This window comes from Triturus cristatus, chromosome 10 (assembly GCF_964204655.1).
Source record: "Triturus cristatus chromosome 10, aTriCri1.1, whole genome shotgun sequence".
Lineage (NCBI taxonomy): Eukaryota > Metazoa > Chordata > Amphibia > Caudata > Salamandridae > Triturus > Triturus cristatus.
Genome location: NC_140593.1, coordinates 825,861,529 through 825,933,617, shown reverse-complemented (window position 1 = coordinate 825,933,617; position 72,089 = coordinate 825,861,529).

Below are 72,089 nucleotides of genomic sequence, written 5' to 3'. Positions count from 1 at the left end.
ATTTGCAGTCAAAAAATTAAACTTTAAAAAATTTCCATTTCTGACCATCTGGAGAAATTTCGACAGGTCACGGGTCATCGTTTTTCATCAGAAAATTGATTTTTTGGACTGTAGAAAAATTGATTCAAAATGTCATTTGGAATGTGCCTCATGTTGAAGAACTATTTTTTAAAGCCTCATTATGACCAAAATTGCCATTATTACAGACTTTTTCTCCTATTCAGAAGCTTCTATTTCGACCAATTTAAGGCATTACAGTGACTCTAAACACACTTGTTTTTGTTCCAAAAGTGATAATTTACATGGAATAGTCATTTGCAGTCAAAAAATTAAACATAAAAAAATTTCCATTTCTGACCATCTGGAGAAATTTCGACAGGTCCCGGGTCATCGTTTTTCATCAGAAAATTGATTTTTTGTACTGTAGAAAAATTGATTCAAAATGTCATTCGGATTGTGCCTCATGTTGAATAACTACTTTTTAAAGCCTCAATGTGACCAAAATTGCCTTATTACAGACATTTTCTCCTATTCAGAAGCTTCTATTTCGACCAATTTCAGGCATTAAAGTGACTCTAAACACACGTGTTTTTGTTCCAAATGTGATAATTTACATTGAATAGTCATTTGCAGTCGAAAAATTAAACTTTAAAAAATTTCCATTTCTGACCATCTGGAGAAATTTCGACAGGTCCCGGGTCATCGTTTTTCATCAGAAAATTGATTTTTTGGACTGTAGAAAAATTGATTCAAAATGTCATTTGGAATGTGCCTCACGTTGAATAACTACTTTTTAAAGCCTCAATGTGACCAAAATTACCATTATTACAGACTTTTTCTCCTATTCAGAAGCTTCTATTTCGACCAATTTCAGGCATTAAAGTGACTCTAAACACACTTGTTTTTGTTCCAAAAGTGATAATTTACATGGAATAGTCATTTGCAGTCAAAAAATTAAACTTTAAAACATTTCCATTTCTGACCATCTGGAGAAATTTCGACAGGTCACGGGTCATCGTTTTTCGTCAGAAAATTTATTTTTTGGACTGTAGAAAAATTGATTCAAAATGTCATTTGGAATGTGCCTCATGTTGAAGAACTATTTTTTAAAGCCTCAATGTGACCAAAATTGCCATTATTACAGACTTTTTCTCCTATTCAGAAGCTTCTATTTCGACGAATTTAAGGCATTACAGTGACTCTAAACACACTTGTTTTGTTGCAAAAGTGATAATTTACATGGAATAGTCATTTGCAGTCAAAAAATTAAACATAAAAAAATTTCCATTTCTGACCATCTGGAGAAATTTCGACAGGTCCCGGGTCATCGTTTTTCATCAGAAAATTGATTTTTTGGACTGTAGAAAAATTGATTCAAAATGTCATTTGGATTGTGCCTCATGTTGAATAACTACTTTTTAAAGCCTCAATGTGACCAAAATTGCCTTATTACAGACATTTTCTCCTATTCAGAAGCTTCTATTTCGACCAATTTCAGGCATTAAAGTGACTCTAAACACACTTGTTTTTGTTCCAAAAGTGATAATTTACATTGAATAGTCATTTGCAGTCGAAAAATTAAACTTTAAAAAATTTCCATTTCTGACCATCTGGAGAAATTTCGACAGGTCACGGGTCATCGTTTTTCATCAGAAAATTGATTTTTTGGACTGTAGAAAAATTGATTCAAAATGTCCTTTGGATTGTGCCTCACGTTGAATAACTACTTTTTAAAGCCTCAATGTGACCAAAATTACCATTATTACAGACTTTTTCTCCTATTCAGAAGCTTCTATTTCGACCAATTTCAGGCAATAAAGTGACTCTAAACACACTTGTTTTTGTTCCAAAAGTGATAATTTACATTGAATAGTCATTTGCAGTCGAAAAATTAAACTTTAAAAAATTTCCATTTCTGACCATCTGGAGAAATTTCGACAGGTCACGGGTCATCGTTTTTCATCAGAAAATTGATTTTTTGGACTGTAGAAAAATTGACTCCAAATGTCATTTGGAATGTGCCTCATGTTGAAGAACTACTTTTTAAAGCCTCAATGTGACCAAAATTGCCTTATTACAGACATTTTCTCCTATTCAGAAGCTTCTATTTCGACCAATTTCAGGCATTAAAGTGACTCTAAACACACTTGTTTTTGTTCCAAAAGTGATAATTTACATTGAATAGTCATTTGCAGTCGAAAAATTAAACTTTAAAAAATTTCCATTTCTGACCATCTGGAGAAATTTCAACAGGTCACGGGTCATCGTTTTTCATCAGAAAATTGATTTTTTGGACTGTAGAAAAATTGACTCCAAATGTCATTTGGAATGTGCCTCACGTTGAATAACTACTTTTTAAAGCCTCAATGTGACCAAAATTACCATTATTACAGACTTTTTCTCCTATTCAGAAGCTTCTATTTCGACCAATTTTAGGCAATAAAGTGACTCTAAACACACTTGTTTTTGTTCCAAAAGTGATAATTTACATGGAATAGTCATTTGCAGTCAAAAAATTCAACTTTAAAAAATTTCCATTTCTGACCATCTGGAGAAATTTCGACAGGTCCCGGGTCATCGTTTTTCATCAGAAAATTGATTTTTTGGACTGTAGAAAAATTGACTCCAAATGTCATTTGGAATGTGCCTCACGTTGAATAACTACTTTTTAAAGCCTCAATGTGACCAAAATTACCATTATTACAGACTTTTTCTCCTATTCAGAAGCTTCTATTTCGACCAATTTTAGGCATTACAGTGACTCTAAACACACGTGTTTTGTTCCAAAAGTGATAATTTACATGGAATAGTCATTTGCAGTCAAAAAACTTAAACATAAAAAAATTTCCATTTCTGACCATCTTGAGGATTTTCGACAGGTCCCGGGTCATCGTTTTTCATCAGAAAATTGATTTTTTGGACTGTAGAAAAATTAATTCAAAATGTCATTTGGATTGTGCCTCATGTTGAATAACTACTTTTTAAAGCCTCAATGTGACCAAAATTGCCTTATTACAGACTTTTTCTCCTATTCAGAAGCTTCTATTTCGACCAATTTAAGGCATTACAGTGACTCTAAACACACTTGTTTTTGTTCTAAAAGTGATAAATTACATGGAACAGTCATTTGCAGTCAAAAAATTAAACATAAAAAAAATTCCATTTCTGACCATCTGGAGAAATTTCGACAGGTTACGGGTCATCGTTTTTCATCAGAAAATTGATTTTTTGGACTGTAGAAAAATTGATTCAAAATGTCATTTGGAATGTGCCTCATGTTGAAGAACTACTTTTTAAAGCCCCAATGTGACCAAAATTGCCATTATTACAGACTTTTTCTCCTATTCAGAAGCTTCTATTTCGACCAATTTCAGGCAATAAAGTGACTCTAAACACACTTGTTTTTGTTCCAAAAGTGATAATTTACATTGAATAGTCATTTGCAGTCGAAAAATTAAACTTTAAAAAATTTCCATTTCTGACCATCTGGAGAAATTTCGACAGGTCACGGGTCATCGTTTTTCATCAGAAAATTGATTTTTTGGACTGTAGAAAAATTGATTCAAAATGTCATTTGGAATGTGCCTCATGTTGAAGAACTATTTTTTAAAGCCTCATTATGACCAAAATTGCCATTATTACAGACTTTTTCTCCTATTCAGAAGCTTCTATTTCGACCAATTTAAGGCATTACAGTGACTCTAAACACACTTGTTTTTGTTCCAAAAGTGATAATTTACATGGAATAGTCATTTGCAGTCAAAAAATTAAACATAAAAAAATTTCCATTTCTGACCATCTGGAGAAATTTCGACAGGTCCCGGGTCATCGTTTTTCATCAGAAAATTGATTTTTTGTACTGTAGAAAAATTGATTCAAAATGTCATTCGGATTGTGCCTCATGTTGAATAACTACTTTTTAAAGCCTCAATGTGACCAAAATTGCCTTATTACAGACATTTTCTCCTATTCAGAAGCTTCTATTTCGACCAATTTCAGGCATTAAAGTGACTCTAAACACACTTGTTTTTGTTCCAAATGTGATAATTTACATTGAATAGTCATTTGCAGTCGAAAAATTAAACTTTAAAAAATTTCCATTTCTGACCATCTGGAGAAATTTCGACAGGTCACGGGTCATCGTTTTTCATCAGAAAATTGATTTTTTGGACTGTAGAAAAATTGATTCAAAATGTCATTTGGAATGTGCCTCACGTTGAATAACTACTTTTTAAAGCCTCAATGTGACCAAAATTACCATTATTACAGACTTTTTCTCCTATTCAGAAGCTTCTATTTCGACCAATTTCAGGCATTAAAGTGACTCTAAACACACTTGTTTTTGTTCCAAAAGTGATAATTTACATGGAATAGTCATTTGCAGTCAAAAAATTAAACTTTAAAACATTTCCATTTCTGACCATCTGGAGAAATTTCGACAGGTCACGGGTCATCGTTTTTCGTCAGAAAATTTATTTTTTGGACTGTAGAAAAATTGATTCAAAATGTCATTTGGAATGTGCCTCATGTTGAAGAACTATTTTTTAAAGCCTCAATGTGACCAAAATTGCCATTATTACAGACTTTTTCTCCTATTCAGAAGCTTCTATTTCGACGAATTTAAGGCATTACAGTGACTCTAAACACACTTGTTTTGTTGCAAAAGTGATAATTTACATGGAATAGTCATTTGCAGTCAAAAAATTAAACATAAAAAAATTTCCATTTCTGACCATCTGGAGAAATTTCGACAGGTCCCGGGTCATCGTTTTTCATCAGAAAATTGATTTTTTGGACTGTAGAAAAATTGATTCAAAATGTCATTTGGATTGTGCCTCATGTTGAATAACTACTTTTTAAAGCCTCAATGTGACCAAAATTGCCTTATTACAGACATTTTCTCCTATTCAGAAGCTTCTATTTCGACCAATTTCAGGCATTAAAGGGACTCTAAACACACTTGTTTTTGTTCCAAAAGTGATAATTTACATTGAATAGTCATTTGCAGTCGAAAAATTAAACTTTAAAAAATTTCCATTTCTGACCATCTGGAGAAATTTCGACAGGTCACGGGTCATCGTTTTTCATCAGAAAATTGATTTTTTGGACTGTAGAAAAATTGATTCAAAATGTCCTTTGGATTGTGCCTCACGTTGAATAACTACTTTTTAAAGCCTCAATGTGACCAAAATTACCATTATTACAGACTTTTTCTCCTATTCAGAAGCTTCTATTTCGACCAATTTCAGGCAATAAAGTGACTCTAAACACACTTGTTTTTGTTCCAAAAGTGATAATTTACATTGAATAGTCATTTGCAGTCGAAAAATTAAACTTTAAAAAATTTCCATTTCTGACCATCTGGAGAAATTTCGACAGGTCACGGGTCATCGTTTTTCATCAGAAAATTGATTTTTTGGACTGTAGAAAAATTGACTCCAAATGTCATTTGGAATGTGCCTCATGTTGAAGAACTACTTTTTAAAGCCTCAATGTGACCAAAATTGCCTTATTACAGACATTTTCTCCTATTCAGAAACTTCTATTTCGGCCTATTTCAGGCATTAAAGTGACTCTAAACACACTTGTTTTTGTTCCAAAAGTGATAATTTACATGGAATAGTCATTTGCAGTCAAAAAATTAAACATAAAAAAATTCCCATTTCTGACCATCTTGAGGATTTTCGACAGGTCCCGGGTCATCGTTTTTCATCAGAAAATTGATTTTTTGGACTGTAGAAAAATTAATTCAAAATGTCATTTGGATTGTGCCTCATGTTGAATAACTACTTTTTAAAGCCTCAATGTGACCAAAATTGCCTTATTACAGACATTTTCTCCTATTCAGAAGCTTCTATTTCGACCAATTTCAGGCATTAAAGTGACTCTAAACACACTTGTTTTTGTTCCAAAAGTGATAATTTACATTGAATAGTCATTTGCAGTCGAAAAATTAAACTTTAAAAAATTTCCATTTCTGACCATCTGGAGAAATTTCAACAGGTCACGGGTCATCGTTTTTCATCAGAAAATTGATTTTTTGGACTGTAGAAAAATTGACTCCAAATGTCATTTGGAATGTGCCTCACGTTGAATAACTACTTTTTAAAGCCTCAATGTGACCAAAATTACCATTATTACAGACTTTTTCTCCTATTCAGAAGCTTCTATTTCGACCAATTTTAGGCAATAAAGTGACTCTAAACACACCTGTTTTTGTTCCAAAAGTGATAATTTACATGGAATAGTCATTTGCAGTCAAAAAATTCAACTTTAAAAAATTTCCATTTCTGACCATCTGGAGAAATTTCGACAGGTCCCGGGTCATCGTTTTTCATCAGAAAATTGAGTTTTTGGACTGTAGAAAAATTGATTCAAAATGTCATTTGGAATGTGCCTCATGTTGAAGAACTACTTTTTAAAGCCTCAATGTGACCAAAATTGCCATTATTACAGACTTTTTCTCCTATTCAGAAGCTTCTATTTCGACCAATTTAAGGCATTACAGTGACTCTAAACACACGTGTTTTGTTCCAAAAGTGATAATTTACATGGAATAGTCATTTGCAGTCAAAAAACTTAAACATAAAAAAATTTCCATTTCTGACCATCTTGAGGATTTTCGACAGGTCCCGGGTCATCGTTTTTCATCAGAAAATTGATTTTTTGGACTGAAGAAAAATTAATTCAAAATGTCATTTGGATTGTGCCTCATGTTGAATAACTACTTTTTAAAGCCTCAATGTGACCAAAATTGCCTTATTACAGACTTTTTTTCCTATTCAGAAGCTTCTATTTCGACCAATTTAAGGCATTACAGTGACTCTAAACACACTTGTTTTTGTTCCAAAAGTGATACTTTACATGGAATAGTCATTTGCAGTCAAAAAATTAAACATTAAAAAATTTCCATTTCTGACCATCTGGAGAAATTTCGACAGGTCACGGGTCATCGTTTTTCATCAGAAAATTGATTTTTGGGACTGTAGAAAAATTGATTCAAAATGTCATTTGGAATGTGCCTTATGTTGTAGCACTACTTTTTAAAGCCCCAACGTGACCAAAATTGCCATTATTACAGACTTTTTCTCCTATTCAGAAGCTTCTATTTCGACCAATTTAAGGCATTAAAGTGACTCTAAACACACTTGTTTTTGTTCCAAAAGTGATAATTTACATGGAATAGTCATTTGCAGTCAAAAAATTAAACATAAAATTTTTTCCATTTCTGACCATCTGGAGGATTTTCGACAGGTCCCGGGTCATCGTTTTTCATCAGAAAATTGATTTTTTGGACTGTAGAAAAATTGATTCAAAATGTCATTTGGATTGTGCCTCATGTTGAATAACTAATTTTTAAAGCCTCAATGTGACCAAAATTGCCTTATTACAGACTTTTTCTCCTATTCAGAAGCTTCTATTTCGACCAATTTAAGGCATTACAGTGACTCTAAACACACTTGTTTTTGTTCCAAAAGTGATAATTTACATGGAACAGTCATTTGCAGTGAAAAAATTAAACATAAAAAAATTTCCATTTCTGACCATCTGGAGAAATTTCGACATCGTTTTTCATCAGAAAATTAATTTTTTGGACTGTAGAAAAATTGATTCAAAATGTCATTTGGAATGTGCCTCATGTTGAAGAACTACTTTTTAAAGCCCCAATGTGACCAAAATTGCCATTATTACAGACTTTTTCTCCTATTCAGAAGCTTCTATTTCGACCAATTTCAGGCATTAAAGTGACTCTAAACACACTTGTTTTTGTTCCAAAAGTGATACTTTACATGGAATAGTCATTTGCAGTCAAAAAATTAAACATAAAAAAAATTCCATTTCTGACCATCTGGAGAAATTTCGACAGGTCACAGGTCATCGTTTTTCGTCAGAAAATTGATTTTTTGGACTGTAGAAAAATTGATTCAAAATGTCATTTGGAATGTGCCTCATGTTGAAGAACTATTTTTTAAAGCCTCAATGTGACCAAAATTGCCATTATTACAGACTTTTTCTCCTATTCAGAAGCTTCTATTTCGACCAATTTCAGGCATTATAGTGACTCTAAACACACTTGTTTTTGTTCCAAAAGTGATAATTTACATGGAATAGTCATTTGCAGTCAAAAAATTAAACTTTAAAAAATTTCCATTTCTGACCATCTGGAGAAATTTCGACAGGTCACTCACGGGTCATCGTTTTTCATCAGAAAATTGATTTTTTGGACTGTAGAAAAATTGATTCAAAATGTCATTTGGAATGTGCCTCATGTTGAAGAACTATTTTTTAAAGCCTCAATGTGACCAAAATTGCCATTATTACAGACTTTTTCTCCTATTCAGAAGCTTCTATTTCGACCAATTTAAGGCATTACAGTGACTCTAAACACACTTGTTTTTGTTGCAAAAGTGATAATTTACATGGAATAGTCATTTGCAGTCAAAAAATTAAACATAAAAACATTTCCATTTCTGACCATCTGGAGAAATTTCGACAGGTCACTCACGGGTCATCGTTTTTCATCAGAAAATTGATTTTTTGTACTGTAGATAAATTGATTCACAATGTCATTTGGATTGTGCCTCATGTTGAATAACTACTTTTTAAAGCCTCAATGTGACCAAAATTGCCTTATTACAGACATTTTCTCCTATTCAGAAGCTTCTATTTCGACCAATTTAAAGCATTAAAGTGACTCTAAACACACTTGTTTTTGTTCCAAAAGTGATAATTTACATGGAATAGTCATTTGCAGTCAAAAAATTAAACTTTAAAAAATTTCCATTTCTGACCATCTGGAGAAATTTCGACAGGTCACAGGTCATCGTTTTTCATCAGAAAATTGATTTTTTGGACTGTAGAAAAATTGATTCAAAATGTCAAATGGAATGTGCCTCATGTTGAAGAACTATTTTTTAAAGCCTCAATGTGACCAAAATTGCCATTATTACAGACATTTTCTCCTATTCAGAAGCTTCTATTTCGACCAATTTCAGGCATTAAAGTGACTCTAAACACACTTGTTTTTGTTCCAAAAGTGATAATTTACATTGAATAGTCATTTGCAGTTGAAAAATTAAACTTTAAAAAATTTCCATTTCTGACCATCTGGAGAAATTTCGACAGGTCACGGGTCATCGTTTTTCATCAGAAAATGGATTTTTTGGACTGTAGAAAAATTGACTCCAAATGTCATTTGGAATGTGCCTCACGTTGAATAACTACTTTTTAAAGCCTCAATGTGACCAAAATTACCATTATTACAGACTTTTTCTCCTATTCAGAAGCTTCTATTTCGACCAATTTCAGGCATTAAAGTGACTCTAAACACACTTGTTTTTGTTCCAAAAGTGATAATTTACATGGAATAGTCATTTGCAATCAAAAAATTAAACTTTAAAAAATTTCCATTTCTGACCATCTGGAGAAATTTCGACAGGTCACGGGTCATCGTTTTTCGTCAGAAAATTTATTTTTTGGACTGTAGAAAAATTGATTCAAAATGTCATTTGGAATGTGCCTCATGTTGAAGAACTATTTTTTAAAGCCTCAATGTGACCAAAATTGCCATTATTACAGACTTTTTCTCCTATTCAGAAGCTTCTATTTCGACGAATTTAAGGCATTACAGTGACTCTAAACACACTTGTTTTGTTGCAAAAGTGATAATTTACATGGAATAGTCATTTGCAGTCAAAAAATTAAATATAAAAAAATTTCCATTTCTGACCATCTGGAGAAATTTCGACAGGTCCCGGGTCATCGTTTTTCATCAGAAAATTGATTTTTTGGACTGTAGAAAAATTGATTCAAAATGTCATTTGGATTGTGCCTCATGTTGAATAACTACTTTTTAAAGCCTCAATGTGACCAAAATTGCCTTATTACAGACATTTTCTCCTATTCAGAAGCTTCTATTTCGACCAATTTCAGGCATTAAAGTGACTCTAAACACACTTGTTTTTGTTCCAAAAGTGATAATTTACATGGAATAGTCATTTGCAGTCAAAAAATTAAACTTTAAAAAATTTCCATTTCTGACCATCTGGAGAAATTTCGACAGGTCACGGGTCATCGTTTTTCATCAGAAAATTGATTTTTTGGACTGTAGAAAAATTGATTCAAAATGTCATTTGGAATGTGCCTCATGTTGAAGAACTATTTTTTAAAGCCTCATTATGACCAAAATTGCCATTATTACAGACTTTTTCTCCTATTCAGAAGCTTCTATTTCGACCAATTTAAGGCATTACAGTGACTCTAAACACACTTGTTTTTTTTCCAAAAGTGATAATTTACATGGAATAGTCATTTGCAGTCAAAAAATTAAACATAAAAAAATTTCCATTTCTGACCATCTGGAGAAATTTCGACAGGTCCCGGGTCATCGTTTTTCATCAGAAAATTGATTTTTTGTACTGTAGAAAAATTGATTCAAAATGTCATTTGGATTGTGCCTCATGTTGAATAACTACTTTTTAAAGCCTCAATGTGACCAAAATTGCCTTATTACAGACATTTTCTCCTATTCAGAAGCTTCTATTTCGACCAATTTCAGGCATTAAAGTGACTCTACACACACTTGTTTTTGTTCCAAAAGTGATAATTTACATTGAATAGTCATTTGCAGTCGAAAAATTAAACTTTAAAAAATTTCCATTTCTGACCATCTGGAGAAATTTCGACAGGTCACGGGTCATCGTTTTTCATCAGAAAATTGATTTTTTGGACTGTAGAAAAATTGATTCAAAATGTCATTTGGAATGTGCCTCATGTTGAAGAACTACTTTTTAAAGCCCCAATGTGACCAAAATTGCCATTATTACAGACTTTTTCTCCTATTCAGAAGCTTCTATTTCGACCAATTTAAGGCATTAAAGTGACTCTAAACACACTTGTTTTTGTTCCAAAAGTGATAATTTACATGGAATAGTTATTTGCAGTCAAAAAATTAAACTTAAAAAAAATTCCATTTCTGACCATCTGGAGGAATTTCCACAGGTCACGGGTCATCATTTTTCAACAGAAAATTGATTTTTTTGGACTGTAGAAAAACTTATTCAAAATGTCTTTTGGAATGTGCCTCATGTTGAATAACTACTTTTTAAAGCCTCAATGTGACCAAAATTGCCATTATTACAGACTTTTTCTCCTATTCATAAGCTTCTATTTCGACCAATTTAAGGCATTACAGTGACTCTAAACACACTTGTTTTTGTTGCAAAAGTGATAATTTACATGGAATAGTCATTTGCAGTCAAAAAATTAAACATAAAAAAATTTCCATTTCTGACCATCTGGAGAAATTTCGACAGGTCCCGGGTCATCGTTTTTCATCAGAAAATTGATTTTTTGTACTGTAGAAAAATGTATTCAAAATGTCATTTGGATTCTGCCTCATGTTGAATAACTACTTTTTAAAGCCTCAATGTGACCAAAATTGCCTTATTACAGACATTTTCTCCTATTCAGAAGCTTCTATTTCGACCAATTTCAGGCATTAAAGTGACTCTAAACACACTTGTTTTTGTTCCAAAAGTGATAATTTACATTGAATAGTCATTTGCAGTCGAAAAATTAAACTTTAAAAAATTTCCATTTCTGACCATCTGGGGAAATTTCGACAGGTCACGGGTCATCGTTTTTCATCAGAAAATTGATTTTTTGGACTGTAGAAAAATTGACTCCAAATGTCATTTGGAATGTGCCTCACGTTGAATAACTACTTTTTAAAGCCTCAATGTGACCAAAATTACCATTATTACAGACTTTTTCTCCTATTCAGAAGCTTCTTTTTCGACCAATTTCAGGCATTAAAGTGACTCTAAACACACTTGTTTTTGTTCCACAAGTGATAATTTACATGGAATAGTCATTTGCAGTCAAAAAATTAAACTTTAAAAAATGTCCATTTCTGACCATCTGGAGAAATTTCGACAGGTCACGGGTCATCGTTTTTCGTCAGAAAATTTATTTTTTGGACTGTAGAAAAATTGATTCAAAATGTCATTTGGATTGTGCCTCATGTTGAAGAACTATTTTTTAAAGCCTCAATGTGACCAAAATTGCCATTATTACAGACTTTTTCTCCTATTCAGAAGCTTCTATTTCGACCAATTTAAGGCATTACAGTGACTCTAAACACACTTGTTTTTGTTGCAAAAGTGATAATTTACATGGAATAGTCATTTGCAGTCAAAAAATTAAACATAAAAAAATTTCCATTTCTGACCATCTGGAGAAATTTCGACAGATCCCGGGTCATCGTTTTTCATCAGAAAATTGATTTTTTGGACTGTAGAAAAATTGATTCAAAATGTCATTTGGATTGTGCCTCATGTTGAATAACTACTTTTTAAAGCCTCAATGTGACCAAAATTGCCTTATTACAGACATTTTCTCCTATTCAGAAGCTTCTATTTCGACCAATTTCAGGCATTAAAGTGACTCTAAACACACTTGTTTTTGTTCCAAAAGTGATAATTTACATTGAATAGTCATTTGCAGTCGAAAAATTAAACTTTAAAAAATTTCCATTTCTGACCATCTGGAGAAATTTTGACAGGTCACGGGTCATCGTTTTTCATCAGAAAATTGATTTTTTGGACTGTAGGAAAATTGACTCCAAATGTCATTTGGAATGTGCCTCACGTTGAATAACTACTTTTTAAAGCCTCAATGTGACCAAAATTACCATTATTACAGACTTTTTCTCCTATTCAGAAGCTTCTATTTTGACCAATTTCAGGCAATAAAGTGACTCTAAACACACTTGTTTTTGTTCCAAAAGTGATAATTTACATGGAATAGTCATTTGCAGTCAAAAAATTCAACTTAAAATTTTTTCCATTTCTGACCATCTGGAGAAATTTCGACAGGTCACGGGTCATCGTTTTTCATCAAAAAATTGATTTTTTGGACTGTTGAAAAATTGATTCAAAATGTCTTTTGGAATGTGCCTCATGTTGAATAACTACTTTTTAAAGCCTCAATGTGACCAAAATTGCCATTATTACAGACTTTTTCTCCTATTCAGAAGCTTCTATTTCGACCAATTTAAGGCATTACAGTGACTCTAAACACACGTGTTTTGTTCCAAAAGTGATAATTTACATGGAATAGTCATTTGCAGTCAAAAAATTAAACATAAAAAAATTTCCATTTCTGACCATCTGGAGAAATTTCGACAGGTCCCGGGTCATCGTTTTTCATCAGAAAATTGATTTTTTGTACTGTAGAAAAATTGATTCAAAATGTCATTTGGATTGTGCCTCATGTTGAATAACTACTTTTTAAAGCCTCAATGTGACCAAAATTGCCTTATTACAGACATTTTCTCCTATTCAGAAGCTTCTATTTCGACCAATTTCAGGCATTAAAGTGACTCTACACACACTTGTTTTTGTTCCAAAAGTGATAATTTACATTGAATAGTCATTTGCAGTCGAAAAATTAAACTTTAAAAAATTTCCATTTCTGACCATCTGGAGAAATTTCGACAGGTCACGGGTCATCGTTTTTCATCAGAAAATTGATTTTTTGGACTGTAGAAAAATTGATTCAAAATGTCATTTGGAATGTGCCTCATGTTGAAGAACTACTTTTTAAAGCCCCAATGTGACCAAAATTGCCATTATTACAGACTTTTTCTCCTATTCAGAAGCTTCTATTTCGACCAATTTAAGGCATTAAAGTGACTCTAAACACACTTGTTTTTGTTCCAAAAGTGATAATTTACATGGAATAGTTATTTGCAGTCAAAAAATTAAACTTAAAAAAAATTCCATTTCTGACCATCTGGAGGAATTTCCACAGGTCACGGGTCATCATTTTTCAACAGAAAATTGATTTTTTTGGACTGTAGAAAAACTTATTCAAAATGTCTTTTGGAATGTGCCTCATGTTGAATAACTACTTTTTAAAGCCTCAATGTGACCAAAATTGCCATTATTACAGACTTTTTCTCCTATTCATAAGCTTCTATTTCGACCAATTTAAGGCATTACAGTGACTCTAAACACACTTGTTTTTGTTGCAAAAGTGATAATTTACATGGAATAGTCATTTGCAGTCAAAAAATTAAACATAAAAAAATTTCCATTTCTGACCATCTGGAGAAATTTCGACAGGTCCGGGGTCATCGTTTTTCATCAGAAAATTGATTTTTTGTACTGTAGAAAAATGTATTCAAAATGTCATTTGGATTCTGCCTCATGTTGAATAACTACTTTTTAAAGCCTCAATGTGACCAAAATTGCCTTATTACAGACATTTTCTCCTATTCAGAAGCTTCTATTTCGACCAATTTCAGGCATTAAAGTGACTCTAAACACACTTGTTTTTGTTCCAAAAGTGATAATTTACATTGAATAGTCATTTGCAGTCGAAAAATTAAACTTTAAAAAATTTCCATTTCTGACCATCTGGGGAAATTTCGACAGGTCACGGGTCATCGTTTTTCATCAGAAAATTGATTTTTTGGACTGTAGAAAAATTGACTCCAAATGTCATTTGGAATGTGCCTCACGTTGAATAACTACTTTTTAAAGCCTCAATGTGACCAAAATTACCATTATTACAGACTTTTTCTCCTATTCAGAAGCTTCTTTTTCGACCAATTTCAGGCATTAAAGTGACTCTAAACACACTTGTTTTTGTTCCAAAAGTGATAATTTACATGGAATAGTCATTTGCAGTCAAAAAATTAAACTTTAAAAAATTTCCATTTCTGACCATCTGGAGAAATTTCGACAGGTCACTCACGGGTCATCGTTTTTCATCAGAAAATTGATTTTTTGTACTGTAGATAAATTGATTCACAATGTCATTTGGATTGTGCCTCATGTTGAATAACTACTTTTTAAAGCCTCAATGTGACCAAAATTGCCTTATTACAGACATTTTCTCCTATTCAGAAGCTTCTATTTCGACCAATTTAAAGCATTAAAGTGACTCTAAACACACTTGTTTTTGTTCCAAAAGTGATAATTTACATGGAATAGTCATTTGCAGTCAAAAAATTAAACTTTAAAAAATTTCCATTTCTGACCATCTGGAGAAATTTCGACAGGTCACAGGTCATCGTTTTTCATCAGAAAATTGATTTTTTGGACTGTAGAAAAATTGATTCAAAATGTCAAATGGAATGTGCCTCATGTTGAAGAACTATTTTTTAAAGCCTCAATGTGACCAAAATTGCCATTATTACAGACATTTTCTCCTATTCAGAAGCTTCTATTTCGACCAATTTCAGGCATTAAAGTGACTCTAAACACACTTGTTTTTGTTCCAAAAGTGATAATTTACATTGAATAGTCATTTGCAGTTGAAAAATTAAACTTTAAAAAATTTCCATTTCTGACCATCTGGAGAAATTTCGACAGGTCACGGGTCATCGTTTTTCATCAGAAAATGGATTTTTTGGACTGTAGAAAAATTGACTCCAAATGTCATTTGGAATGTGCCTCACGTTGAATAACTACTTTTTAAAGCCTCAATGTGACCAAAATTACCATTATTACAGACTTTTTCTCCTATTCAGAAGCTTCTATTTCGACCAATTTCAGGCATTAAAGTGACTCTAAACACACTTGTTTTTGTTCCAAAAGTGATAATTTACATGGAATAGTCATTTGCAATCAAAAAATTAAACTTTAAAAAATTTCCATTTCTGACCATCTGGAGAAATTTCGACAGGTCACGGGTCATCGTTTTTCGTCAGAAAATTTATTTTTTGGACTGTAGAAAAATTGATTCAAAATGTCATTTGGAATGTGCCTCATGTTGAAGAACTATTTTTTAAAGCCTCAATGTGACCAAAATTGCCATTATTACAGACTTTTTCTCCTATTCAGAAGCTTCTATTTCGACGAATTTAAGGCATTACAGTGACTCTAAACACACTTGTTTTGTTGCAAAAGTGATAATTTACATGGAATAGTCATTTGCAGTCAAAAAATTAAATATAAAAAAATTTCCATTTCTGACCATCTGGAGAAATTTCGACAGGTCCCGGGTCATCGTTTTTCATCAGAAAATTGATTTTTTGGACTGTAGAAAAATTGATTCAAAATGTCATTTGGATTGTGCCTCATGTTGAATAACTACTTTTTAAAGCCTCAATGTGACCAAAATTGCCTTATTACAGACATTTTCTCCTATTCAGAAGCTTCTATTTCGACCAATTTCAGGCATTAAAGTGACTCTAAACACACTTGTTTTTGTTCCAAAAGTGATAATTTACATGGAATAGTCATTTGCAGTCAAAAAATTAAACTTTAAAAAATTTCCATTTCTGACCATCTGGAGAAATTTCGACAGGTCACGGGTCATCGTTTTTCATCAGAAAATTGATTTTTTGGACTGTAGAAAAATTGATTCAAAATGTCATTTGGAATGTGCCTCATGTTGAAGAACTATTTTTTAAAGCCTCATTATGACCAAAATTGCCATTATTACAGACTTTTTCTCCTATTCAGAAGCTTCTATTTCGACCAATTTAAGGCATTACAGTGACTCTAAACACACTTGTTTTTTTTCCAAAAGTGATAATTTACATGGAATAGTCATTTGCAGTCAAAAAATTAAACATAAAAAAATTTCCATTTCTGACCATCTGGAGAAATTTCGACAGGTCCCGGGTCATCGTTTTTCATCAGAAAATTGATTTTTTGTACTGTAGAAAAATTGATTCAAAATGTCATTTGGATTGTGCCTCATGTTGAATAACTACTTTTTAAAGCCTCAATGTGACCAAAATTGCCTTATTACAGACATTTTCTCCTATTCAGAAGCTTCTATTTCGACCAATTTCAGGCATTAAAGTGACTCTACACACACTTGTTTTTGTTCCAAAAGTGATAATTTACATTGAATAGTCATTTGCAGTCGAAAAATTAAACTTTAAAAAATTTCCATTTCTGACCATCTGGAGAAATTTCGACAGGTCACGGGTCATCGTTTTTCATCAGAAAATTGATTTTTTGGACTGTAGAAAAATTGATTCAAAATGTCATTTGGAATGTGCCTCATGTTGAAGAACTACTTTTTAAAGCCCCAATGTGACCAAAATTGCCATTATTACAGACTTTTTCTCCTATTCAGAAGCTTCTATTTCGACCAATTTAAGGCATTAAAGTGACTCTAAACACACTTGTTTTTGTTCCAAAAGTGATAATTTACATGGAATAGTTATTTGCAGTCAAAAAATTAAACTTAAAAAAAATTCCATTTCTGACCATCTGGAGGAATTTCCACAGGTCACGGGTCATCATTTTTCAACAGAAAATTGATTTTTTTGGACTGTAGAAAAACTTATTCAAAATGTCTTTTGGAATGTGCCTCATGTTGAATAACTACTTTTTAAAGCCTCAATGTGACCAAAATTGCCATTATTACAGACTTTTTCTCCTATTCATAAGCTTCTATTTCGACCAATTTAAGGCATTACAGTGACTCTAAACACACTTGTTTTTGTTGCAAAAGTGATAATTTACATGGAATAGTCATTTGCAGTCAAAAAATTAAACATAAAAAAATTTCCATTTCTGACCATCTGGAGAAATTTCGACAGGTCCCGGGTCATCGTTTTTCATCAGAAAATTGATTTTTTGTACTGTAGAAAAATGTATTCAAAATGTCATTTGGATTCTGCCTCATGTTGAATAACTACTTTTTAAAGCCTCAATGTGACCAAAATTGCCTTATTACAGACATTTTCTCCTATTCAGAAGCTTCTATTTCGACCAATTTCAGGCATTAAAGTGACTCTAAACACACTTGTTTTTGTTCCAAAAGTGATAATTTACATTGAATAGTCATTTGCAGTCGAAAAATTAAACTTTAAAAAATTTCCATTTCTGACCATCTGGGGAAATTTCGACAGGTCACGGGTCATCGTTTTTCATCAGAAAATTGATTTTTTGGACTGTAGAAAAATTGACTCCAAATGTCATTTGGAATGTGCCTCACGTTGAATAACTACTTTTTAAAGCCTCAATGTGACCAAAATTACCATTATTACAGACTTTTTCTCCTATTCAGAAGCTTCTTTTTCGACCAATTTCAGGCATTAAAGTGACTCTAAACACACTTGTTTTTGTTCCACAAGTGATAATTTACATGGAATAGTCATTTGCAGTCAAAAAATTAAACTTTAAAAAATGTCCATTTCTGACCATCTGGAGAAATTTCGACAGGTCACGGGTCATCGTTTTTCGTCAGAAAATTTATTTTTTGGACTGTAGAAAAATTGATTCAAAATGTCATTTGGATTGTGCCTCATGTTGAAGAACTATTTTTTAAAGCCTCAATGTGACCAAAATTGCCATTATTACAGACTTTTTCTCCTATTCAGAAGCTTCTATTTCGACCAATTTAAGGCATTACAGTGACTCTAAACACACTTGTTTTTGTTGCAAAAGTGATAATTTACATGGAATAGTCATTTGCAGTCAAAAAATTAAACATAAAAAAATTTCCATTTCTGACCATCTGGAGAAATTTCGACAGATCCCGGGTCATCGTTTTTCATCAGAAAATTGATTTTTTGGACTGTAGAAAAATTGATTCAAAATGTCATTTGGATTGTGCCTCATGTTGAATAACTACTTTTTAAAGCCTCAATGTGACCAAAATTGCCTTATTACAGACATTTTCTCCTATTCAGAAGCTTCTATTTCGACCAATTTCAGGCATTAAAGTGACTCTAAACACACTTGTTTTTGTTCCAAAAGTGATAATTTACATTGAATAGTCATTTGCAGTCGAAAAATTAAACTTTAAAAAATTTCCATTTCTGACCATCTGGAGAAATTTTGACAGGTCACGGGTCATCGTTTTTCATCAGAAAATTGATTTTTTGGACTGTAGGAAAATTGACTCCAAATGTCATTTGGAATGTGCCTCACGTTGAATAACTACTTTTTAAAGCCTCAATGTGACCAAAATTACCATTATTACAGACTTTTTCTCCTATTCAGAAGCTTCTATTTTGACCAATTTCAGGCAATAAAGTGACTCTAAACACACTTGTTTTTGTTCCAAAAGTGATAATTTACATGGAATAGTCATTTGCAGTCAAAAAATTCAACTTAAAATTTTTTCCATTTCTGACCATCTGGAGAAATTTCGACAGGTCACGGGTCATCGTTTTTCATCAAAAAATTGATTTTTTGGACTGTTGAAAAATTGATTCAAAATGTCTTTTGGAATGTGCCTCATGTTGAATAACTACTTTTTAAAGCCTCAATGTGACCAAAATTGCCATTATTACAGACTTTTTCTCCTATTCAGAAGCTTCTATTTCGACCAATTTAAGGCATTACAGTGACTCTAAACACACGTGTTTTGTTCCAAAAGTGATAATTTACATGGAATAGTCATTTGCAGTCAAAAAATTAAACATAAAAAAATTTCCATTTCTGACCATCTGGAGAAATTTCGACAGGTCCCGGGTCATCGTTTTTCATCAGAAAATTGATTTTTTGTACTGTAGAAAAATTGATTCAAAATGTCATTTGGATTGTGCCTCATGTTGAATAACTACTTTTTAAAGCCTCAATGTGACCAAAATTGCCTTATTACAGACATTTTCTCCTATTCAGAAGCTTCTATTTCGACCAATTTCAGGCATTAAAGTGACTCTACACACACTTGTTTTTGTTCCAAAAGTGATAATTTACATTGAATAGTCATTTGCAGTCGAAAAATTAAACTTTAAAAAATTTCCATTTCTGACCATCTGGAGAAATTTCGACAGGTCACGGGTCATCGTTTTTCATCAGAAAATTGATTTTTTGGACTGTAGAAAAATTGATTCAAAATGTCATTTGGAATGTGCCTCATGTTGAAGAACTACTTTTTAAAGCCCCAATGTGACCAAAATTGCCATTATTACAGACTTTTTCTCCTATTCAGAAGCTTCTATTTCGACCAATTTAAGGCATTAAAGTGACTCTAAACACACTTGTTTTTGTTCCAAAAGTGATAATTTACATGGAATAGTTATTTGCAGTCAAAAAATTAAACTTAAAAAAAATTCCATTTCTGACCATCTGGAGGAATTTCCACAGGTCACGGGTCATCATTTTTCAACAGAAAATTGATTTTTTTGGACTGTAGAAAAACTTATTCAAAATGTCTTTTGGAATGTGCCTCATGTTGAATAACTACTTTTTAAAGCCTCAATGTGACCAAAATTGCCATTATTACAGACTTTTTCTCCTATTCATAAGCTTCTATTTCGACCAATTTAAGGCATTACAGTGACTCTAAACACACTTGTTTTTGTTGCAAAAGTGATAATTTACATGGAATAGTCATTTGCAGTCAAAAAATTAAACATAAAAAAATTTCCATTTCTGACCATCTGGAGAAATTTCGACAGGTCCGGGGTCATCGTTTTTCATCAGAAAATTGATTTTTTGTACTGTAGAAAAATGTATTCAAAATGTCATTTGGATTCTGCCTCATGTTGAATAACTACTTTTTAAAGCCTCAATGTGACCAAAATTGCCTTATTACAGACATTTTCTCCTATTCAGAAGCTTCTATTTCGACCAATTTCAGGCATTAAAGTGACTCTAAACACACTTGTTTTTGTTCCAAAAGTGATAATTTACATTGAATAGTCATTTGCAGTCGAAAAATTAAACTTTAAAAAATTTCCATTTCTGACCATCTGGGGAAATTTCGACAGGTCACGGGTCATCGTTTTTCATCAGAAAATTGATTTTTTGGACTGTAGAAAAATTGACTCCAAATGTCATTTGGAATGTGCCTCACGTTGAATAACTACTTTTTAAAGCCTCAATGTGACCAAAATTACCATTATTACAGACTTTTTCTCCTATTCAGAAGCTTCTTTTTCGACCAATTTCAGGCATTAAAGTGACTCTAAACACACTTGTTTTTGTTCCAAAAGTGATAATTTACATGGAATAGTCATTTGCAGTCAAAAAATTAAACTTTAAAAAATGTCCATTTCTGACCATCTGGAGAAATTTCGACAGGTCACGGGTCATCGTTTTTCGTCAGAAAATTTATTTTTTGGACTGTAGAAAAATTGATTCAAAATGTCATTTGGATTGTGCCTCATGTTGAAGAACTATTTTTTAAAGCCTCAATGTGACCAAAATTGCCATTATTACAGACTTTTTCTCCTATTCAGAAGCTTCTATTTCGACCAATTTAAGGCATTACAGTGACTCTAAACACACTTGTTTTTGTTGCAAAAGTGATAATTTACATGGAATAGTCATTTGCAGTCAAAAAATTAAACATAAAAAAATTTCCATTTCTGACCATCTGGAGAAATTTCGACAGATCCCGGGTCATCGTTTTTCATCAGAAAATTGATTTTTTGGACTGTAGAAAAATTGATTCAAAATGTCATTTGGATTGTGCCTCATGTTGAATAACTACTTTTTAAAGCCTCAATGTGACCAAAATTGCCTTATTACAGACATTTTCTCCTATTCAGAAGCTTCTATTTCGACCAATTTCAGGCATTAAAGTGACTCTAAACACACTTGTTTTTGTTCCAAAAGTGATAATTTACATTGAATAGTCATTTGCAGTCGAAAAATTAAACTTTAAAAAATTTCCATTTCTGACCATCTGGAGAAATTTTGACAGGTCACGGGTCATCGTTTTTCATCAGAAAATTGATTTTTTGGACTGTAGAAAAATTGACTCCAAATGTCATTTGGAATGTGCCTCACGTTGAATAACTACTTTTTAAAGCCTCAATGTGACCAAAATTACCATTATTACAGACTTTTTCTCCTATTCAGAAGCTTCTATTTTGACCAATTTCAGGCAATAAAGTGACTCTAAACACACTTGTTTTTGTTCCAAAAGTGATAATTTACATGGAATAGTCATTTGCAGTCAAAAAATTCAACTTTAAAAAATTTCCATTCCTGACCATCTTGAGGATTTTCGACAAGTCCCGGGTCATCGTTTTTCATCAGAAAATTGATTTTTTGGACTGTAGAAAAATTAATTCAAAATGTCATTTGGATTGTGCCTCATGTTGAATAGCTAATTTTTAAAGCCTCAATGTGACCAAAATTGCCTTATTACAGACTTTTTCTCCTATTCAGAAGCTTCTATTTCGACCAATTTAAGGCATTACAGTGACTCTAAACACACTTGTTTTTGTTCCAAAAGTGATAAATTACATGGAACAGTCATTTGCAGTCAAAAAATTAACATAAAAAAATTTCCATCTCTGACCATCTGGAGAAATTTCGACAGGTCACGGGTCATCGTTTTTCATCAGAAAATTGATTTTTTGGACTGTAGAAAAATTGATTCAAAATGTCAAATGGAATGTGCCTCATGTTGAAGAACTATTTTTTAAAGCCTCAATGTGACCAAAATTGCCATTATTACAGACATTTTCTCCTATTCAGAAGCTTCTATTTCGACCAATTTCAGGCATTAAAGTGACTCTAAACACACTTGTTTTTGTTCCAAAAGTGATAATTTACATTGAATAGTCATTTGCAGTTGAAAAATTAAACTTTAAAAAATTTCCATTTCTGACCATCTGGAGAAATTTCGACAGGTCACGGGTCATCGTTTTTCATCAGAAAATTGATTTTTTGGACTGTAGAAAAATTGACTCCAAATGTCATTTGGAATGTGCCTCACGTTGAATAACTACTTTTTAAAGCCTCAATGTGACCAAAATTACCATTATTACAGACTTTTTCTCCTATTCAGAAGCTTCTATTTCGACCAATTTCAGGCATTAAAGTGACTCTAAACACACTTGTTTTTGTTCCAAAAGTGATAATTTACATGGAATAGTCATTTGCAATCAAAAAATTAAACTTTAAAAAATTTCCATTTCTGACCATCTGGAGAAATTTCGACAGGTCACGGGTCATCGTTTTTCGTCAGAAAATTTATTTTTTGGACTGTAGAAAAATTGATTCAAAATGTCATTTGGAATGTGCCTCATGTTGAAGAACTATTTTTTAAAGCCTCAATGTGACCAAAATTGCCATTATTACAGACTTTTTCTCCTATTCAGAAGCTTCTATTTCGACGAATTTAAGGCATTACAGTGACTCTAAACACACTTGTTTTGTTGCAAAAGTGATAATTTACATGGAATAGTCATTTGCAGTCAAAAAATTAAATATAAAAAAATTTCCATTTCTGACCATCTGGAGAAATTTCGACAGGTCCCGGGTCATCGTTTTTCATCAGAAAATTGATTTTTTGGACTGTAGAAAAATTGATTCAAAATGTCATTTGGATTGTGCCTCATGTTGAATAACTACTTTTTAAAGCCTCAATGTGACCAAAATTGCCTTATTACAGACATTTTCTCCTATTCAGAAGCTTCTATTTCGACCAATTTCAGGCATTAAAGTGACTCTAAACACACTTGTTTTTGTTCCAAAAGTGATAATTTACATGGAATAGTCATTTGCAGTCAAAAAATTAAACTTTAAAAAATTTCCATTTCTGACCATCTGGAGAAATTTCGACAGGTCACGGGTCATCGTTTTTCATCAGAAAATTGATTTTTTGGTCTGTAGAAAAATTGATTCAAAATGTCATTTGGAATGTGCCTCATGTTGAAGAACTATTTTTTAAAGCCTCATTATGACCAAAATTGACATTATTATAGACTTTTTCTCCTATTCAGAAGCTTCTATTTCGACCAATTTAAGGCATTACAGTGACTCTAAACACACTTGTTTTTTTTCCAAAAGTGATAATTTACATGGAATAGTCATTTGCAGTCAAAAAATTAAACATAAAAAAATTTCCATTTCTGACCATCTGGAGAAATTTCGACAGGTCCCGGGTCATCGTTTTTCATCAGAAAATTGATTTTTTGTACTGTAGAAAAATTGATTCAAAATGTCATTTGGATTGTGCCTCATGTTGAATAACTACTTTTTAAAGCCTCAATGTGACCAAAATTGCCTTATTACAGACATTTTCTCCTATTCAGAAGCTTCTATTTCGACCAATTTCAGGCATTAAAGTGACTCTACACACACTTGTTTTTGTTCCAAAAGTGATAATTTACATTGAATAGTCATTTGCAGTCGAAAAATTAAACTTTAAAAAATTTCCATTTCTGACCATCTGGAGAAATTTCGACAGGTCACGGGTCATCGTTTTTCATCAGAAAATTGATTTTTTGGACTGTAGAAAAATTGATTCAAAATGTCATTTGGAATGTGCCTCATGTTGAAGAACTACTTTTTAAAGCCCCAATGTGACCAAAATTGCCATTATTACAGACTTTTTCTCCTATTCAGAAGCTTCTATTTCGACCAATTTAAGGCATTAAAGTGACTCTAAACACACTTGTTTTTGTTCCAAAAGTGATAATTTACATGGAATAGTTATTTGCAGTCAAAAAATTAAACTTAAAAAAAATTCCATTTCTGACCATCTGGAGGAATTTCCACAGGTCACGGGTCATCATTTTTCAACAGAAAATTGATTTTTTTGGACTGTAGAAAAACTTATTCAAAATGTCTTTTGGAATGTGCCTCATGTTGAATAACTACTTTTTAAAGCCTCAATGTGACCAAAATTGCCATTATTACAGACTTTTTCTCCTATTCATAAGCTTCTATTTCGACCAATTTAAGGCATTACAGTGACTCTAAACACACTTGTTTTTGTTGCAAAAGTGATAATTTACATGGAATAGTCATTTGCAGTCAAAAAATTAAACATAAAAAAATTTCCATTTCTGACCATCTGGAGAAATTTCGACAGGTCCCGGGTCATCGTTTTTCATCAGAAAATTGATTTTTTGTACTGTAGAAAAATGTATTCAAAATGTCATTTGGATTGTGCCTCATGTTGAATAACTACTTTTTAAAGCCTCAATGTGACCAAAATTGCCTTATTACAGACATTTTCTCCTATTCAGAAGCTTCTATTTCGACCAATTTCAGGCATTAAAGTGACTCTAAACACACTTGTTTTTGTTCCAAAAGTGATAATTTACATTGAATAGTCATTTGCAGTCGAAAAATTAAACTTTAAAAAATTTCCATTTCTGACCATCTGGGGAAATTTCGACAGGTCACGGGTCATCGTTTTTCATCAGAAAATTGATTTTTTGGACTGTAGAAAAATTGACTCCAAATGTCATTTGGAATGTGCCTCACGTTGAATAACTACTTTTTAAAGCCTCAATGTGACCAAAATTACCATTATTACAGACTTTTTCTCCTATTCAGAAGCTTCTATTTCGACCAATTTCAGGCATTAAAGTGACTCTAAACACACTTGTTTTTGTTCCAAAAGTGATAATTTACATGGAATAGTCATTTGCAGTCAAAAAATTAAACTTTAAAAAATGTCCATTTCTGACCATCTGGAGAAATTTATACAGGTCACGTGTCATCGTTTTTCGTCGGAAAATTTATTTTTTGGACTGTAGAAAAATTGATTCAAAATGTCATTTGGATTGTGCCTCATGTTGAAGAACTATTTTTTAAAGCCTCAATGTGACCAAAATTTCCATTATTACAGACTTTTTCTCCTATTCAGAAGCTTCTATTTCGACCAATTTAAGGCATTACAGTGACTCTAAACACACTTGTTTTTGTTGCAAAAGTGATAATTTACATGGAATAGTCATTTGCAGTCAAAAAATTAAACATAAAAAAATTTCCATTTCTGACCATCTGGAGAAATTTCGACAGATCCCGGGTCATCGTTTTTCATCAGAAAATTGATTTTTTGGACTGTAGAAAAATTGATTCAAAATGTCATTTGGATTGTGCCTCATGTTGAATAACTACTTTTTAAAGCCTCAATGTGACCAAAATTGCCTTATTACAGACATTTTCTCCTATTCAGAAGCTTCTATTTCGACCAATTTCAGGCATTAAAGTGACTCTAAACACACTTGTTTTTGTTCCAAAAGTGATAATTTACATTGAATAGTCATTTGCAGTCGAAAAATTAAACTTTAAAAAATTTCCATTTTTGACCATCTGGAGAAATTTTGACAGGTCACGGGTCATCGTTTTTCATCAGAAAATTGATTTTTTGGACTGTAGAAAAATTGACTCCAAATGTCATTTGGAATGTGCCTCACGTTGAATAACTACTTTTTAAAGCCTCAATGTGACCAAAATTACCATTATTACAGACTTTTTCTCCTATTCAGAAGCTTCTATTTCGACCAATTTCAGGCAATAAAGTGACTCTAAACACACTTGTTTTTGTTCCAAAAGTGATAATTTACATGGAATAGTCATTTGCAGTCAAAAAATTCAACTTTAAAAAATTTCCATTCCTGACCATCTTGAGGATTTTCGACAAGTCCCGGGTCATCGTTTTTCATCAGAAAATTGATTTTTTGGAATGTAGAAAAATTAATTCAAAATGTCATTTGGATTGTGCCTCATGTTGAATAGCTAATTTTTAAAGCCTCAATGTGACCAAAATTGCCTTATTACAGACTTTTTCTCCTATGCAGAAGCTTCTATTTCGACCAATTTAAGGCATTACAGTGACTCTAAACACACTTGTTTTTGTTCCAAAAGTGATAAATTACATGGAACAGTCATTTGCAGTCAAAAAATTAACATAAAAAAATTTCCATCTCTGACCATCTGGAGAAATTTCGACAGGTCACGGGTCATCGTTTTTCATCAGAAAATTGATTTTTTGGACTGTAGAAAAATTGATTCAAAATGTCATTTGGAATGTGCCTCATGTTGAAGAACTACTTTTTAAAGCCTCAATGTGACCAAAATTGCCTTATTACAGACTTTTTCTCCTATTCAGAAGCTTCTATTTCGACCAATTTCAGGCATTAAAGTGACTCTAAACACACTTGTTTTTGTTCCAAAAGTGATACTTTACATGGAATAGTCATTTGCAGTCAAAAAATTAAACATAAAAAAATTTCCATTTCTGACCATCTGGAGAAATTTCGACAGGTCCCGGGTCATCGTTTTTCATCAGAAAATGGATTTTTTGGACTGTAGAAAAATTGATTCAAAATGTCATTTGGAGTGTGCCTCATGTTGAATAACTCCTTTTAAAGCCTCAATGTGACCAAAATTGCCTTATTACAGACATTTTCTCCTATTCAGAAGCTTCTATTTCGGCCTATTTCAGGCATTAAAGTGACTCTAAACACACTTGTTTTTGTTCCAAAAGTGATAATTTACATGGAATAGTCATTTGCAGTCAAAAAATTAAACTTTAAAAAATTTCCATTTCTGACCATCTGGAGAAATTTCGACAGGTCACAGGTCATCGTTTTTCGTCAGAAAATTGATTTTTTGGACTGTAGAAAAATTGATTCAAAATGTCATTTGGAATGTGCCTCATGTTGAAGAACTACTTTTTAAAGCCCCAATGTGAACAAAATTGCCATTATTACAGACTTTTTCTCCTATTCAGAAGCTTCTATTTCGACCAATTTAAGGCATTAAAGTGACTCTAAACACACTTGTTTTTGTTCCAAAAGTGATAATTTACATGGAATAGTTATTTGCAGTCAAAAAATTAAACTTAAAAAAAATTCCCTTTCTGACCATCTGGAGAAATTTCCACAGGTCACGGGTCATCGTTTTTCAACAGAAAATTGATTTTTTGGACTGTAGAAAAATGTATTCAAAATGTCATTTGGAATGTGCCTCATGTTGAAGAACTACTTTTTAAAGCCCCAATGTGACCAAAATTGCCATTATTACAGACTTTTGCTCCTATTCAGAAGCTTCTATTTCGACCAATTTCAGGCATTAAAGTGACTCTAAACACACTTGTTTTTGTTCCAAAAGTGATAATTTACATGGAATAGTCATTTGCAGTCAAAAAATTAAACTTTAAAAAATTTCCATTTCTGACCATCTGGAGAAATTTCGACAGGTCCCGGGTCATCGTTTTTCATCAGAAAATTGATTTTTTGTACTGTAGAAAAATTGATTCAAAATGTCATTTGGATTGTGCCTCATGTTGAATAACTACTTTTTAAAGCCTCAATGTGACCAAAATTGCCTTATTACAGACATTTTCTCCTATTCAGAAGCTTCTATTTCGACCAATTTCAGGCATTAAAGTGACTCTAAACACACTTGTTTTTGTTCCAAAAGTGATAATTTACATTGAATAGTCATTTGCAGTCGAAAAATTAAACTTTAAAAAATTTCCATTTCTGACCATCTGGAGAAATTTCGACAGGTCACGGGTCATCGTTTTTCATCAGAAAATTGATTTTTTGGACTGTAGAAAAATTGACTCCAAATGTCATTTGGAATGTGCCTCACGTTGAATAACTACTTTTTAAAGCCTCAATGTGACCAAAATTACCATTATTACAGACTTTTTCTCCTATTCAGAAGCTTCTATTTCGACCAATTTCAGGCATTAAAGTGACTCTAAACACACTTGTTTTTGTTCCAAAAGTGATAATTTACATGGAATAGTCATGCAGTCAAAAAATTAAACTTTAAAAAATTTCCATTTCTGACCATCTGGAGAAATTTCGACAGGTCACGGGTCATCGTTTTTCGTCAGAAAATTTATTTTTTGGACTGTAGAAAAATTGATTCAAAATGTCATTTGGAATGTGCCTCATGTTGAAGAACTATTTTTTAAAGCCTCAATGTGACCAAAATTGCCATTATTACAGACTTTTTCTCCTATTCAGAAGCTTCTATTTCGACGAATTTAAGGCATTACAGTGACTCTAAACACACTTGTTTTGTTGCAAAAGTGATAATTTACATGGAATAGTCATTTTCAGTCAAAAACTTAAACATAAAAAAATTTCCATTTCTGACCATCTGGAGAAATTTCGACAGGTCACGGGTCATCGTTTTTCATCAGAAAATTGATTTTTTGGACTGTAGAAAAATTGATTCAAAATGTCATTTGGAATGTGCCTCATGTTGAAGAACTACTTTTTAAAGCCCCAATGTGACCAAAATTGCCATTATTACAGACTTTTTCTCCTATTCAGAAGCTTCTATTTCGACCAATTTAAGGCATTAAAGTGACTCTAAACACACTTGTTTTTGTTCCAAAAGTGAAAATTTACATGGAATAGTCATTTGCAGTCAAAAAATTAAACATTAAAAAATGTCCATTTCTGACCATCTGGAGAAATTTCGACAGGTCACGGGTCATCGTTTTTCATCAGAAAATTGATTTTTTGGACTGTAGAAAAATTGATTCAAAATGTCATTTGGAATGTGCCTCATGTTGAAGAACTACTTTTTAAAGCCCCAATGTGACCAAAATTGCCATTATTACAGACTTTTTCTCCTATTCAGAAGCTTCTATTTCGACCAATTTCAGGCATTAAAGTGACTCTAAACACACTTGTTTTGTTCCAAAAGTGATACTTTACATGGAATAGTCATTTGCAGTCAAAAAATTAAACATTAAAAAATTTCCATTTCTGACCATCTGGAGAAATTTCGACAGGTCACGGGTCATCGTTTTTCATCAGAAAATTGATTTTTGGGACTGTAGAAAAATTGATTCAAAATGTCATTTGGAATGTGCCTCATGTTGAAGAACTACTTTTTAAAGCCCCAATGTGACCAAAATTGCCATTATTAAAGACTTTTTCTCCTATTCAGAAGCTTCTATTTCGACCAATTTAAGGCATTAAAGTGACTCTAAACACACTTGTTTTTGTTCCAAAAGTGATACTTTACATGGAATAGTCATTTGCAGTCAAAAAATTAAACATAAAAAAATTTCCATTTCTGACCATCTGGAGAAATTTTGACAGGTCCCGGGTCATCGTTTTTCATCAGAAAATTGATTTTTTGGACTGTAGAAAAATTGATTCAAAATGTCATTTGGATTGTGCCTCATGTTGAATAACTACTTTTTAAAGCCTCAATGTGACCAAAATTGCCTTATTTCAGACATTTTCTCCTATTCAGAAGATTCTATTTCGACCAATTTCAGGCATTAAAGTGACTCTAAACACACTTGTTTTTGTTCCAAAAGTGATAATTTACATGGAATAGTCATTTGCAGTCGAAAAACTAAACATTAAAAAATTTCCATTTCTGACCATCTGGAGAAATTTCGACAGGTCACGGGTCATCGTTTTTCATCAGAAAATTGATTTTTTGGACTGTTGAAAAATTGATTCAAAATGTCATTTGGAATGTGCCTCATGTTGAAGAACTACTTTTTAAAGCCTCAATGTGACCAAAATTGCCATTATTACAGACTTTTTCTCCTATTCAGAAGCTTCTATTTCGACCAATTTAAGGCATTACAGTGACTCTAAACACACTTGTTTTTGTTCCAAAAGTGATAATTTACATGGAATAGTCATTTGCAGTCAAAAAATGAAACATAAAAAAATTTCCATTTCTGACCATCTGGAGAAATTTCGACAGGTCCCGGGTCATCGTTTTTCATCAGAAAATTGATTTTTTGGACTGTAGAAAAATTGATTCAAAATGTCATTTGGATTGTGCCTCATTTTGAATAGCTACTTTTTAAAGCCTCAATGTGACCAAAATTGCCATTATTACAGACTTTTTCTCCTATTCAGAAGCTTCTATTTTGACCAATTTCAGGCATTAAAGTGACTCTAAACACACTTGTTTTTGTTCCAAAAGTGATAATTTACATGGAATAGTCATTTGCAGTCGAAAAATTAAACATTAAAAAATTTCCATTTCTGACCATCTGGAGAAATTTCGACAGGTCATGGGTCATCGTTTTTCATCAGAAAATTGATTTTTTGGACTGTTGAAAAATTGATTCAAAATGTCATTTGGATTGTGCCTCATTTTGAATAACTACTTTTTAAAGCCTCAATGTGACCAAAATTGCCTTATTACAGACATTTTCTCCTATTCAGAAGCTTCTATTTCGACCAATTTCAGTCATTAAAGTGACTCTAAACACACTTGTTTTTGTTCCAAAAGTGATAATTTACATGGAATAGTCATTTGCAGTCGAAAAATTAAACATTAAAAAATTTCCATTTCTGACCATCTGGAGAAATTTCGACAGGTCACGGGTCATCGTTTTTCATCAGAAAATTGATTTTTTGGACTGTTGAAAAATTGATTCAAAATGTCATTTGAATTGTGCCTCATTTTGAATAACTACTTTTTAAAGCCTCAATGTGACCAAAATTGCCTTATTACAGACATTTTCTCCTATTCAGAAGCTTCTATTTCGACCAATTTCAGGCATTAAAGTGACTCTAAACACACTTGTTTTTGTTCCAAAAGTGATAATTTACATGGAATAGTCATTTGCAGTCGAAAAATTAAACATTAAAAAATTTCCATTTCTGACCATCTGGAGAAATTTCGACAGGTCACGGGTCATCGTTTTTCATCAGAAAATTGATTTTTTGGACTGTTGAAAAATTGATTCAAAATGTCATTTGGATTGTGCCTCATTTTGAATAGCTACTTTTTAAAGCCTCAATGTGACCAAAATTGCCTTATTACAGACATTTTCTCCTATTCAGAAGCTTCTATTTCGACCAATTTCAGGCATTAAAGTGACTCTAAACACACTTGTTTTTGTTCCAAAAGTGATAATTTACATGGAATAGTCATTTGCAGTCGAAAAATTAAACATTAAAAAATTTCCATTTCTGACCATCTGGAGAAATTTCGACAGGTCACGGGTCATCGTTTTTCATCAGAAAATTGATTTTTTGGACTGTTGAAAAATTGATTCAAAATGTCATTTGGATTGTGCCTCATTTTGAATAGCTACTTTTTAAAGCCTCAATGTGACCAAAATTGCCTTATTACAGACATTTTCTCCTATTCAGAAGCTTCTATTTCGACCAATTTCAGGCATTAAAGTGACTCTAAACACACTCGTTTTTGTTCCAAAAGTGATAATTTACATGGAATAGTCATTTGCAGTAAAAAAATTAAACTTTAAAAAAATTCCATTTCTGACCATCTGGAGAAATTTCGACAGGTCACGGGTCATCGTTTTTCAACAGAAAATTGATTTTTTGGACTGTAGAAAAATTGATTCAAAATGTCATTTGGAATGTGCCTCATGTTGAAGAACTACTTTTTAAAGCCTCAATGTGACCAAAATTTCCATTATTACAGACTTTTTCTCCTATTCAGAAGCTTCTATTTTGACCAATTTCAGGCATTAAAGTGACTCTAAACACACTTGTTTTTGTTCCAAAAGTGATAATTTACATGGAATAGTCATTTGCAGTCGAAAAATTAAACATTAAAAAATTTCCATTTCTGACCATCTGGAGAAATTTCGACAGGTCACGGGTCATCGTTTTTCATCAGAAAATTGATTTTTTGGACTGTTGAAAAATTGATTCAAAATGTCATTTGGATTGTGCCTCATTTTGAATAACTACTTTTTAAAGCCTCAATGTGACCAAAATTGCCTTATTACAGACATTTTCTCCTATTCAGAAGCTTCTATTTCGACCAATTTCAGGCATTAAAGTGACTCTAAACACACTTGTTTTTGTTCCAAAAGTGATAATTTACATGGAATAGTCATTTGCAGTCGAAAAATTAAACATTAAAAAATTTCCATTTCTGACCATCTGGAGAAATTTCGACAGGTCACGGGTCATCGTTTTTCATCAGAAAATTGATTTTTTGGACTGTTGAAAAATTGATTCAAAATGTCATTTGGATTGTGCATCATTTTGAATAGCTACTTTTTAAAGCCTCAATGTGACCAAAATTGCCTTATTACAGACATTTTCTCCTATTCAGAAGCTTCTATTTCGACCAATTTCAGGCATTAAAGTGACTCTAAACACACTTGTTTTTGTTCCAAAAGTGATAATTTACATGGAATAGTCATTTGCAGTCGAAAAATTAAACATTAAAAAATTTCCATTTCTGACCATCTGGAGAAATTTCGACAGGTCACGGGTCATCGTTTTTCATCAGAAAATTGATTTTTTGGACTGTTGAAAAATTGATTCAAAATGTCATTTGGATTGTGCCTCATTTTGAATAGCTACTTTTTAAAGCCTCAATGTGACCAAAATTGCCTTATTACAGACATTTTCTCCTATTCAGAAGCTTCTATTTCGACCAATTTCAGGCATTAAAGTGACTCTAAACACACTCGTTTTTGTTCCAAAAGTGATAATTTACATGGAATAGTCATTTGCAGTAAAAAAATTAAACTTTAAAAAAATTCCATTTCTGACCATCTGGAGAAATTTCGACAGGTCACGGGTCATCGTTTTTCAACAGAAAATTGATTTTTTGGACTGTAGAAAAATTGATTCAAAATGTCTTTTGGAATGTGCCTCATGTTGAATAACTACTTTTTAAAGCCTCAATGTGACCAAAATTGCCATTATTACAGACATTTTCTCCTATTCAGAAGCTTCTATTTCGACCAATTTCAGGCATTAAAGTGACTCTAAACACACTTGTTTTTGTTCCAAAAGTGATAATTTACATGGAATAGTCATTTGCAGTCGAAAAATTAAACATTAAAAAATTTCCATTTCTGACCATCTGGAGAAATTTCGACAGGTCACGGGTCATCGTTTTTCATCAGAAAATTGATTTTTTGGACTGTTGAAAAATTGATTCAAAATGTCATTTGGAATGTGCCTCATGTTGAAGAACTACTTTTTAAAGCCTCAATGTGACCAAAATTGCCATTATTACAGACTTTTTCTCCTATTCAGAAGCTTCTATTTCGACCAATTTCAGGCATTAAAGTGACTCTAAACACACTTGTTTTTGTTCCAAAAGTGATAATTTACATGGAATAGTCATTTGCAGTCAAAAATTTAAACATAAAAAAAATTCCATTTCTGACCATCTGGAGAAATTTCGACAGGTCCCGGGTCATCGTTTTTCATCAGAAAATTGATTTTTTGGACTGTTGAAAAATTGATTCAAAATGTCATTTGGATTGTGCCTCATTTTGAATAACTACTTTTTAAAGCCTCAATGTGACCAAAATTGCCTTATTACAGACTTTTTCTCCTATTCAGAAGCTTCTATTTCGACCAATTTCAGGCATTAAAGTGACTCTAAACACACTTGTTTTTGTTCCAAAAGTGATAATTTACATGGAATAGTCATTTGCAGTCGAAAAAATAAACATAAAAAAATTTCCATTTCTGACCATCTGGAGAAATTTCGACAGGTCACGGGTCATCGTTTTTCATCAGAAAATTGATTTTTTGGACTGTAGAAAAATTGATTCAAAATGTCATTTGCAATGTGCCTCATGTTGAAGAACTACTTTTTAAAGCCTCAATGTGACCAAAATTACCATTATTACAGACTTTTTCTCCTATTCAGAAGCTTCTATTTCGACAATTTCAGGCTTTAAAGTGACTCTAAACACACTTGTTTTTGTTCCAAAAGTGATAATTTACATGGAATAGTCATTTGCAGTAAAAAAATTAAACTTTAAAAAATTTCCATTTCTGACCATCTGGAGAAATTTCGACAGGTCACGGGTCATCGTTTTTCATCAGAAAATTGATTTTTTGGAGTGTTGAAAAATTGATTCAAAATGTCATTTGGATTGTGCCTCATTTTGAATAGCTACTTTTTAAAGCCTCAATGTGACCAAAATTGCCTTATTACAGACATTTTCTCCTATTCAGAAGCTTCTATTTCGACCAATTTCAGGCATTAAAGTGACTCTAAACACACTTGTTTTTGTTCCAAAAGTGATAATTTACATGGAATAGTCATTTGCAGTCGAAAAATTAAACATTAAAAAATTTCCATTTCTGACCATCTGGAGAAATTTCGACAGGTCACGGGTCATCGTTTTTCATCAGAAAATTGATTTTTTGGACTGTTGAAAAATTGATTCAAAATGTCATTTGGAATGTGCCTCATGTTGAAGAACTACTTTTTAAAGCCTCAATGTGACCAAAATTGCCATTATTACAGACTTTTTCTCCTATTCAGAAGCTTCTATTTTGACCAATTTCAGGCATTAAAGTGACTCTAAACACACTTGTTTTTGTTCCAAAAGTGATAATTTACATGGAATAGTCATTTGCAGTCGAAAAATTAAACATTAAAAAATTTCCATTTCTGACCATCTGGAGAAATTTCGACAGGTCACGGGTCATCGTTTTTCATCAGAAAATTGATTTTTTGGACTGTTGAAAAATTGATTCAAAATGTCATTTGGATTGTGCCTCATTTTGAATAACTACTTTTTAAAGCCTCAATGTGACCAAAATTGCCTTATTACAGACATTTTCTCCTATTCAGAAGCTTCTATTTCGACCAATTTCAGGCATTAAAGTGACTCTAAACACACTTGTTTTTGTTCCAAAAGTGATAATTTACATGGAATAGTCATTTGCAGTCGAAAAATTAAACATTAAAAAATTTCCATTTCTGACCATCTGGAGAAATTTCGACAGGTCACGGGTCATCGTTTTTCATCAGAAAATTGATTTTTTGGACTGTTGAAAAATTGATTCAAAATTTCATTTGGATTGTGCCTCATTTTGAATAGCTACTTTTTAAAGCCTCAATGTGACCAAAATTGCCTTATTACAGACATTTTCTCCTATTCAGAAGCTTCTATTTCGACCAATTTCAGGCATTAAAGTGACTCTAAACACACTTGTTTTTGTTCCAAAAGTGATAATTTACATGGAATAGTCATTTGCAGTCGAAAAATTAAACATTAAAAAATTTCCATTTCTGACCATCTGGAGAAATTTCGACAGGTCACGGGTCATCGTTTTTCATCAGAAAATTGATTTTTTGGACTGTTGAAAAATTGATTCAAAATGTCATTTGGATTGTGCCTCATTTTGAATAGCTACTTTTTAAAGCCTCAATGTGACCAAAATTGCCTTATTACAGACATTTTCTCCTATTCAGAAGCTTCTATTTCGACCAATTTCAGGCATTAAAGTGACTCTAAACACACTCGTTTTTGTTCCAAAAGTGATAATTTACATGGAATAGTCATTTGCAGTAAAAAAATTAAACTTTAAAAAAATTCCATTTCTGACCATCTGGAGAAATTTCGACAGGTCACGGGTCATCGTTTTTCAACAGAAAATTGATTTTTTGGACTGTAGAAAAATTGATTCAAAATGTCTTTTGGAATGTGCCTCATGTTGAATAACTACTTTTTAAAGCCTCAATGTGACCAAAATTGCCATTATTACAGACATTTTCTCCTATTCAGAAGCTTCTATTTCGACCAATTTTAGGCATTAAAGTGACTCTAAACACACTTGTTTTTGTTCCAAAAGTGATAATTTACATGGAATAGTCATTTGCAGTCGAAAAATTAAACATTAAAAAATTTCCATTTCTGACCATCTGGAGAAATTTCGACAGGTCACGGGTCATCGTTTTTCATCAGAAAATTGATTTTTTGGACTGTTGAAAAATTGATTCAAAATGTCATTTGGAATGTGCCTCATGTTGAAGAACTACTTTTTAAAGCCTCAATGTGACCAAAATTGCCATTATTACAGACTTTTTCTCCTATTCAGAAGCTTCTATTTCGACCAATTTCAGGCATTAAAGTGACTCTAAACACACTTGTTTTTGTTCCAAAAGTGATAATTTACATGGAATAGTCATTTGCAGTCAAAAATTTAAACATAAAAAAAATTCCATTTCTGACCATCTGGAGAAATTTCGACAGGTCCCGGGTCATCGTTTTTCATCAGAAAATTGATTTTTTGGACTGTTGAAAAATTGATTCAAAATGTCATTTGGATTGTGCCTCATTTTGAATAACTACTTTTTAAAGCCTCAATGTGACCAAAATTGCCTTATTACAGACTTTTTCTCCTATTCAGAAGCTTCTATTTCGACCAATTTCAGGCATTAAAGTGACTCTAAACACACTTGTTTTTGTTCCAAAAGTGATAATTTACATGGAATAGTCATTTGCAGTCGAAAAATTAAACATAAAAAAATTTCCATTTCTGACCATCTGGAGAAATTTCGACAGGTCACGGGTCATCGTTTTTCATCAGAAAATTGATTTTTTGGACTGTAGAAAAATTGATTCAAAATGTCATTTGCAATGTGCCTCATGTTGAAGAACTACTTTTTAAAGCCTCAATGTGACCAAAATTACCATTATTACAGACTTTTTCTCCTATTCAGAAGCTTCTATTTCGACAATTTCAGGCTTTAAAGTGACTCTAAACACACTTGTTTTTGTTCCAAAAGTGATAATTTACATGGAATAGTCATTTGCAGTAAAAAAATTAAACTTTAAAAAATTTCCATTTCTGACCATCTGGAGAAATTTCGACAGGTCACGGGTCATCGTTTTTCATCAGAAAATTGATTTTTTGGAGTGTTGAAAAATTGATTCAAAATGTCATTTGGATTGTGCCTCATTTTGAATAGCTACTTTTTAAAGCCTCAATGTGACCAAAATTGCCTTATTACAGACATTTTCTCCTATTCAGAAGCTTCTATTTCGACCAATTTCAGGCATTAAAGTGACTCTAAACACACTTGTTTTTGTTCCAAAAGTGATAATTTACATGGAATAGTCATTTGCAGTAAAAAAATTAAACTTTAAAAAAATTCCATTTCTGACCATCTGGAGAAATTTCGACAGGTCACGGGTCATCGTTTTTCATCAGAAAATTGATTTTTTGGACTGTTGAAAAATTGATTCAAAATGTCATTTGGATTGTGCCTCATTTTGAATAACTACTTTTTAAAGCCTCAATGTGACCAAAATTGCCTTATTACAGACATTTTCTCCTATTCAGAAGCTTCTATTTCGACCAATTTCAGGCATTAAAGTGACTCTAAACACACTTGTTTTTGTTCCAAAAGTGATAATTTACATGGAATAGTCATTTGCAGTCGAAAAATTAAACATTAAAAAATTTCCATTTCTGACCATCTGGAGAAATTTCGACAGGTCACGGGTCATCGTTTTTCATCAGAAAATTGATTTTTTGGACTGTTGAAAAATTGATTCAAAATGTCATTTGGATTGTGCATCATTTTGAATAGCTACTTTTTAAAGCCTCAATGTGACCAAAATTGCCTTATTACAGACATTTTCTCCTATTCAGAAGCTTCTATTTCGACCAATTTCAGGCATTAAAGTGACTCTAAACACACTTGTTTTTGTTCCAAAAGTGATAATTTACATGGAATAGTCATTTGCAGTCGAAAAATTAAACATTAAAAAATTTCCATTTCTGACCATCTGGAGAAATTTCGACAGGTCACGGGTCATCGTTTTTCATCAGAAAATTGATTTTTTGGACTGTTGAAAAATTGATTCAAAATGTCATTTGGATTGTGCCTCATTTTGAATAGCTACTTTTTAAAGCCTCAATGTGACCAAAATTGCCTTATTACAGACATTTTCTCCTATTCAGAAGCTTCTATTTCGACCAATTTCAGGCATTAAAGTGACTCTAAACACACTCGTTTTTGTTCCAAAAGTGATAATTTACATGGAATAGTCATTTGCAGTAAGAAAATTAAACTTTAAAAAAATTCCATTTCTGACCATCTGGAGAAATTTCGACAGGTCACGGGTCATCGTTTTTCAACAGAAAATTGATTTTTTGGACTGTAGAAAAATTGATTCAAAATGTCTTTTGGAATGTGCCTCATGTTGAATAACTACTTTTTAAAGCCTCAATGTGACCAAAATTGCCATTATTACAGACATTTTCTCCTATTCAGAAGCTTCTATTTCGACCAATTTCAGGCATTAAAGTGACTCTAAACACACTTGTTTTTGTTCCAAAAGTGATAATTTACATGGAATAGTCATTTGCAGTCGAAAAATTAAACATTAAAAAATTTCCATTTCTGACCATCTGGAGAAATTTCGACAGGTCACGGGTCATCGTTTTTCATCAGAAAATTGATTTTTTGGACTGTTGAAAAATTGATTCAAAATGTCATTTGGAATGTGCCTCATGTTGAAGAACTACTTTTTAAAGCCTCAATGTGACCAAAATTGCCATTATTACAGACTTTTTCTCCTATTCAGAAGCTTCTATTTCGACCAATTTCAGGCATTAAAGTGACTCTAAACACACTTGTTTTTGTTCCAAAAGTGATAATTTACATGGAATAGTCATTTGCAGTCAAAAATTTAAACATAAAAAAAATTCCATTTCTGACCATCTGGAGAAATTTCGACAGGTCCCGGGTCATCGTTTTTCATCAGAAAATTGATTTTTTGGACTGTTGAAAAATTGATTCAAAATGTCATTTGGATTGTGCCTCATTTTGAATAACTACTTTTTAAAGCCTCAATGTGACCAAAATTGCCTTATTACAGACTTTTTCTCCTATTCAGAAGCTTCTATTTCGACCAATTTCAGGCATTAAAGTGACTCTAAACACACTTGTTTTTGTTCCAAAAGTGATAATTTACATGGAATAGTCATTTGCAGTCGAAAAAATAAACATAAAAAAATTTCCATTTCTGACCATCTGGAGAAATTTCGACAGGTCACGGGTCATCGTTTTTCATCAGAAAATTGATTTTTTGGACTGTAGAAAAATTGATTCAAAATGTCATTTGCAATGTGCCTCATGTTGAAGAACTACTTTTTAAAGCCTCAATGTGACCAAAATTACCATTATTACAGACTTTTTCTCCTATTCAGAAGCTTCTATTTCGACAATTTCAGGCTTTAAAGTGACTCTAAACACACTTGTTTTTGTTCCAAAAGTGATAATTTACATGGAATAGTCATTTGCAGTAAAAAAATTAAACTTTAAAAAATTTCCATTTCTGACCATCTGGAGAAATTTCGACAGGTCACGGGTCATCGTTTTTCATCAGAAAATTGATTTTTTGGAGTGTTGAAAAATTGATTCAAAATGTCATTTGGATTGTGCCTCATTTTGAATAGCTACTTTTTAAAGCCTCAATGTGACCAAAATTGCCTTATTACAGACATTTTCTCCTATTCAGAAGCTTCTATTTCGACCAATTTCAGGCATTAAAGTGACTCTAAACACACTTGTTTTTGTTCCAAAAGTGATAATTTACATGGAATAGTCATTTGCAGTCGAAAAATTAAACATTAAAAAATTTCCATTTCTGACCATCTGGAGAAATTTCGACAGGTCACGGGTCATCGTTTTTCATCAGAAAATTGATTTTTTGGACTGTTGAAAAATTGATTCAAAATGTCATTTGGAATGTGCCTCATGTTGAAGAACTACTTTTTAAAGCCTCAATGTGACCAAAATTGCCATTATTACAGACTTTTTCTCCTATTCAGAAGCTTCTATTTTGACCAATTTCAGGCATTAAAGTGACTCTAAACACACTTGTTTTTGTTCCAAAAGTGATAATTTACATGGAATAGTCATTTGCAGTCGAAAAATTAAACATTAAAAAATTTCCATTTCTGACCATCTGGAGAAATTTCGACAGGTCACGGGTCATCGTTTTTCATCAGAAAATTGATTTTTTGGACTGTTGAAAAATTGATTCAAAATGTCATTTGGATTGTGCCTCATTTTGAATAACTACTTTTTAAAGCCTCAATGTGACCAAAATTGCCTTATTACAGACATTTTCTCCTATTCAGAAGCTTCTATTTCGACCAATTTCAGGCATTAAAGTGACTCTAAACACACTTGTTTTTGTTCCAAAAGTGATAATTTACATGGAATAGTCATTTGCAGTCGAAAAATTAAACATTAAAAAATTTCCATTTCTGACCATCTGGAGAAATTTCGACAGGTCACGGGTCATCGTTTTTCATCAGAAAATTGATTTTTTGGACTGTTGAAAAATTGATTCAAAATTTCATTTGGATTGTGCCTCATTTTGAATAGCTACTTTTTAAAGCCTCAATGTGACCAAAATTGCCTTATTACAGACATTTTCTCCTATTCAGAAGCTTCTATTTCGACCAATTTCAGGCATTAAAGTGACTCTAAACACACTTGTTTTTGTTCCAAAAGTGATAATTTACATGGAATAGTCATTTGAGGTCGAAAAATTAAACATTAAAAAATTTCCATTTCTGACCATCTGGAGAAATTTCGACAGGTCACGGGTCATCGTTTTTCATCAGAAAATTGATTTTTTGGACTGTTGAAAAATTGATTCAAAATGTCATTTGGATTGTGCCTCATTTTGAATAGCTACTTTTTAAAGCCTCAATGTGACCAAAATTGCCTTATTACAGACATTTTCTCCTATTCAGAAGCTTCTATTTCGACCAATTTCAGGCATTAAAGTGACTCTAAACACACTCGTTTTTGTTCCAAAAGTGATAATTTACATGGAATAGTCATTTGCAGTAAAAAAATTAAACTTTAAAAAAATTCCATTTCTGACCATCTGGAGAAATTTCGACAGGTCACGGGTCATCGTTTTTCAACAGAAAATTGATTTTTTGGACTGTAGAAAAATTGATTCAAAATGTCTTTTGGAATGTGCCTCATGTTGAATAACTACTTTTTAAAGCCTCAATGTGACCAAAATTGCCATTATTACAGACATTTTCTCCTATTCAGAAGCTTCTATTTCGACCAATTTCAGGCATTAAAGTGACTCTAAACACACTTGTTTTTGTTCCAAAAGTGATAATTTACATGGAATAGTCATTTGCAGTCGAAAAATTAAACATTAAAAAATTTCCATTTCTGACCATCTGGAGAAATTTCGACAGGTCACGGGTCATCGTTTTTCATCAGAAAATTGATTTTTTGGACTGTTGAAAAATTGATTCAAAATGTCATTTGGAATGTGCCTCATGTTGAAGAACTACTTTTTAAAGCCTCAATGTGACCAAAATTGCCATTATTACAGACTTTTTCTCCTATTCAGAAGCTTCTATTTCGACCAATTTCAGGCATTAAAGTGACTCTAAACACACTTGTTTTTGTTCCAAAAGTGATAATTTACATGGAATAGTCATTTGCAGTCAAAAATTTAAACATAAAAAAAATTCCATTTCTGACCATCTGGAGAAATTTCGACAGGTCCCGGGTCATCGTTTTTCATCAGAAAATTGATTTTTTGGACTGTTGAAAAATTGATTCAAAATGTCATTTGGATTGTGCCTCATTTTGAATAACTACTTTTTAAAGCCTCAATGTGACCAAAATTGCCTTATTACAGACTTTTTCTCCTATTCAGAAGCTTCTATTTCGACCAATTTCAGGCATTAAAGTGACTCTAAACACACTTGTTTTTGTTCCAAAAGTGATAATTTACATGGAATAGTCATTTGCAGTCGAAAAATTAAACATAAAAAAATTTCCATTTCTGACCATCTGGAGAAATTTCGACAGGTCACGGGTCATCGTTTTTCATCAGAAAATTGATTTTTTGGACTGTAGAAAAATTGATTCAAAATGTCATTTGCAATGTGCCTCATGTTGAAGAACTACTTTTTAAAGCCTCAATGTGACCAAAATTACCATTATTACAGACTTTTTCTCCTATTCAGAAGCTTCTATTTCGACAATTTCAGGCTTTAAAGTGACTCTAAACACACTTGTTTTTGTTCCAAAAGTGATAATTTACATGGAATAGTCATTTGCAGTAAAAAAATTAAACTTTAAAAAATTTCCATTTCTGACCATCTGGAGAAATTTCGACAGGTCACGGGTCATCGTTTTTCATCAGAAAATTGATTTTTTGGAGTGTTGAAAAATTGATTCAAAATGTCATTTGGATTGTGCCTCATTTTGAATAGCTACTTTTTAAAGCCTCAATGTGACCAAAATTGCCTTATTACAGACATTTTCTCCTATTCAGAAGCTTCTATTTCGACCAATTTCAGGCATTAAAGTGACTCTAAACACACTTGTTTTTGTTCCAAAAGTGATAATTTACATGGAATAGTCATTTGCAGTAAAAAAATTAAACTTTAAAAAAATTCCATTTCTGACCATCTGGAGAAATTTCGACAGGTCACGGGTCATCGTTTTTCATCAGAAAATTGATTTTTTGGACTGTTGAAAAATTGATTCAAAATGTCATTTGGATTGTGCCTCATTTTGAATAACTACTTTTTAAAGCCTCAATGTGACCAAAATTGCCTTATTACAGACATTTTCTCCTATTCAGAAGCTTCTATTTCGACCAATTTCAGGCATTAAAGTGACTCTAAACACACTTGTTTTTGTTCCAAAAGTGATAATTTACATGGAATAGTCATTTGCAGTCGAAAAATTAAACATTAAAAAATTTCCATTTCTGACCATCTGGAGAAATTTTGACAGGTCACGGGTCATCGTTTTTCATCAGAAAATTGATTTTTTGGACTGTTGAAAAATTGATTCAAAATGTCATTTGGAATGTGCCTCATGTTGAAGAACTACTTTTTAAAGCCTCAATGTGACCAAAATTGCCATTATTACAGACTTTTTCTCCTATTCAGAAGCTTCTATTTTGACCAATTTCAGGCATTAAAGTGACTCTAAACACACTTGTTTTTGTTCCAAAAGTGATAATTTACATGGAATAGTCATTTGCAGTCGAAAAATTAAACATTAAAAAATTTCCATTTCTGACCATCTGGAGAAATTTCGACAGGTCACGGGTCATCGTTTTTCATCGTAAAATTGATTTTTTGGACTGTTGAAAAATTGATTCAAAATGTCATTTGGATTGTGCCTCATTTTGAATAACTACTTTTTAAAGCCTCAATGTGACCAAAATTGCCTTATTACAGACATTTTCTCCTATTCAGAAGCTTCTATTTCGACCAATTTCAGGCATTAAAGTGACTCTAAACACACTTGTTTTTCTTCCAAAAGTGATAATTTACATGGAATAGTCATTTGCAGTCGAAAAACTAAACATTAAAAAATTTCCATTTCTGACCATCTGGAGAAATTTCGACAGGTCACGGGTCATCGTTTTTCATCAGAAAATTGATGTTTTGGACTGTTGAAAAATTGATTCAAAATGTCATTTGGAATGTGCCTCATGTTGAAGAACTACTTTTTAAAGCCTCAATGTGACCAAAATTGCCATTATTACAGACTTTTTCTCCTATTCAGAAGCTTCTATTTCGACCAATTTAAGGCATTACAGTGACTCTAAACACACTTGTTTTTGTTCCAAAAGTGATAATTTACATGGAATAGTCATTTGCAGTCGAAAAATTAAACATTAAAAAATTTCCATTTCTGACCATCTGGAGAAATTTCGACAGGTCACGGGTCATCGTTTTTCATCAGAAAATTGATTTTTTGGACTGTTGAAAAATTGATTCAAAATGTCATTTGGATTGTGCCTCATTTTGAATAGCTACTTTTTAAAGCCTCAATGTGACCAAAATTGCCTTATTACAGACATTTTCTCCTATTCAGAAGCTTCTATTTCGACCAATTTCAGGCATTAAAGTGACTCTAAACACACTCGTTTTTGTTCCAAAAGTGATAATTTACATGGAATAGTCATTTGCAGTAAAAAAATTAAACTTTAAAAAAATTCCATTTCTGACCATCTGGAGAAATTTCGACAGGTCACGGGTCATCGTTTTTCAACAGAAAATTGATTTTTTGGACTGTAGAAAAATTGATTCAAAATGTCTTTTGGAATGTGCCTCATGTTGAATAACTACTTTTTAAAGCCTCAATGTGACCAAAATTGCCATTATTACAGACATTTTCTCCTATTCAGAAGCTTCTATTTCGACCAATTTTAGGCATTAAAGTGACTCTAAACACACTTGTTTTTGTTCCAAAAGTGATAATTTACATGGAATAGTCATTTGCAGTCGAAAAATTAAACATTAAAAAATTTCCATTTCTGACCATCTGGAGAAATTTCGACAGGTCACGGGTCATCGTTTTTCATCAGAAAATTGATTTTTTGGACTGTTGAAAAATTGATTCAAAATGTCATTTGGAATGTGCCTCATGTTGAAGAACTACTTTTTAAAGCCTCAATGTGACCAAAATTGCCATTATTACAGACTTTTTCTCCTATTCAGAAGCTTCTATTTCGACCAATTTCAGGCATTAAAGTGACTCTAAACACACTTGTTTTTGTTCCAAAAGTGATAATTTACATGGAATAGTCATTTGCAGTCAAAAATTTAAACATAAAAAAAATTCCATTTCTGACCATCTGGAGAAATTTCGACAGGTCCCGGGTCATCGTTTTTCATCAGAAAATTGATTTTTTGGACTGTTGAAAAATTGATTCAAAATGTCATTTGGATTGTGCCTCATTTTGAATAACTACTTTTTAAAGCCTCAATGTGACCAAAATTGCCTTATTACAGACTTTTTCTCCTATTCAGAAGCTTCTATTTCGACCAATTTCAGGCATTAAAGTGACTCTAAACACACTTGTTTTTGTTCCAAAAGTGATAATTTACATGGAATAGTCATTTGCAGTCGAAAAATTAAACATAAAAAAATTTCCATTTCTGACCATCTGGAGAAATTTCGACAGGTCACGGGTCATCGTTTTTCATCAGAAAATTGATTTTTTGGACTGTAGAAAAATTGATTCAAAATGTCATTTGCAATGTGCCTCATGTTGAAGAACTACTTTTTAAAGCCTCAATGTGACCAAAATTACCATTATTACAGACTTTTTCTCCTATTCAGAAGCTTCTATTTCGACAATTTCAGGCTTTAAAGTGACTCTAAACACACTTGTTTTTGTTCCAAAAGTGATAATTTACATGGAATAGTCATTTGCAGTAAAAAAATTAAACTTTAAAAAATTTCCATTTCTGACCATCTGGAGAAATTTCGACAGGTCACGGGTCATCGTTTTTCATCAGAAAATTGATTTTTTGGAGTGTTGAAAAATTGATTCAAAATGTCATTTGGATTGTGCCTCATTTTGAATAGCTACTTTTTAAAGCCTCAATGTGACCAAAATTGCCTTATTACAGACATTTTCTCCTATTCAGAAGCTTCTATTTCGACCAATTTCAGGCATTAAAGTGACTCTAAACACACTTGTTTTTGTTCCAAAAGTGATAATTTACATGGAATAGTCATTTGCAGTAAAAAAATTAAACTTTAAAAAAATTCCATTTCTGACCATCTGGAGAAATTTCGACAGGTCACGGGTCATCGTTTTTCATCAGAAAATTGATTTTTTGGACTGTTGAAAAATTGATTCAAAATGTCATTTGGATTGTGCCTCATTTTGAATAACTACTTTTTAAAGCCTCAATGTGACCAAAATTGCCTTATTACAGACATTTTCTCCTATTCAGAAGCTTCTATTTCGACCAATTTCAGGCATTAAAGTGACTCTAAACACACTTGTTTTTGTTCCAAAAGTGATAATTTACATGGAATAGTCATTTGCAGTCGAAAAATTAAACATTAAAAAATTTCCATTTCTGACCATCTGGAGAAATTTCGACAGGTCACGGGTCATCGTTTTTCATCAGAAAATTGATTTTTTGGACTGTTGAAAAATTGATTCAAAATGTCATTTGGATTGTGCATCATTTTGAATAGCTACTTTTTAAAGCCTCAATGTGACCAAAATTGCCTTATTACAGACATTTTCTCCTATTCAGAAGCTTCTATTTCGACCAATTTCAGGCATTAAAGTGACTCTAAACACACTTGTTTTTGTTCCAAAAGTGATAATTTACATGGAATAGTCATTTGCAGTCGAAAAATTAAACATTAAAAAATTTCCATTTCTGACCATCTGGAGAAATTTCGACAGGTCACGGGTCATCGTTTTTCATCAGAAAATTGATTTTTTGGACTGTTGAAAAATTGATTCAAAATGTCATTTGGATTGTGCCTCATTTTGAATAGCTACTTTTTAAAGCCTCAATGTGACCAAAATTGCCTTATTACAGACATTTTCTCCTATTCAGAAGCTTCTATTTCGACCAATTTCAGGCATTAAAGTGACTCTAAACACACTCGTTTTTGTTCCAAAAGTGATAATTTACATGGAATAGTCATTTGCAGTAAGAAAATTAAACTTTAAAAAAATTCCATTTCTGACCATCTGGAGAAATTTCGACAGGTCACGGGTCATCGTTTTTCAACAGAAAATTGATTTTTTGGACTGTAGAAAAATTGATTCAAAATGTCTTTTGGAATGTGCCTCATGTTGAATAACTACTTTTTAAAGCCTCAATGTGACCAAAATTGCCATTATTACAGACATTTTCTCCTATTCAGAAGCTTCTATTTCGACCAATTTCAGGCATTAAAGTGACTCTAAACACACTTGTTTTTGTTCCAAAAGTGATAATTTACATGGAATAGTCATTTGCAGTCGAAAAATTAAACATTAAAAAATTTCCATTTCTGACCATCTGGAGAAATTTCGACAGGTCACGGGTCATCGTTTTTCATCAGAAAATTGATTTTTTGGACTGTTGAAAAATTGATTCAAAATGTCATTTGGAATGTGCCTCATGTTGAAGAACTACTTTTTAAAGCCTCAATGTGACCAAAATTGCCATTATTACAGACTTTTTCTCCTATTCAGAAGCTTCTATTTCGACCAATTTCAGGCATTAAAGTGACTCTAAACACACTTGTTTTTGTTCCAAAAGTGATAATTTACATGGAATAGTCATTTGCAGTCAAAAATTTAAACATAAAAAAAATTCCATTTCTGACCATCTGGAGAAATTTCGACAGGTCCCGGGTCATCGTTTTTCATCAGAAAATTGATTTTTTGGACTGTTGAAAAATTGATTCAAAATGTCATTTGGATTGTGCCTCATTTTGAATAACTACTTTTTAAAGCCTCAATGTGACCAAAATTGCCTTATTACAGACTTTTTCTCCTATTCAGAAGCTTCTATTTCGACCAATTTCAGGCATTAAAGTGACTCTAAACACACTTGTTTTTGTTCCAAAAGTGATAATTTACATGGAATAGTCATTTGCAGTCGAAAAAATAAACATAAAAAAATTTCCATTTCTGACCATCTGGAGAAATTTCGACAGGTCACGGGTCATCGTTTTTCATCAGAAAATTGATTTTTTGGACTGTAGAAAAATTGATTCAAAATGTCATTTGCAATGTGCCTCATGTTGAAGAACTACTTTTTAAAGCCTCAATGTGACCAAAATTACCATTATTACAGACTTTTTCTCCTATTCAGAAGCTTCTATTTCGACAATTTCAGGCTTTAAAGTGACTCTAAACACACTTGTTTTTGTTCCAAAAGTGATAATTTACATGGAATAGTCATTTGCAGTAAAAAAATTAAACTTTAAAAAATTTCCATTTCTGACCATCTGGAGAAATTTCGACAGGTCACGGGTCATCGTTTTTCATCAGAAAATTGATTTTTTGGAGTGTTGAAAAATTGATTCAAAATGTCATTTGGATTGTGCCTCATTTTGAATAGCTACTTTTTAAAGCCTCAATGTGACCAAAATTGCCTTATTACAGACATTTTCTCCTATTCAGAAGCTTCTATTTCGACCAATTTCAGGCATTAAAGTGACTCTAAACACACTTGTTTTTGTTCCAAAAGTGATAATTTACATGGAATAGTCATTTGCAGTCGAAAAATTAAACATTAAAAAATTTCCATTTCTGACCATCTGGAGAAATTTCGACAGGTCACGGGTCATCGTTTTTCATCAGAAAATTGATTTTTTGGACTGTTGAAAAATTGATTCAAAATGTCATTTGGAATGTGCCTCATGTTGAAGAACTACTTTTTAAAGCCTCAATGTGACCAAAATTGCCATTATTACAGACTTTTTCTCCTATTCAGAAGCTTCTATTTTGACCAATTTCAGGCATTAAAGTGACTCTAAACACACTTGTTTTTGTTCCAAAAGTGATAATTTACATGGAATAGTCATTTGCAGTCGAAAAATTAAACATTAAAAAATTTCCATTTCTGACCATCTGGAGAAATTTCGACAGGTCACGGGTCATCGTTTTTCATCAGAAAATTGATTTTTTGGACTGTTGAAAAATTGATTCAAAATGTCATTTGGATTGTGCCTCATTTTGAATAACTACTTTTTAAAGCCTCAATGTGACCAAAATTGCCTTATTACAGACATTTTCTCCTATTCAGAAGCTTCTATTTCGACCAATTTCAGGCATTAAAGTGACTCTAAACACACTTGTTTTTGTTCCAAAAGTGATAATTTACATGGAATAGTCATTTGCAGTCGAAAAATTAAACATTAAAAAATTTCCATTTCTGACCATCTGGAGAAATTTCGACAGGTCACGGGTCATCGTTTTTCATCAGAAAATTGATTTTTTGGACTGTTGAAAAATTGATTCAAAATTTCATTTGGATTGTGCCTCATTTTGAATAGCTACTTTTTAAAGCCTCAATGTGACCAAAATTGCCTTATTACAGACATTTTCTCCTATTCAGAAGCTTCTATTTCGACCAATTTCAGGCATTAAAGTGACTCTAAACACACTTGTTTTTGTTCCAAAAGTGATAATTTACATGGAATAGTCATTTGCAGTCGAAAAATTAAACATTAAAAAATTTCCATTTCTGACCATCTGGAGAAATTTCGACAGGTCACGGGTCATCGTTTTTCATCAGAAAATTGATTTTTTGGACTGTTGAAAAATTGATTCAAAATTTCATTTGGATTGTGCCTCATTTTGAATAGCTACTTTTTAAAGCCTCAATGTGACCAAAATTGCCTTATTACAGACATTTTCTCCTATTCAGAAGCTTCTATTTCGACCAATTTCAGGCATTAAAGTGACTCTAAACACACTTGTTTTTGTTCCAAAAGTGATAATTTACATGGAATAGTCATTTGAGGTCGAAAAATTAAACATTAAAAAATTTCCATTTCTGACCATCTGGAGAAATTTCGACAGGTCACGGGTCATCGTTTTTCATCAGAAAATTGATTTTTTGGACTGTTGAAAAATTGATTCAAAATGTCATTTGGATTGTGCCTCATTTTGAATAGCTACTTTTTAAAGCCTCAATGTGACCAAAATTGCCTTATTACAGACATTTTCTCCTATTCAGAAGCTTCTATTTCGACCAATTTCAGGCATTAAAGTGACTCTAAACACACTCGTTTTTGTTCCAAAAGTGATAATTTACATGGAATAGTCATTTGCAGTAAAAAAATTAAACTTTAAAAAAATTCCATTTCTGACCATCTGGAGAAATTTCGACAGGTCACGGGTCATCGTTTTTCAACAGAAAATTGATTTTTTGGACTGTAGAAAAATTGATTCAAAATGTCTTTTGGAATGTGCCTCATGTTGAATAACTACTTTTTAAAGCCTCAATGTGACCAAAATTGCCATTATTACAGACATTTTCTCCTATTCAGAAGCTTCTATTTCGACCAATTTCAGGCATTAAAGTGACTCTAAACACACTTGTTTTTGTTCCAAAAGTGATAATTTACATGGAATAGTCATTTGCAGTCGAAAAATTAAACATTAAAAAATTTCCATTTCTGACCATCTGGAGAAATTTCGACAGGTCACGGGTCATCGTTTTTCATCAGAAAATTGATTTTTTGGACTGTTGAAAAATTGATTCAAAATGTCATTTGGAATGTGCCTCATGTTGAAGAACTACTTTTTAAAGCCTCAATGTGACCAAAATTGCCATTATTACAGACTTTTTCTCCTATTCAGAAGCTTCTATTTCGACCAATTTCAGGCATTAAAGTGACTCTAAACACACTTGTTTTTGTTCCAAAAGTGATAATTTACATGGAATAGTCATTTGCAGTCAAAAATTTAAACATAAAAAAAATTCCATTTCTGACCATCTGGAGAAATTTCGACAGGTCCCGGGTCATCGTTTTTCATCAGAAAATTGATTTTTTGGACTGTTGAAAAATTGATTCAAAATGTCATTTGGATTGTGCCTCATTTTGAATAACTACTTTTTAAAGCCTCAATGTGACCAAAATTGCCTTATTACAGACTTTTTCTCCTATTCAGAAGCTTCTATTTCGACCAATTTCAGGCATTAAAGTGACTCTAAACACACTTGTTTTTGTTCCAAAAGTGATAATTTACATGGAATAGTCATTTGCAGTCGAAAAATTAAACATAAAAAAATTTCCATTTCTGACCATCTGGAGAAATTTCGACAGGTCACGGGTCATCGTTTTTCATCAGAAAATTGATTTTTTGGACTGTAGAAAAATTGATTCAAAATGTCATTTGCAATGTGCCTCATGTTGAAGAACTACTTTTTAAAGCCTCAATGTGACCAAAATTACCATTATTACAGACTTTTTCTCCTATTCAGAAGCTTCTATTTCGACAATTTCAGGCTTTAAAGTGACTCTAAACACACTTGTTTTTGTTCCAAAAGTGATAATTTACATGGAATAGTCATTTGCAGTAAAAAAATTAAACTTTAAAAAATTTCCATTTCTGACCATCTGGAGAAATTTCGACAGGTCACGGGTCATCGTTTTTCATCAGAAAATTGATTTTTTGGAGTGTTGAAAAATTGATTCAAAATGTCATTTGGATTGTGCCTCATTTTGAATAGCTACTTTTTAAAGCCTCAATGTGACCAAAATTGCCTTATTACAGACATTTTCTCCTATTCAGAAGCTTCTATTTCGACCAATTTCAGGCATTAAAGTGACTCTAAACACACTTGTTTTTGTTCCAAAAGTGATAATTTACATGGAATAGTCATTTGCAGTAAAAAAATTAAACTTTAAAAAAATTCCATTTCTGACCATCTGGAGAAATTTCGACAGGTCACGGGTCATCGTTTTTCATCAGAAAATTGATTTTTTGGACTGTTGAAAAATTGATTCAAAATGTCATTTGGATTGTGCCTCATTTTGAATAACTACTTTTTAAAGCCTCAATGTGACCAAAATTGCCTTATTACAGACATTTTCTCCTATTCAGAAGCTTCTATTTCGACCAATTTCAGGCATTAAAGTGACTCTAAACACACTTGTTTTTGTTCCAAAAGTGATAATTTACATGGAATAGTCATTTGCAGTCGAAAAATTAAACATTAAAAAATTTCCATTTCTGACCATCTGGAGAAATTTTGACAGGTCACGGGTCATCGTTTTTCATCAGAAAATTGATTTTTTGGACTGTTGAAAAATTGATTCAAAATGTCATTTGGAATGTGCCTCATGTTGAAGAACTACTTTTTAAAGCCTCAATGTGACCAAAATTGCCATTATTACAGACTTTTTCTCCTATTCAGAAGCTTCTATTTTGACCAATTTCAGGCATTAAAGTGACTCTAAACACACTTGTTTTTGTTCCAAAAGTGATAATTTACATGGAATAGTCATTTGCAGTCGAAAAATTAAACATTAAAAAATTTCCATTTCTGACCATCTGGAGAAATTTCGACAGGTCACGGGTCATCGTTTTTCATCGTAAAATTGATTTTTTGGACTGTTGAAAAATTGATTCAAAATGTCATTTGGATTGTGCCTCATTTTGAATAACTACTTTTTAAAGCCTCAATGTGACCAAAATTGCCTTATTACAGACATTTTCTCCTATTCAGAAGCTTCTATTTCGACCAATTTCAGGCATTAAAGTGACTCTAAACACACTTGTTTTTCTTCCAAAAGTGATAATTTACATGGAATAGTCATTTGCAGTCGAAAAACTAAACATTAAAAAATTTCCATTTCTGACCATCTGGAGAAATTTCGACAGGTCACGGGTCATCGTTTTTCATCAGAAAATTGATGTTTTGGACTGTTGAAAAATTGATTCAAAATGTCATTTGGAATGTGCCTCATGTTGAAGAACTACTTTTTAAAGCCTCAATGTGACCAAAATTGCCATTATTACAGACTTTTTCTCCTATTCAGAAGCTTCTATTTCGACCAATTTAAGGCATTACAGTGACTCTAAACACACTTGTTTTTGTTCCAAAAGTGATAATTTACATGGAATAGTCATTTGCAGTCAAAAAATGAAACATAAAAAAATTTCCATTTCTGACCATCTGGAGAAATTTCGACAGGTCCCGGGTCATCGTTTTTCATCAGAAAATTGATTTTTTGGACTGTAGAAAAATTGATTCAAAATGTCATTTGGATTGTGCCTCATTTTGAATAGCTACTTTTTAAAGTCTCAATGTGACCAAAATTGCCTTATTACAGACATTTTCTCCTATTCAGAAGCTTCTATTTCGACCAATTTCAGGCATTAAAGTGACTCTAAACACACTTGTTTTTGTTCCAAAAGTGATAATTTACATGGAATAGTCATTTGCAGTAAAAAAATTAAACTTTAAAAAAATTCCATTTCTGACCATCTGGAGAAATTTCGACAGGTCACGGGTCATCGTTTTTCAACAGAAAATTGATTTCTTGGACTGTAGAAAAATTGATTCAAAATGTCTTTTGGAATGTGCCTCATGTTGAATAACTACTTTTTAAAGCCTCAATGTGACCAAAATTGCCATTATTACAGACATTTTCTCCTATTCAGAAGCTTCTATTTCGACCAATTTCAGGCATTAAAGTGACTCTAAACACACTTGTTTTTGTTCCAAAAGTGATAATTTACATGGAATAGTCATTTGCAGTCGAAAAATTAAACATTAAAAAATTTCCATTTCTGACCATCTGGAGAAATTTCGACAGGTCACGGGTCATCGTTTTTCATCAGAAAATTGATTTTTTGGACTGTTGAAAAATTGATTCAAAATGTCATTTGGAATGTGCCTCATGTTGAAGAACTACTTTTTAAAGCCTCAATGTGACCAAAATTGCCATTATTACAGACTTTTTCTCCTATTCAGAAGCTTCTATTTCGACCAATTTCAGGCATTAAAGTGACTCTAAACACACTTGTTTTTGTTCCAAAAGTGATAATTTACATGGAATAGTCATTTGCAGTCAAAAATTTAAACATAAAAAAAATTCCATTTCTGACCATCTGGAGAAATTTCGACAGGTCCCGGGTCATCGTTTTTCATCAGAAAATTGATTTTTTGGACTGTTGAAAAATTGATTCAAAATGTCATTTGGATTGTGCCTCATTTTGAATAACTACTTTTTAAAGCCTCAATGTGACCAAAATTGCCTTATTACAGACTTTTTCTCCTATTCAGAAGCTTCTATTTCGACCAATTTCAGGCATTAAAGTGACTCTAAACACACTTGTTTTTGTTCCAAAAGTGATAATTTACATGGAATAGTCATTTGCAGTCGAAAAATTAAACATAAAAAAATTTCCATTTCTGACCATCTGGAGAAATTTCGACAGGTCACGGGTCATCGTTTTTCATCAGAAAATTGATTTTTTGGACTGTAGAAAAATTGATTCAAAATGTCATTTGCAATGTGCCTCATGTTGAAGAACTACTTTTTAAAGCCTCAATGTGACCAAAATTACCATTATTACAGACTTTTTCTCCTATTCAGAAGCTTCTATTTCGACAATTTCAGGCTTTAAAGTGACTCTAAACACACGTGTTTTTGTTCCAAAAGTGATAATTTACATGGAATAGTCATTTGCAGTAAAAAAATTAAACTTTAAAAAATTTCCATTTCTGACCATCTGGAGAAATTTCGACAGGTCACGGGTCATCGTTTTTCATCAGAAAATTGATTTTTTGGAGTGTTGAAAAATTGATTCAAAATGTCATTTGGATTGTGCCTCATTTTGAATAGCTACTTTTTAAAGCCTCAATGTGACCAAAATTGCCTTATTACAGACATTTTCTCCTATTCAGAAGCTTCTATTTCGACCAATTTCAGGCATTAAAGTGACTCTAAACACACTTGTTTTTGTTCCAAAAGTGATAATTTACATGGAATAGTCATTTGCAGTAAAAAAATTAAACTTTAAAAAAATTCCATTTCTGACCATCTGGAGAAATTTCGACAGGTCACGGGTCATCGTTTTTCATCAGAAAATTGATTTTTTGGACTGTTGAAAAATTGATTCAAAATGTCATTTGGATTGTGCCTCATTTTGAATAACTACTTTTTAAAGCCTCAATGTGACCAAAATTGCCTTATTACAGACATTTTCTCCTATTCAGAAGCTTCTATTTCGACCAATTTCAGGCATTAAAGTGACTCTAAACACACTTGTTTTTGTTCCAAAAGTGATAATTTACATGGAATAGTCATTTGCAGTCGAAAAATTAAACATTAAAAAATTTCCATTTCTGACCATCTGGAGAAATTTTGACAGGTCACGGGTCATCGTTTTTCATCAGAAAATTGATTTTTTGGACTGTTGAAAAATTGATTCAAAATGTCATTTGGAATGTGCCTCATGTTGAAGAACTACTTTTTAAAGCCTCAATGTGACCAAAATTGCCATTATTACAGACTTTTTCTCCTATTCAGAAGCTTCTATTTTGACCAATTTCAGGCATTAAAGTGACTCTAAACACACTTGTTTTTGTTCCAAAAGTGATAATTTACATGGAATAGTCATTTGCAGTCGAAAAATTAAACATTAAAAAATTTCCATTTCTGACCATCTGGAGAAATTTCGACAGGTCACGGGTCATCGTTTTTCATCAGAAAATTGATTTTTTGGACTGTTGAAAAATTGATTCAAAATGTCATTTGGAATGTGCCTCATGTTGAAGAACTACTTTTTAAAGCCTCAATGTGACCAAAATTGCCATTATTACAGACTTTTTCTCCTATTCAGAAGCTTCTATTTCGACCAATTTCAGGCATTAAAGTGACTCTAAACACACTTGTTTTTGTTCCAAAAGTGATAATTTACATGGAATAGTCATTTGCAGTCAAAAATTTAAACATAAAAAAAATTCCATTTCTGACCATCTGGAGAAATTTCGACAGGTCCCGGGTCATCGTTTTTCATCAGAAAATTGATTTTTTGGACTGTTGAAAAATTGATTCAAAATGTCATTTGGATTGTGCCTCATTTTGAATAACTACTTTTTAAAGCCTCAATGTGACCAAAATTGCCTTATTACAGACTTTTTCTCCTATTCAGAAGCTTCTATTTCGACCAATTTCAGGCATTAAAGTGACTCTAAACACACTTGTTTTTGTTCCAAAAGTGATAATTTACATGGAATAGTCATTTGCAGTCGAAAAAATAAACATAAAAAAATTTCCATTTCTGACCATCTGGAGAAATTTCGACAGGTCACGGGTCATCGTTTTTCATCAGAAAATTGATTTTTTGGACTGTAGAAAAATTGATTCAAAATGTCATTTGCAATGTGCCTCATGTTGAAGAACTACTTTTTAAAGCCTCAATGTGACCAAAATTACCATTATTACAGACTTTTTCTCCTATTCAGAAGCTTCTATTTCGACAATTTCAGGCTTTAAAGTGACTCTAAACACACTTGTTTTTGTTCCAAAAGTGATAATTTACATGGAATAGTCATTTGCAGTAAAAAAATTAAACTTTAAAAAATTTCCATTTCTGACCATCTGGAGAAATTTCGACAGGTCACGGGTCATCGTTTTTCATCAGAAAATTGATTTTTTGGAGTGTTGAAAAATTGATTCAAAATGTCATTTGGATTGTGCCTCATTTTGAATAGCTACTTTTTAAAGCCTCAATGTGACCAAAATTGCCTTATTACAGACATTTTCTCCTATTCAGAAGCTTCTATTTCGACCAATTTCAGGCATTAAAGTGACTCTAAACACACTTGTTTTTGTTCCAAAAGTGATAATTTACATGGAATAGTCATTTGCAGTCGAAAAATTAAACATTAAAAAATTTCCATTTCTGACCATCTGGAGAAATTTCGACAGGTCACGGGTCATCGTTTTTCATCAGAAAATTGATTTTTTGGACTGTTGAAAAATTGATTCAAAATGTCATTTGGAATGTGCCTCATGTTGAAGAACTACTTTTTAAAGCCTCAATGTGACCAAAATTGTCATTATTACAGACTTTTTCTCCTATTCAGAAGCTTCTATTTTGACCAATTTCAGGCATTAAAGTGACTCTAAACACACTTGTTTTTGTTCCAAAAGTGATAATTTACATGGAATAGTCATTTGCAGTCGAAAAATTAAACATTAAAAAATTTCCATTTCTGACCATCTGGAGAAATTTCGACAGGTCACGGGTCATCGTTTTTCATCAGAAAATTGATTTTTTGGACTGTTGAAAAATTGATTCAAAATGTCATTTGGATTGTGCCTCATTTTGAATAACTACTTTTTAAAGCCTCAATGTGACCAAAATTGCCTTATTACAGACATTTTCTCCTATTCAGAAGCTTCTATTTCGACCAATTTCAGGCATTAAAGTGACTCTAAACACACTTGTTTTTGTTCCAAAAGTGATAATTTACATGGAATAGTCATTTGCAGTCGAAAAATTAAACATTAAAAAATTTCCATTTCTGACCATCTGGAGAAATTTCGACAGGTCACGGGTCATCGTTTTTCATCAGAAAATTGATTTTTTGGACTGTTGAAAAATTGATTCAAAATTTCATTTGGATTGTGCCTCATTTTGAATAGCTACTTTTTAAAGCCTCAATGTGACCAAAATTGCCTTATTACAGACATTTTCTCCTATTCAGAAGCTTCTATTTCGACCAATTTCAGGCATTAAAGTGACTCTAAACACACTTGTTTTTGTTCCAAAAGTGATAATTTACATGGAATAGTCATTTGCAGTCGAAAAATTAAACATTAAAAAATTTCCATTTCTGACCATCTGGAGAAATTTCGACAGGTCACGGGTCATCGTTTTTCATCAGAAAATTGATTTTTTGGACTGTTGAAAAATTGATTCAAAATGTCATTTGGATTGTGCCTCATTTTGAATAGCTACTTTTTAAAGCCTCAATGTGACCAAAATTGCCTTATTACAGACATTTTCTCCTATTCAGAAGCTTCTATTTCGACCAATTTCAGGCATTAAAGTGACTCTAAACACACTCGTTTTTGTTCCAAAAGTGATAATTTACATGGAATAGTCATTTGCAGTAAAAAAATTAAACTTTAAAAAAATTCCATTTCTGACCATCTGGAGAAATTTCGACAGGTCACGGGTCATCGTTTTTCAACAGAAAATTGATTTTTTGGACTGTAGAAAAATTGATTCAAAATGTCTTTTGGAATGTGCCTCATGTTGAATAACTACTTTTTAAAGCCTCAATGTGACCAAAATTGCCATTATTACAGACATTTTCTCCTATTCAGAAGCTTCTATTTCGACCAATTTCAGGCATTAAAGTGACTCTAAACACACTTGTTTTTGTTCCAAAAGTGATAATTTACATGGAATAGTCATTTGCAGTCGAAAAATTAAACATTAAAAAATTTCCATTTCTGACCATCTGGAGAAATTTCGACAGGTCACGGGTCATCGTTTTTCATCAGAAAATTGATTTTTTGGACTGTTGAAAAATTGATTCAAAATGTCATTTGGAATGTGCCTCATGTTGAAGAACTACTTTTTAAAGCCTCAATGTGACCAAAATTGCCATTATTACAGACTTTTTCTCCTATTCAGAAGCTTCTATTTCGACCAATTTCAGGCATTAAAGTGACTCTAAACACACTTGTTTTTGTTCCAAAAGTGATAATTTACATGGAATAGTCATTTGCAGTCAAAAATTTAAACATAAAAAAAATTCCATTTCTGACCATCTGGAGAAATTTCGACAGGTCCCGGGTCATCGTTTTTCATCAGAAAATTGATTTTTTGGACTGTTGAAAAATTGATTCAAAATGTCATTTGGATTGTGCCTCATTTTGAATAACTACTTTTTAAAGCCTCAATGTGACCAAAATTGCCTTATTACAGACTTTTTCTCCTATTCAGAAGCTTCTATTTCGACCAATTTCAGGCATTAAAGTGACTCTAAACACACTTGTTTTTGTTCCAAAAGTGATAATTTACATGGAATAGTCATTTGCAGTCGAAAAATTAAACATAAAAAAATTTCCATTTCTGACCATCTGGAGAAATTTCGACAGGTCACGGGTCATCGTTTTTCATCAGAAAATTGATTTTTTGGACTGTAGAAAAATTGATTCAAAATGTCATTTGCAATGTGCCTCATGTTGAAGAACTACTTTTTAAAGCCTCAATGTGACCAAAATTACCATTATTACAGACTTTTTCTCCTATTCAGAAGCTTCTATTTCGACAATTTCAGGCTTTAAAGTGACTCTAAACACACTTGTTTTTGTTCCAAAAGTGATAATTTACATGGAATAGTCATTTGCAGTAAAAAAATTAAACTTTAAAAAATTTCCATTTCTGACCATCTGGAGAAATTTCGACAGGTCACGGGTCATCGTTTTTCATCAGAAAATTGATTTTTTGGAGTGTTGAAAAATTGATTCAAAATGTCATTTGGATTGTGCCTCATTTTGAATAGCTACTTTTTAAAGCCTCAATGTGACCAAAATTGCCTTATTACAGACATTTTCTCCTATTCAGAAGCTTCTATTTCGACCAATTTCAGGCATTAAAGTGACTCTAAACACACTTGTTTTTGTTCCAAAAGTGATAATTTACATGGAATAGTCATTTGCAGTAAAAAAATTAAACTTTAAAAAAATTCCATTTCTGACCATCTGGAGAAATTTCGACAGGTCACGGGTCATCGTTTTTCATCAGAAAATTGATTTTTTGGACTGTTGAAAAATTGATTCAAAATGTCATTTGGATTGTGCCTCATTTTGAATAACTACTTTTTAAAGCCTCAATGTGACCAAAATTGCCTTATTACAGACATTTTCTCCTATTCAGAAGCTTCTATTTCGACCAATTTCAGGCATTAAAGTGACTCTAAACACACTTGTTTTTGTTCCAAAAGTGATAATTTACATGGAATAGTCATTTGCAGTCGAAAAATTAAACATTAAAAAATTTCCATTTCTGACCATCTGGAGAAATTTTGACAGGTCACGGGTCATCGTTTTTCATCAGAAAATTGATTTTTTGGACTGTTGAAAAATTGATTCAAAATGTCATTTGGAATGTGCCTCATGTTGAAGAACTACTTTTTAAAGCCTCAATGTGACCAAAATTGCCATTATTACAGACTTTTTCTCCTATTCAGAAGCTTCTATTTTGACCAATTTCAGGCATTAAAGTGACTCTAAACACACTTGTTTTTGTTCCAAAAGTGATAATTTACATGGAATAGTCATTTGCAGTCGAAAAATTAAACATTAAAAAATTTCCATTTCTGACCATCTGGAGAAATTTCGACAGGTCACGGGTCATCGTTTTTCATCAGAAAATTGATTTTTTGGACTGTTGAAAAATTGATTCAAAATGTCATTTGGATTGTGCCTCATTTTGAATAACTACTTTTTAAAGCCTCAATGTGACCAAAATTGCCTTATTACAGACATTTTCTCCTATTCAGAAGCTTCTATTTCGACCAATTTCAGGCATTAAAGTGACTCTAAACACACTTGTTTTTCTTCCAAAAGTGATAATTTACATGGAATAGTCATTTGCAGTCGAAAAACTAAACATTAAAAAATTTCCATTTCTGACCATCTGGAGAAATTTCGACAGGTCACGGGTCATCGTTTTTCATCAGAAAATTGATTTTTTGGACTGTTGAAAAATTGATTCAAAATGTCATTTGGAATGTGCCTCATGTTGAAGAACTACTTTTTAAAGCCTCAATGTGACCAAAATTACCATTATTACAGACTTTTTCTCCTATTCAGAAGCTTCTATTTCGACCAATTTAAGGCATTACAGTGACTCTAAACACACTTGTTTTTGTTCCAAAAGTGATAATTTACATGGAATAGTCATTTGCAGTCAAAAAATGAAACATAAAAAAATTTCCATTTCTGACCATCTGGAGAAATTTCGACAGGTCCCGGGTCATCGTTTTTCATCAGAAAATTGATTTTTTGGACTGTAGAAAAATTGATTCAAAATGTCATTTGGATTGTGCCTCATTTTGAATAGCTACTTTTTAAAGTCTCAATGTGACCAAAATTGCCTTATTACAGACATTTTCTCCTATTCAGAAGCTTCTATTTCGACCAATTTCAGGCATTAAAGTGACTCTAAACACACTTGTTTTTGTTCCAAAAGTGATAATTTACATGGAATAGTCATTTGCAGTAAAAAAATTAAACTTTAAAAAAATTCCATTTCTGACCATCTGGAGAAATTTCGACAGGTCACGGGTCATCGTTTTTCAACAGAAAATTGATTTTTTGGACTGTAGAAAAATTGATTCAAAATGTCTTTTGGAATGTGCCTCATGTTGAAGAACTACTTTTTAAAGCCTCAATGTGACCAAAATTGCCATTATTACAGACTTTTTCTCCTATTCAGAAGCTTCTATTTTGACCAATTTCAGGCATTAAAGTGACTCTAAACACACTTGTTTTTGTTCCAAAAGTGATAATTTACATGGAATAGTCATTTGCAGTCGAAAAATTAAACATTAAAAAATTTCCATTTCTGACCATCTGGAGAAATTTCGACAGGTCACGGGTCATCGTTTTTCATCAGAAAATTGATTTTTTGGACTGTTGAAAAATTGATTCAAAATGTCATTTGGATTGTGCCTCATTTTGAATAACTACTTTTTAAAGCCTCAATGTGACCAAAATTGCCTTATTACAGACATTTTCTCCTATTCAGAAGCTTCTATTTCGACCAATTTCAGGCATTAAAGTGACTCTAAACACACTTGTTTTTGTTCCAAAAGTGATAATTTACATGGAATAGTCATTTGCAGTCGAAAAATTAAACATTAAAAAATTTCCATTTCTGACCATCTGGAGAAATTTCGACAGGTCACGGGTCATCGTTTTTCATCAGAAAATTGATTTTTTGGACTGTTGAAAAATTGATTCAAAATGTCATTTGGATTGTGCCTCATTTTGAATAGCTACTTTTTAAAGCCTCAATGTGACCAAAATTGCCTTATTACAGACATTTTCTCCTATTCAGAAGCTTCTATTTCGACCAATTTCAGGCATTAAAGTGACTCTAAACACACTTGTTTTTGTTCCAAAAGTGATAATTTACATGGAATAGTCATTTGCAGTCGAAAAATTAAACATTAAAAAATTTCCATTTCTGACCATCTGGAGAAATTTCGACAGGTCACGGGTCATCGTTTTTCATCAGAAAATTGATTTTTTGGACTGTTGAAAAATTGATTCAAAATGTCATTTGGAATGTGCCTCATGTTGAATAGCTACTTTTTAAAGCCTCAATGTGACCAAAATTGCCATTATTACAGACATTTTCTCCTATTCAGAAGCTTCTATTTCGACCAATTTAAGGCATTCAAGTGACACTAAACACACTTGCTTTTGTTCCAAAAGTGATACTTTACATGGAATAGTCATTTGCAGTCGAAAAATTAAACATTAAAAAATTTCCATTTCTGACCATCTGGAGAAATTTCGACAGGTCACGGGTCATCGTTTTTCATCAGAAAATTGATTTTTTGGACTGTTGAAAAATTGATTCAAAATGTCATTTGGAATGTGCCTCATGTTGAAGAACTACTTTTTAAAGCCTCAATGTGACCAAAATTGCCATTATTACAGACTTTTTCTCCTATTCAGAAGCTTCTATTTCGACCAATTTCAGGCATTAAAGTGACTCTAAACACACTTGTTTTTGTTCCAAAAGTGATAATTTACATGGAATAGTCATTTGCAGTCTAAAATTTAAACATAAAAAAAATTCCATTTCTGACCATCTGGAGAAATTTCGACAGGTCCCGGGTCATCGTTTTTCATCAGAAAATTGATTTTTTGGACTGTTGAAAAATTGATTCAAAATGTCATTTGGATTGTGCCTCATTTTGAATAACTACTTTTTAAAGCCTCAATGTGACCAAAATTGCCTTATTACAGACTTTTTCTCCTATTCAGAAGCTTCTATTTCGACCAATTTCAGGCATTAAAGTGACTCTAAACACACTTGTTTTTGTTCCAAAAGTGATAATTTACATGGAATAGTCATTTGCAGTCGAAAAATTAAACATTAAAAAATTTCCATTTCTGACCATCTGGAGAAATTTCGACAGGTCACGGGTCATCGTTTTTCATCAGAAAATTGATTTTTTGGACTGTAGAAAAATTGATTCAAAATGTCATTTGCAATGTGCCTCATGTTGAAGAACTACTTTTTAAAGCCTCAATGTGACCAAAATTACCATTATTACAGACTTTTTCTCCTATTCAGAAGCTTCTATTTCGACAATTTCAGGCTTTAAAGTGACTCTAAACACACTTGTTTTTGTTCCAAAAGTGATAATTTACATGGAATAGTCATTTGCAGTAAAAAAATTAAACTTTAAAAAATTTCCATTTCTGACCATCTGGAGAAATTTCGACAGGTCACGGGTCATCGTTTTTCATCAGAAAATTGATTTTTTGGAGTGTTGAAAAATTGATTCAAAATGTCATTTGGATTGTGCCTCATTTTGAATAACTACTTTTTAAAGCCTCAATGTGACCAAAATAGCCTTATTACAGACTTTTTCTCCTATTCAGAAGCTTCTATTTCGACCAATTTCAGGCATTAAAGTGACTCTAAACACACTTGTTTTTGTTCCAAAAGTGATAATTTACATGGAATAGTCATTTGCAGTCGAAAAATTAAACATTAAAAAATTTCCATTTCTGACCATCTGGAGAAATTTCGACAGGTCACGGGTCATCGTTTTTCATCAGAAAATTGATTTTTTGGACTGTAGAAAAATTGATTCAAAATGTCATTTGCAATGTGCCTCATGTTGAAGAACTACTTTTTAAAGCCTCAATGTGACCAAAATTACCATTATTACAGACTTTTTCTCCTATTCAGAAGCTTCTATTTCAACAATTTCAGGCTTTAAAGTGACTCTAAACACACTTGTTTTTGTTCCAAAAGTGATAATTTACATGGAATAGTCATTTGCAGTAAAAAAATTAAACTTTAAAAAATTTCCATTTCTGACCATCTGGAGAAATTTCGACAGGTCACGGGTCATCGTTTTTCATCAGAAAATTGATTTTTTGGACTGTTGAAAAATTGATTCAAAATGTCATTTGGAATGTGCCTCATGTTGAAGAACTACTTTTTTAAAGCCTTAATGTGACCAAAATTGCCATTATTACAGACTTTTTCTCCTATTCAGAAGCTTCTATTTTGACCAATTTCAGGCATTAAAGTGACTCTAAACAAACTTGTTTTTGTTCCAAAAGTGATAATTTACATGGAATAGTCATTTGCAGTCGAAAAATTAAACATTAAAAAATTTCCATTTCTGACCATCTGGAGAAATTTCGACAGGTCACGGGTCATTGTTTTTCATCAGAAAATTGATTTTTTGGACTGTTGAAAAATTGATTCAAAATGTCATTTGGATTGTGCCTCATTTTGAATAACTACTTTTTAAAGCCTCAATGTGACCAAAATAGCCTTATTACAGACATTTTCTCCTATTCAGAAGCTTCTATTTCGACCAATTTCAGGCATTAAAGTGACTCTAAACACACTTGTTTTTGTTCCAAAAGTGATAATTTACATGGAATAGTCATTTGCAGTCAAAAAATGAAACATAAAAAAATTTCCATTTCTGACCATCTCGAGACATTTCGACAGGTCCCGGGTCATCTTTTTTCATCAGAAAATTGATTTTTTGGACTGTAGAAAAATTGATTCAAAATGTCATTTGGATTGTGCCTCATTTTGAATAGCTACTTTTTAAAGCCTCAATGTGACCAAAATTGCCTTATTACAGACATTTTCTCCTATTCAGAAGCTTCTATTTCGACCAATTTCAGGCATTAAAGTGACTCTAAACACACTTGTTTTTGTTCCAAAAGTGATAATTTACATGGAATAGTCATTTGCAGACAAAAAATTAAACTTTAAAAAAATTCCATTTCTGACCATCTGGAGAAATTTCGACAGGTCATGGGTCATCGTTTTTCATCAGAAAATTGATTTTTTGGACTGTTGAAAAATTGATTCAAAATGTCATTTGGAATGTGCCTCATGTTGAAGAACTACTCTTTAAAGCCTCAATGTGACCAAAATTGCCATTATTACAGACTTTTTCTCCTATTCAGAAACTTCTATTTCGACCAATTTAAGGCATTAAAGTGACTCTAAACACACTTGTTTTTGTTCCAAAAGTGATACTTTACATGGAATAGTCATTTGCAGTCGAAAAATTAAACATTAAAAAATTTCAATTTCTGACCATCTGGAGAAATTTCGACAGGTCACGGGTCATCGTTTTTCATCAGAAAATTGATTTTTTTGGACTGTTGAAAAATTGATTCAAAATGTCATTTGGAATGTGCCTCATGTTGAAGAACTACTTTTTAAAGCCTCAATGTGACCAAAATTGCCATTATTACAGACTTTTTCTCCTATTCAGAAGCTTCTATTTTGACCAATTTCAGGCATTAAAGTGACTCTAAACAAACTTGTTTTTGTTCCAAAAGTGATAATTTACATGGAATAGTCATTTGCAGTCGAAAAATTAAACATTAAAAAATTTCCATTTCTGACCATCTGGAGAAATTTCGACAGGTCACGGGTCATCGTTTTTCATCAGAAAATTGATTTTTTGGACTGTTGAAAAATTGATTCAAAATGTCATTTGGATTGTGCCTCATTTTGAATAACTACTTTTTAAAGCCTCAATGTGACCAAAATAGCCTTATTACAGACATTTTCTCCTATTCAGAAGCTTCTATTTCGACCAATTTCAGGCATTAAAGTGACTCTAAACACACTTGTTTTTGTTCCAAAAGTGATAATTTACATGGAATAGTCATTTGCAGTCAAAAAATGAAACATAAAAAAATTTCCATTTCTGACCATCTCGAGACATTTCGACAGGTCCCGGGTCATCTTTTTTCATCAGAAAATTGATTTTTTGGACTGTAGAAAAATTGATTCAAAATGTCATTTGGATTGTGCCTCATTTTGAATAGCTACTTTTTAAAGCCTCAATGTGACCAAAATTGCCTTATTACAGACATTTTCTCCTATTCAGAAGCTTCTATTTCGACCAATTTCAGGCATTAAAGTGACTCTAAACACACTTGTTTTTGTTCCAAAAGTGATAATTTACATGGAATAGTCATTTGCAGACAAAAAATTAAACTTTAAAAAAATTCCATTTCTGACCATCTGGAGAAATTTCGACAGGTCATGGGTCATCGTTTTTCATCAGAAAATTGATTTTTTGGACTGTTGAAAAATTGATTCAAAATGTCATTTGGAATGTGCCTCATGTTGAAGAACTACTCTTTAAAGCCTCAATGTGACCAAAATTGCCATTATTACAGACTTTTTCTCCTATTCAGAAACTTCTATTTCGACCAATTTAAGGCATTAAAGTGACTCTAAACACACTTGTTTTTGTTCCAAAAGTGATACTTTACATGGAATAGTCATTTGCAGTCGAAAAATTAAACATTAAAAAATTTCAATTTCTGACCATCTGGAGAAATTTCGACAGGTCACGGGTCATCGTTTTTCATCAGAAAATTGATTTTTTTGGACTGTTGAAAAATTGATTCAAAATGTCATTTGGAATGTGCCTCATGTTGAAGAACTACTTTTTAAAGCCTCAATGTGACCAAAATTGCCATTATTACAGACTTTTTCTCCTATTCAGAAGCTTCTATTTCGACCAATTTCAGGCATTAAAGTGACTCTAAACACACTTGTTTTTGTTCCAAAAGTGATAATTTACATGGAATAGTCATTTGCAGTCAAAAAATTAAACATTAAAAAATTTCCATTTCTGACCATCTGGAGAAATTTCGACAGGTCACGGGTCATCGTTTTTCATCAGAAAATTGATTTTTTTGGACTGTTGAAAAATTGATTCAAAATGTCATTTGGAATGTGCCTCATGTTGAAGAACTACTTTTTAAAGCCTCAATGTGACCAAAATTGCCATTATTACAGACTTTTTCTCCTATTCAGAAGCTTCTATTTCGACCAATTTCAGGCATTAAAGTGACTCTAAACACACTTGTTTTTGTTCCAAAAGTGATAATTTACATGGAATAGTCATTTGCAGTCAAAAAATTAAACATTAAAAAATTTCCATTTCTGACCATCTGGAGAAATTTCGACAGGTCACGGGTCATCCTTTTTCATCAGAAAATTGATTTTTTTGGACTGTTGAAAAATTGATTCAAAATGTCATTTGGAATGTGCCTTATGTTGAAGAACTACTTTTTAAAGCCTCAATGTGACCAAAATTGCCATTATTACAGACTTTTTCTCCTATTCAGAAGCTTCTATTTCGACCAATTTCAGGCATTAAAGTGACTCTAAACACACTTGTTTTTGTTCCAAAAGTGATAATTTTCTTGGAATAGTCATTTGCAGTCGAAAAATTAAACATTAAAAAATTTCCATTTCTGACCATCTGGAGAAATTTCGACAGGTCACGGGTCATCGTTTTTCATCAGAAAATTGATTTTTTGGACTGTAGAAAAATTGATTCAAAATGTCATTTGGAATGTGCCTCATGTTGAATAACTACTTTTTAAAGCCTCAATGTGAAATTGCCATTATTACAGACTTTTTCTCCTATTCAGAAGCTTCAATTTCGACCAATTTCAGGCATTAAAGTGACTCTAAACACACTTGTTTTTGTTCCAAAAGTGATAATTTACATGGAATAGTCATTTGCAGTCAAAAATTTAAACATAAAAAAAAATTCCATTTCTGACCATCTGGAGAAATTTCGACAGGTCCCGGGTCATCGTTTTTCATCAGAAAATTGATTTTTTGGACTGTAGAAAAATTGATTCAAAATGTCATTTGCAATGTGCCTCATGTTGAAGAACTACTTTTTAAAGCCTCAATGTGACCAAAATTACCATTATTACAGACTTTTTCTCCTATTCAGAAGCTTCTATTTCGACAATTTCAGGCTTTAAAGTGACTCTAAACACACTTGTTTTTGTTCCAAAAGTGATAATTTACATGGAATAGTCATTTGCAGTAAAAAAATTAAACTTTAAAAAAATTCCATTTCTGACCATCTGGAGAAATTTCGACAGGTCACGGGTCATCGTTTTTCAACAGAAAATTGATTTTTTGGACTGTTGAAAAATTGATTCAAAATGTCTTTTGGAATGTGCCTCATGTTGAAGAACTACTTTTTAAAGCCTCAATGTGACCAAAATTGCCTTATTACAGACATTTTCTCCTATTCAGAAGCTTCTATTTCGACCAATTTCAGGCATTAAAGTGACTCTAAACACACTTGTTTTTGTTCCAAAAGTGATAATTTACATGGAATAGTCATTTGCAGTCGAAAAATTAAACATTAAAAAATTTCCATTTCTGACCATCTGGAGAAATTTCGACAGGTCACGGGTCATCGTTTTTCATCAGAAAATTGATTTTTTGGACTGTTGAAAAATTGATTCAAAATGTCATTTGGAATGTGCCTCATGTTGAAGAACTACTTTTTAAAGCCTCAATGTGACCAAAATTGCCATTATTACAGACTTTTTCTCCTATTCAGAAGCTTCTATTTCGACCAATTTCAGGCATTAAAGTGACTCTAAACACACTTGTTTTTGTTCCAAAAGTGATAATTTACATGGAATAGTCATTTGCAGTCTAAAATTTAAACATAAAAAAAATTCCATTTCTGACCATCTGGAGAAATTTCGACAGGTCCCGGGTCATCGTTTTTCATCAGAAAATTGATTTTTTGGACTGTTGAAAAATTGATTCAAAATGTCATTTGGATTGTGCCTCATTTTGAATAACTACTTTTTAAAGCCTCAATGTGACCAAAATTGCCTTATTACAGACTTTTTCTCCTATTCAGAAGCTTCTATTTCGACCAATTTCAGGCATTAAAGTGACTCTAAACACACTTGTTTTTGTTCCAAAAGTGATAATTTACATGGAATAGTCATTTGCAGTCGAAAAATTAAACATTAAAAAATTTCCATTTCTGACCATCTGGAGAAATTTCGACAGGTCACGGGTCATCGTTTTTCATCAGAAAATTGATTTTTTGGACTGTAGAAAAATTGATTCAAAATGTCATTTGCAATGTGCCTCATGTTGAAGAACTACTTTTTAAAGCCTCAATGTGACCAAAATTACCATTATTACAGACTTTTTCTCCTATTCAGAAGCTTCTATTTCGACAATTTCAGGCTTTAAAGTGACTCTAAACACACTTGTTTTTGTTCCAAAAGTGATAATTTACATGGAATAGTCATTTGCAGTAAAAAAATTAAACTTTAAAAAATTTCCATTTCTGACCATCTGGAGAAATTTCGACAGGTCACGGGTCATCGTTTTTCATCAGAAAATTGATTTTTTGGAGTGTTGAAAAATTGATTCAAAATGTCATTTGGATTGTGCCTCATTTTGAATAACTACTTTTTAAAGCCTCAATGTGACCAAAATAGCCTTATTACAGACTTTTTCTCCTATTCAGAAGCTTCTATTTCGACCAATTTCAGGCATTAAAGTGACTCTAAACACACTTGTTTTTGTTCCAAAAGTGATAATTTACATGGAATAGTTGTTAGACCTGGCATCATTGGCATGAGTCTCTCCTCCATTTTTTTCTGTTTGCCTCCTCTGTTTACGATGTTTTTGCTGGATTATTGCTTTGGGCACTGTGCCACTGCTGATCAGTGCCACAGTGCAAGTGCTCCCTATGTTAAATTGTTACATTGATTGGTGTTACCGTGATTGGCTTGGTTGACTTACTGTTCAGACCCTAGTCTAGTGCACTGCGTGTGCCAAGGGCGTGTAAGTTAACTGCTGCTGGTGGGCTTGCAGCACTGGTTGTGCCACCCACAGAAGCAGCGTGCAAAATGTGTCTCAGGCCTGCCACCGCGGCGCCTGCGTGCAGTCCCTGACTGCCATGTCGACTTGGTAAGGAAACCTACTTACCAGTCTCTAAACCTTCACTTTGCCACATTTCAGACACCTCTATGGTAGGCCCTAGGGCAGGGTGCATTGTTGGTAAAAGGTAGGTCATGCCCTGACGTGTGTGGCATGACCTAATAGTGAATTACAGCCATTTTCGTTTTTCACTATTGAAGGGCTACCTGCCTCCAATAGGCCAGACTGGGCAGACTGATTATTAACTCCATTATAATCTATCTGACTCAGGGAGCATGGTAGCAAGTCGAGTTTAGTATCCCTGAACTCAGAATTTAATAACACACCCTTTAGGATGGATGGTTTTTAAATTCTATGTTTGAAAATAGCACTTTTAGAAAGTGGCTATTTTCTTGTCCAACTATCCACCGGTCTCTGCTGGTTTGGTGTGTGTGTCAGGGGCTGGGTGGCTCCAGAGGTCTGAGTGAGTCAGTGTGGGGTGAATGGGGTGTTTACACGTAGAGTGAGGGAAGAGTAGCCTGCCCTGCCTGACACAATACTGGCTCCGCCTCCTGCTGGGCGACTGATAGCCCTGCTCCTGCCAGTGACAATACTGGCTCCGCCTCCTGCTGGGCGGCTGAGGACTCTGCCCTGCTCAGTGAATAGGCCAGGTGCCTCTGCCTGGCCACACCCACAACAAACCTGAGATGGTGGGAATCGCCCTGCTTGGACAAAGGGAACAAAGGGAAAAAGGGGTATAAGAGAAGGACCCCTGAACCAAGAACTCAGATCACTTCTGACAAGGAAACCTGTACCAAGGACAAGAAGCCTGCTGATCTAAGGACTTGCCTCCCCTTTCTGCCAGAGTGCTGTTTTGCTGTGGAGGAACCTGAAAGCCGCTTCTTTATTTTTGCCAAGGAACAAGGAGAGAGGAACTTGGTGTGTACTCTCTGAACACTTGCTAGGAAATCTCCAAGGGCTGGAAGAGTGCCAGTCTCCTGCTGAAGTCACAGGGCCAAAGGACTTCACCATTTGCTGAATTGCTGGAAAGTGTTGTTTCCAGTACACAAGGGAAAATCTGCAGTCTCGACGCCAGCAGCAACGCCAGTGAGCAGTGGGTATCGGCCCCGGCTCCAAGTGACCCCGTCTCGACGCCGGTATCGACGCCAGTGAGGAGTGAGTATCGGCTCTACCTCCAAGCGACCCCGTCCCGACGCCGCTGCTGATCGCATCGACTCGACGCCCTTCTCGACGCCGTGAGCGCTGCTCCGGCCCGACATCCCTCGACGCCGCTGCGGATTGACCCGACTCCGAGGCACGATCGACGCCGACCTCGACGCCGACATCTCGACGCCGTAGATCATCGTTTTCTTCGTTTCTCAAGGTACTGTACTTGTGGGGTCTGTTGCGACTCCAGGCTCGACGTAGCGCTCCTCGCGGTCGACGCCGAACCTTGGGAATCCTGTAGACTCGACGTCGTGTGACTCCTGTGGGGGTTACATTGTTGCCAAAGAACTGTGCTCAGAAGAATACTTTGCTAAAGAACTATTTGCCAAGAAGAAACCTTACTTGAACTATTATTTTTCCTTCCAAAGAGTATTTATTAAGACTGTGGTATATTTTTGTCGTTATTTGGTCTTGTGCTAAGCCTTATATAAAAAATACTATTTTTTATAATAACTTCTGTGTCGCGTCCATCTGTAGTGTATTCACTTTATTACTGTATGTGGTCATAAATGCTTAACACACTGCCTCTGAGATAAGCCTGTCTGCTCTGCCAAGCTACCAAGGGGGTAGCAGGGGTTATCTGAGTGTGTAATCCCCTTGCCCTGACTAGAGTTGGTTGGTCCCTATTTGTCAGAAGTGTATACCTCTGCCAACTAGAGACCGCCGGTTCTAACATTGGTGGTCAGCGGTGAGGATTTGAACTTTGCATTTATGACTCATGTGCAGTGATTAGTGTACGCTACATAGTGAAAGCAGACCATAACGCAGCCACAGTCTGTTTGGTAGGATATTCTATTTTTGTTCTCCGCTTTCCTGGAGCTTATTTTTTTTAAACACTGCCAGTTTTGACCATGGAGAATGCCGGAGCTGCTACACCTGTGGAGATTGCTGTGGGGGAATTTGATAAGGAGAAGATAGATTCCTACACGCTAAAAGATCTAAAAGGATTTTGCAAGCAGTTTAAAGTTCCTACCACAGGTCTCACAAGGAAAGACGACTTCCTCAAAGCGCTGAAGGCCTGGTTAGAGGCCAGAAATCCCTCTGATCCGGTGGTGGTACCGGAAGAGGAAGAAGAAGAGGAAGAGCCCACAGGTGGGCCAGTGTCATCTCCAGGCAGTAGTGCATCCTCTAGGAGCCTTTCCCCCGAAGAATTAGAAGACAGGGCGAAGGAGAGGGGGTACAAGTTAGAAATG